The sequence below is a fragment of the Asparagus officinalis genome, chromosome 1 (assembly GCF_001876935.1).
Source record: "Asparagus officinalis chromosome 1, Aspof.V1, whole genome shotgun sequence".
Classification (NCBI taxonomy): domain Eukaryota; kingdom Viridiplantae; phylum Streptophyta; class Magnoliopsida; order Asparagales; family Asparagaceae; genus Asparagus; species Asparagus officinalis.
Genome location: NC_033794.1, coordinates 47,655,137 through 47,708,164, shown reverse-complemented (window position 1 = coordinate 47,708,164; position 53,028 = coordinate 47,655,137). Strand labels below are relative to the sequence as shown.

Below are 53,028 nucleotides of genomic sequence, written 5' to 3'. Positions count from 1 at the left end.
AGTCGACCTTACCAAGACCTGAACTAAGCCCAGGGCCCGTGCACGAATACGGTCTATCGGCCTTACACCGTGGTCGACCGCACACCGCCAAAAACCAATTCCTGCTTCCAAAACCTGTTCTAAATCAATTCCTTCACCAAATCTACAATTCTCCACCTCGGCAAAGTTTTCTCAAAACTAAGCTGACACCAATACCAACCAAACGTCTCACTTATAGTATCTAGTACAAAGTGGAACAAATCTATGACAGCGGACTCAATTCACAACAAGTCAAGACCCAAATAAGAATGTGATCACTCTCCAAACATCAGTATCAACTCACCAAACCGTCTGCATCATAAATGACTGCCTACATATCATCTTGCCTAAGGAATCACGCCTTCATGTAGTTCACCCAATGACCTCCAAAAGTCCTCAATCCAATAGAAGAGTTCTCAACCCTTCTCCAACACCACCAACGAATATGCGGCTGATAGCACTCCCAATGACCCCAAAGTGAGACGAACCAAACATCACCACCTGAGGTGAACCAACGGCTATATCCAAATCCAAACTATATCCACCAGCTGCACTCGAATCAACCAATTCAATATGATTCCCAAACTGTGTCACCTTAGCTGGAATCCCAAACAATGCAGTATAATATGGAGTATGTGGAGTAATCTCTACCTAATATGGAGTAGCATCACCCTCCACTCGTTGTGATGTCCCAATAATCTGATCAACACTCTCCACCTCCCGAGAGTCAAATGTGACATACCTGCTCAGAACAAAATCAGAAGCTAATACCTGATAATCAAACACGCATCTGAATCTCAAATGTGCACTCGGATCAAATCTCACATCCTTGATGTGATCATATGCTGGGCGACCAAATATCCAAAACAACCCAATATCTGAAGCAGCTCCATTAGATCCAAAATCTCTAAACGCAGCAGTCGGCAACCTATGACTAAGATGACCCAAATATGTCGAAGCCCAAACACCAAAACTAATGTTCGACATCAAATGTCAATCCTCCTCCAGTAAGAAACGACCCATCAAAACTGTCATCTCATCTAGTTGCCCCAATGTTTCCTCTCCAATGAAGTGCCTCAAATTGCCATGAGCTCGATACAAATGCAGAAAAGAACCCCTACCAAAAAATAGAACGTCGTGTTATCTTTTCGCCAATACACTTCCTCCACCTATTATTGACTAGGACTTCATGCTAAAAGGACTTGGTTGCAACCCACAAATATCTAGAATAGTCCCTAACACAGAAAACCAAATACCGATTACCTCTTAATGATGCCTCCTTGGAAGGCCCCTAAATGCCTGAATGAACACCACCTAGAAGACCCCTCGATTGATGGATAGAAGTACCAAACTCTACCTCGGTCTCCTTGCTCATACCAATATGCTCACAGGACTTCAATTTGCAGGTTAAAGTACTCTTCAACAATCCATGCACGATACCAATAATCGAATAACTCAGTCTCAACAAACGCCACAGTTTAGCCAAATCCAAAAAAGTTGTTAGCTCTCTACCAATCACCGTGCTTCCAATCAAATTATACAAATTCTTCCTCCTAACCCCCTTCATCACAATCATGGACCCAAATATAACCTTCAAAGATGTATCTTCTAAGGTCACCCTATAGCCTGCTGCCTCCAAAACTTCAAGTGAAATGATGTTTTTCTTCAACTGAGGAACGAACCTCACTTCATCAAACTCCCGAATCACTCCGTCAGACATCCTAATATAAATGGTACCGATACCACTAATAGGACATTAATGATCATTACCCATGAGCACGACATCCCATCTTTCCAACTCTTGAAAGCTGGAGAACCAATCCCTCCTAGGGTAAATGCTGTAAGAAGCACCCGAGTCTAACATCTACTTTGTAGAGTCGGCAATATAAACTGACGGTAGTACATGGCACGAATAGCCCTAAGAATCTGAATTTGAATTGTCACAACTAGCCTTGGTAACATTCACCCCTGAAGCTTGAATAGCTTTCTCCTTATTCTTCCCGGCTCGATCAACCAACTTTGGGCATTCGACTTTTCAATGTTCATTCTATTTACAAAAGACATACTGATTCCTAAAGACTCCAGGATGTGCCCCTCTAGACTACGACCTCCTATTTCGGTTTGGACTCTTTGCTCTTGTGACCAATGGCCCGCTACCGGCTCAATTGAAGTCTCCTTATCCTTCTTCCGAAGCTAATAATTCACAAGTATAACGGTGACCTCACTATACTAAATAGATGATTTTCCATTAATCAGAGTAAGGACGAAATGTCTCATATTCCTCGTCAGGCAAAGAACTCAATAACAACAACGCTTTGTTCTCATCTTCAACCATAACATCTATATTCGTCAAATCCGCAAGAATCTTCGTGTAGTGATTTATGTGATCACCAATGGAGGTTCTTTTCTTCAATTGGAAGTGGTAAAACCTCCTATTCAAATACAAGCAAATTTCCACACTCTTGGTCAAATACTTGCTCTCAAGGATCTTCCAAATCTTCTTTGTTGAAGTCTCATTGATCACATCATATTTCAAATCTTGAGTTAAATAAGATCTAATCACACCACATGCCGTTTGATTCATCTTGTTCTAAACTCTTTCCTTAATGTCGTCCGGTTTCCCATCCAACCCCAATGTATCTTCTAAATTTTGCGCATTGAGCGCATTCAAGACTTCACATCTCCAAAGACCAAAATTGTTAATACCGTTAAACTTCTCCACGTCTATCTTCATAGAGTGGATATTCAAACTTTAGATTGTCATCAAGCCGGAAGTACCCTCCACAACTCCTTCTTTCTCGGTCATCTTTCTTAAAACACCAACAAAATAATACAACACAAACGAAGAATAGATCCAAACTAAAAAAGAGAGATTTTTACCTTCAACTGAAACCCTAACAAGGGCCTCCAAAAGATCTCACCCCATACGACGGTAGACAAGATCCACAATAGTAAAAATCCTACATTTATCATCAACTGAAGCCCTAGATGAACTTCCAAAGTGATCTACTCCTCCAAATAGCCCAAGCGTAGCCCAAGCTCTGATATCACTTGTTGTGCGCGGAAGCCAATTGTTGTGCTTCGAGGAACCAAACCAAATGCCGAGAGAGAAGACCAAACAAACCAAAATAACAACACAAACACAAACAACCAATTTTTACGTGGTTCGACAAGCTGCCTACGTCCACGGGATAAGAAGGGGATGAGATTTTCACTAATAGAGAAGAATAGTATAAACTGAGATTACAAATCACTCAAACTCACCAATTAATCTCACCAACAAAGCTCTTAATCTCTTAAACAAAACCCTAACCAATAGCTCCAGAAAATACCTCCTTTTTGTGCTCCAAAAATCCCCTATACTGCTCTACCGAAACCCTAACACGTGTGTTTATATTTATATCAAACACCAATCCAAATCAGAATAGGAAACTCAAATATGGGCCTGACCCGATACGCGGTCGACCGCGGCAAATGACAGAGCCCAAAAAATAACTGCAAGCTTCGACGGTCGATCGCGGCAGTCGATCGCACTCAACTCCAGACTCTCGGGTTTGGATTACAGGATCTGGCGGTCGACCGCACAAAGACCTGAATCAAGCTCAGGGTCCGTGCATGAATACGGTCAACAGGCCTTGCACCACGGTCGACCGCACACCTCCAAAAACCAATTCATGCTTCCAAAACCTGTTCTAAACCAATTCATTCGCCAAATCTACAATAGTTATGTGAGCGATCATGCACATAATGGTGCATTTTAGACTCAATTAAACAAGATATATAATATCAAATTACTCAATTAACCAAAATATTTTATCAAAGTGCTAAACTATTATTCACATAAGAAAGACCGGGCTGTACATGTGGGAATTAAAATGTTGATCTATGAAAATAAGTCCGGACCTTACAATTTGAAGAAAATGTGAGCTTGCTACCAATAATTGACATATAAACATCACTTATTGAATAAATATGTTATAAATGAAGTTCAAAGAAATTTATAAAGTGAATCAAAGTATATTTAACTAATGAAGCGAAGCAAAGCATATTTAACTCTTCTTTACTACTAAACGAATAGGTATCAAAGTTGAAAATCGATTTCATTTTGTAACTATTATTGGAAGTTAACCTAAAGAATTCCCCGCTCATATAGACTCTCTTGGATATGTATTGCCTTAAATTTGGGGGAAGGTACTCAACTGGAACATTTGTAGAAGAAGTGGGATAATTGTTAAAGTGGGACAAGTTTATGAAAGTGTGATATTATGGTGGAATAATTGGGAATAATTTTTAAAGTGCGATATTTTGATAAAATGATGTGTGATAATTTGTGATAATCAAGAAGTATATAATTTATGCATTTTGATGATATAACCACAATTTTATATTTTTAAACTTACTATTATTTAGTAATAATTGTTTAGTATAATGTTAGCTATTGTTGAATAACTTTTGGTTAGAATACTAAATGTTGTTAATGATATTATGATAATAATTCATACTCTTTTTTTATTTTTATGAATTATAGTAAAAGTCTAAAAAAATAAAGATCTACTTCATTGTTTTACACACCCAAATCTCTTTCCCATCTCAATTTAAATATTTTTTTAATAAGTTATGGATCTATGATTTTTTTACTTTTAATCATATAAATCCAATATTCACATATAAAGGAAAACAACATATAAAGAGAGGAGTAAGGGGAGAGGCAGTCTAGTCAGATACCATGGTTAGATGATGGCCATGACCATCGGAAGAAGAAAGGGTGGAGAAAAGAAAAGAAATCCGAAAAACAAAAATAAATAGTAAATAAAAAAGTCCTAGTTGTTTACCATGTAGTTCTAGCCTAAAACTAAAACTTAGGGATAAGAATCTGGAGCTCTCATTTTTATATAGAAAAATTAAAAAAGGTAGAATAATTTATTATTATTATAATCCCAACTCTAACTAACCCCTAGTCGTTGTTATAATTGACCAACAATAAAAAAAAACTTATCCTAGTCGTTGTTCTATTTATAATTTAACTAACCCCTAAAATTTTATCCAAGGAACACGCTCAAATTGGGCTCCCAACGTTAACCAAAAATACACACCAAAAGTTCCTAAACACCCATCAGCTTGTTGTCGCCGCCGCCGCCGCCGCCTCTGCGATCGAAGCCCAGCGCGAGATCTCAATCTCACCGGTGAGATCCGTTGGTGGTGGTTGCGGGGAGAGAGGCGGAGGCTCTTGATACTTACACAAGAAGCGGTAGAGAAAGAGAACGCGGAAAGTGGTGACCACATGTAAAGGATGAATTAAATTGGCATCCTTTTATTGTTTTCCATGTGTTCTGCTTTGCTTTCATGGGACGAATCGCATTTTGCCGAAGGACCCACGCTGCAATCACTTTTTCTGCTTTATTTACCCAAAAGAAAAAAAAAAAAGAAAAAGAAAAAAAAAAGAACAAATAATTTCTGGTACGTATCCTAACGTGCAAGTTTTAATGCTCTGTACCTTCAATTTTAGGCGTTTTTGGAATTGTATGTTAAACAATTTCGTGAGTTTTTAATTTTCTTTGCTGCTCGGTTTGCTGCATTAATTTACTTTTACTTCATCGAATTATAATCTAGAATTTGAGTTTCTTTCAAGAAGGCATCTTTAGTGGTTCTTATTAGATGAAGAAGAGAGTAATCTGGACTCAGTTGAATGTTAAGGTTAAAGAAAGGAGAGCTACTTAACTCAAGATACTCAGCAAATGTATACACTCTGATACTTTTTTAGCCCATTATAAGCGACTCCAGTTGCTTCCGCACCAAGTTTTTGTTAGATCTACATCATAAAACTTGAGATCTAAAACCATATAGCCATGATTAATTCAAAGAGATTAACAAAAATCTAAAGAGCGGAAGCTTATACCTGAATCCATTGCTAGATCTTGAGATGAGTTTTGATCTTCTAACCTTAGGGTTCTCTCTAGCCGAATTTCTCTCTTAGATGGGGGTGAAGAGAATTAGAGAATGTAACCCTAGGTTAGGGACCATAACCCCTTATTTATAGATGTTGTACTTTTGTAATTTAGCCCCTCAATAAATTACAATTACAACCTGGTATCTGCACATATAACCCCATGACTTATTTAAATACCAAATTAACCCAACTTAATTGATCACTTTAGTGGGTTATCCTGAAAGATAGCAATACACATTGATTAATCATATGTGCCCACAAATAGATTTATTAGATTAAATCCAACAATCTCCCACTTGGGCACCATATGATTCCTTAAACTGTGTATAACCTTATGAGCTCAAAAATTGCTATCACTGAAATGGTATTTCCGAACAATCTCGTCCATTGACTATATCAATATAGGATCAAAGCGGCCTTCGTCACATTTATCGTGACTCGACCCATCAATGGTCACATATACCAATACAATCAAACGACATAGATCAATCATGGATGTGCAGCATGAAAATTACATGCAATGTGATCAGTACATGTCTATTTTCAACTGGTCCTCCTTAGTGAGGTCAAAACCAAACATAATGTAACAGAGTGTCTTAACTGAAAACTTTATTCTGATCAGACAATACAAACAAACATAAAGCACCACAAATACAAACTCCCACTAAAACATAATATCCTCAAATAATACCACACCCATATGAGCAGTATGCTCATGAAAGACCTTAGGTGGTAATCCCTTAGTAAGAGGATCAGCTAACATGGAGTTTGTCCCAATGTGCTCTATGGATATCTGTCCACTCTGTACCCTTTCTTTCACAACCAGGAACTTAATGTCAATATGTTTTGACTTAGTTGAGCTCCTGTTGTTATTGGAATACATTACTGCAGATTTATTGTCACAATATAGCCTTAGTGGTCTTTTAACATTTTCCAAAATGCGCAGTCCAGTGACAAAATTTTGCAGCCATATTCCCTGATTGGATGCCTCATAGCAAGCTACAAATTCTGCTGCCATAGTGGAGGAAGCTACTAGTGTTTGTTTGACACTTTTCCATGATATAGCTCCTCCTGCTAACATATAAATGTAGCCTGATGTAGACTTCCTGCTATCTTGGCATCCAGCAAAATCAGAGTCCGAATACCCAATGACCTCTAATTTCTCTGATTTTCTGTATGTGAGCATGTAATCTTTTGTTTTCTGAAGATACCTCATAACCCTTTTGACTGCTATCCAATGATCCATACCAGGGTTGCTTAAGTATCTGCCTAACATCCCAACAATGTACGCAATATCCGGACGCGTACATACCTGAGCATACATTAGACTTCCTACAGCCGAAGCATAAGGAATCTTCTGCATTTCCTGAATTTCAAGGTTACCTTTAGGGCACTGATTGAGACTAAACTTGTCTCCTTTAGCAACAGGGGTGTCACCTGGTCTGCAATCTTGCATGCCAAACCTTTTAAGTACCTTATCGATATAGCTCTTTTGTGATAATCCAAGAATACCCCGAGAGCGATCTCGATGTATCTGGATCCCTAATATAAAAGAGGCGTCCCCAAGATCTTTCATCTCAAAATTCTTTGATAGAAATCTCTTGGTTTCGTGCAACATGCCTATATCATTAGTGGCAAGCAAGATGTCATCCACATACAGAACCAGAAAAATATACTTACTCCCACTGAACTTGTGATATACACAGTCATCAACAATGTTCATCTCAAAACCGAACGAGATAACTATTTGTTGAAACTTATGATACCATTGACGAGGAGCTTGCTTGAGTCCATAGATGGATTTCCTTAATTTGCAAACCATATTCTTTGGGTCTCCTGACACAAAGTTTTCTGGTTGCACCATATAAATCATCTCATCAATGTCTCCATTGAGAAATGCAGTCTTAACATCCATCTGATGTAACTCAAGATCATAATGAGCAACAAGTGCCATGATTATTCTGAAAGAGTCTTTCGATGAAACCGGAGAGAAAGTCTCTGTATAATCAATGCCTTCCTTTTGAGTATAGCCTTTAGCCACAAGACGTGCCTTATACCTCTCCACATTACCATTTGCATCCCGCTTGGTTTTAAAAATCCATTTACAACCAATTGGTTTTGCACCTTCTGGCAATGGGACAAGTTCCCAAACCTTATTGTCTTGCATAGACTTATACTCTTCATTCATGGCATCAATCCACTGTTGAGAGTTAGAACTTTTCATGGCCTGAGAGAAGTTGATTGGATCATCTTCTAACATTCCACTACTTTCCTCATGTTCTTGGAGAAATACAATATAATCATCCGGAATAGCATTTCTCCTTTCTCTCGTGGATCTCCTTAATGGCACTGGTTCTTGAGGTTGTTGAGTTTGTTCTTCTGGAACAGGGAGTTGTTCAACATTATCATCTTGAGGTTCCGGATTTACTTCTTGAGCAACAACAGGTATAGGAACCTGAATATTGTCAAAAGTAACTGTATGGATTGGATCTGAAGCCAATTCCTCCTCAAAACTAATGTCTCTAACCTTATTTCTCCCCCCAAACTCAACATCCTCAAAGAATGTTGCTGTTCCCGTCTCAAAAATATTCCTTATAGTGGGATCATAAAACTTATAGCCCCTAGAGCGATCAGGGTACCCAATAAAGTAGCTGCTAACTGTTTTGGAGTCCAATTTCTTTTCATTTGGCCTATAAGGCCTTGCCTCAGCTGGACATCCCCAAATATGTAAATGCTTTAAACTGGGCTTTCGACCAGTCCAAAGCTCATAAGGTGTTTTAGCAACTGCTTTACTTGGTACTCTATTCAGAATGTAAGCTGCTGTCTTAAGTGCTTCTCCCCAGAGTGACTCTGGTAAAGAAGAATGAGCAATCATACTTCTTACCATATCCTTAAGAGTCCTGTTTCGTCTTTCAGCTACACCATTCATGCTAGGTGAACCCGGCATAGTGTACTGTGGGACGATACCGCATTCCTCTAGGTATCTAGCAAATGGTCCTGGACGTTGTTCACCTGAACCATCATATCTACCGTAGTACTCACCACCACGATCAGATCTGACGGTTTTAATTCTTCTGTTGAGTTGATTCTCAACTTCAGCTTTATAGGCTTTGAACATGTCCAGAGACTCAGATTTTTCATGAATAAGATATAGGTGCCCATAACGTGAGTAATCGTCTATGAATGATATAAAATATTGTTGACCATTCCAGGATTCCGTAGGGAATGGCCCACAAATATCCGTATGTATCAATTCTAAGACATCCGAAGATCTGTTGGCACCTAATCTCTTCACTTTGGTCTGTTTTCCCTTGATACATTCAACACATACGTCGAAGTCCGAAAAATCAAGGGAATCCAAAATGCCATCAGACACAAGACGCTCAACTCTACCTTTTGAGATATGACCTAAGCGCTTATGCCATAATGTCGCCGAATTTTCCTTATTTAATTTACGCTTAGTACCACGTGATTCCACATGCAAGGATTCATTGTAAGAAGCAATTGTATCAAGCAAATATAGGTTGTCATAAATACTCAAGTAACCGGTTCCCACAACATTTGAATTAAAAGATAAACTGAATTGACTGTTTCCAAATGAACAAGAATAACCTGATTTGTCCAATACAGAAACAGAAACCAAATTCCGTCTAAAAGACGGTACTACAAAAGTATCTTTTAAATCCAAATAATAACCAGTTCCTAACAACAACCTAAAGTGCCCAATTGCTTCCACATCTACCGATTGTCCGTCGCCCACAAAGATGTGTCTTTCAACATCACTTGGCTTTCGGTAGCTCAGGCAACCCTGCATAGAAACACTTATGTGAGTAGTAGCACCAGAGTCTAACCACCAAGTGTTTCTAGGTACTGAAGCTAAATTAACCTCAGAACAGACCAAAGCAAGGAACGTACCCTTATTATCACGCCAGGCGTGATATTTTGTACAGTCCTTCTTTACATGTCCAGGCTTCTTACAGAAGAAACAACCCTGATTATCCTTATGTTGTTTCTTCTCAACTGGACCCTTAGCAGCTTCCTTATCATTCTTCCTTTTCTTGCCCTTATCCTTAGAGGCATAGGCCAAATGAGCACTTTCTGTCTTATCTTGCTTCAACCTGTCTTCTTCTTGCACACAGTATGAAATGAGCTCATTTAGAGTCCATTTCTCCTTTTGACAGTTATAACTGACCTTAAATTGGTTAAACTGTGCAGGAAGAGACAACAAAACCAGATGCACTAATAACTCGTCACAAAGATCGAGTTTAAGTGCCTTAAGCTTTGAAGCAATATGAGACATTTCCATAATGTACTCCCTGATATTTCCTTTGCCCTTATACTTCATTGAAATCAAGCGAGCTAAAAGCGTGCTTGTTTCTACCTTATCGTTTTTCGCAAAACGCTTCTCAATTTCGGCAAGGAAATCTTTAGCCTTAGTAATCCCTTCGGATTCTATGCCCCTGAAGGCTTCCGGAACGCCGCGCTTAATGATCATAAGACTCATGCGATTTGAACGCTCCCACTTCTCATGCTCCTTCTTTGCATCAGGAGTGCTATCCGCATTGAGAGGTTGGGGTTGTTCAGTTCTTAATGCATAGTCAAGATCCATGCAGCCAAGAACAATTAATATGTTCTCTTTCCAAACCTTGAAGTTTGTCCCATTTAGCATGGGAATTGAGTTGATGTTAGCAGAAATTGTTGCAGCAGATGCATTAGCTGAAATAAAACAAAAATGCTCACATCAATAACCATAATCAATAAAATTCAAATAATGACAATCCCCATCCAAGATACCGGCACAACATTAATATCAAGTCTTTGGACAGTAATATTAACTTGTAAGTGATACCTTGTTGCAATGATCAAACATTGACAATAACTCATGTCAAATAATGAAACTATCTTTGGATCGATTCATTATTCACATGTAAACCTTATAATTGTCACACGCTTATCATCGCAGATGTGTATACAGTCTAAATAAATATTAACCTTCCTTTGGGCCGATTAAATATTTACACGAAAGCATACACACAAACATCTCACATTCCTCATGAACAATCTACACAAGAGAGGTTACTTTGGCAACTTCTTGTTTCAATTAATCAATTGGAGTGAGAGACAACCTTAATACCTTAGTGTCATAATATTTGAATTAAATAATTGATTAAAAACCAAATTAGATTTAAATTAAAAAGTTTTAATTTAAATCAACTGAATTTCCAAAAACTTAATTGGGGTCTCACAGCTTAATTAGGGCCCATAACTTAATTGAATAAATTAAGTATACCAAAGTGGACCCATGAAAAGCCGAGGCTTAACCATAATGAACACGAAGTTCCCTTAACTTCGAACGCGAGGTTCGACTGTATTGAGTACGAGACTCACTTAAGCACGAACGCGAGGTTCGTCTGAAAATGAACGAACGCGAGGTTCGTTTGATAAAAGAACGCGAGGTTCAACTTGGGAACGAACGCGAGGTTCGTTTAAAAAATGAACGCGAGGTTCGACTGAAGTACGAACGCGAGGTTCGTCTGAAGTACGAACGCGAGGTTCGTCTGAAGTTCGAACGCGAGGCTCGACTGAAGCACGAACGCGAGGTTCGTCTGAAGTACGAACGCGAGGTTCGTCTGAAGTACGAACGCGAGGTTCGTCTGAAGTACGAACGCGAGGTTCGTCTGAAGTACGAACGCGAGGTTCGTCTGAAGTACGAACGCGAGGTTCGTCTGAAGTACGAACGCGAGGTTCGTCTGAAGTACGAACGCGAGGTTCGTCTGAAGAACGAACGCGAGGTTCGTTAAAAAAATTGAGCTTGACGCTCACCTGAGTTGAACGCGAGGTTCACCTTAGAACGAACGCGAGGTTCGTTAAAATTGAGCTTGACGCTCACCTGAGTTGAACGCGAGGTTCACCTTAGAACGAACGCGAGGTTCGTTGAGCGCGAAGCTCGGTTAAAATTGAACGAACGCGAGGTTCGTTTGAGGTAACCACCTCCTTAATTTTCGCCATGAACCCTTAGGGTTTCAAATTGAAACCGCCGCCGACAAACCCAAAAAACCTTTGATTTTTATTTTCAAAACAGATCCAGAATTGGAAAAAATTGAAGGAAAAATCAAAGAAAAATCCAAAAAATTCCCAAAAGTTACTGTTCACCCGAAAAAAATACTTTACTGTTCATCCGAAAAAAAAATTCGTTACTGTTCATCCGAGAACATTACTGTTCATCCGAACCCAAAAATTGAATCTTTAACCAGAGATTTAAGATCAAAAACCCAATAAAACTTAAATCCCTAAGAATTAATCAAGGTGGCTCTGATACCACTTGTTAGATCTACATCATAAAACTTGAGATCTAAAACCATATAGCCATGATTAATTCAAAGAGATTAACAAAATCAAAAGAGCGGAAGCTTATACCTGAATCCATGGATGAACCTTGAGATGGGTTTTGGATCTTCTAACCTTAGGGTTTCTCTAAATCCGAATTTCTCTAGCTAGATGGGGGTGTAGAGAATTAGAGAATGTAACCCTAGGTTAGGGACCATAACCCCTTATTTATAGATGTTGTACTTTTGTAATTTAGCCCCTCAATAAATTACAATTACAACCTGGTATCTGCACATATGACCCCATGATCATTTAAATACCAAATTAACCCAACTTAATTGATCACTTTAGTGGGTTATCCTGAAAGATAGCAATACACATTGATTAATCATATGTGCCCACAAATAGATTTATTAGATTAAATCCAACAATCTCCCACTTGGGCACCATATGATTCCTTAAATTGTGTATAACCTTATGAGCTCAAAAATTGCTATCACTGAAAAGGTATTTCCGAACAATCTCGTCCATTGACTATATCAATATAGGATCAAAGCGGCCTTCGTCACATTTATCGTGACTCGACCCATCAATGGTCACATATACCAATACAATCAAACGACATAGATCAATCATGGATGTGCAGCATGAAAATTACATGCAATGTGATCAGTACATGTCTATTTTCAACTGGTCCTCCTTAGTGAGGTCAAAACCAAACATAATGTAACAGAGTGTCTTAACTGAAAACTTTATTCTGATCAGACAATACAAACAAACATAAAGCACCACAAATACAAACTCCCACTAAAACATAATATCCTCAAATAATACCACACCCATATGAGCAGTATGCTCATGAAAGACCTTAGGTGGCAATCCCTTAGTAAGAGGATCAGCTATCATGGAGTTTGTCCCAATGTGCTCTATGGATATCTGTCCACTCTGTACCCTTTCTTTCACAACCAGGAACTTAATGTCAATATGTTTTGACTTAGTTGAGCTCCTGTTGTTATTGGAATACATTACTGCAGATTTATTGTCACAATATAACCTTAGTGGTCTTTCAACATTTTCCAAAATGCGCAGTCCCGTGACAAAATTTCGCAGCCATATTCCCTGATTGGATGCCTCATAGCAAGCTACAAATTCTGCTGCCATAGTGGAGGAAGCTACTAGTGTTTGTTTGACACTTTTCCATGATATAGCTCCTCCTGCTAACATATAAATGTAGCCTGATGTAGACTTCCTGCTATCTTGGCATCCAGCAAAATCAGAGTCCGAATACCCAATGACCTCTAATTTCTCTGATTTTCTGTATGTGAGCATGTAATCTTTTGTTTTCTGAAGATACCTCATAACCCTTTTGACTGCTATCCAATGATCCATACCAGGGTTGCTTAAGTATCTGCCTAACATCCCAACAATGTACGCAATATCCGGACGCGTACATACCTGAGCATACATTAGACTTCCTACAGCCGAAGCATAAGGAATCTGATGTGCTGAGTTTTTGCTTAGATGTATTGCGCTCTGATTGTCGCAAAATACAACTGAACTAGCCTCCTGTAGAAGTCCAAGCTCCCTCACGAGATTTCTCAACCAAATGGCCTCTTTTACCGATTCTGCTGCTGCCATGTATTCTGCCTCTGTGGTAGACAAAGCAACTGTCGACTGTAGAGTCGATCTCCAACTAATAGCTGAGCCAGAAAGAGTAAAAAGATAACCAGTCAAAGATCTCCTTTTATCGAGATCACCTGCATAGTCAGAATCCACAAAACCTACAACAGAGGTTCCCAAAGTATTGCTATCAAAAACTAAACCCAATTCTGAGGTACCCCTGAGATACCGTAGGATCCACTTTACTGCTTCCCAGTGTGTCTTTCCTGGTTGAGCCATGTATCTGCTCACTACACTGACTGCCTGGGCAATGTCTGGACGAGTGCAAATCATAGCATACATTAAGCTACCCACTGCATTAGAGTATGGAACTCTGGACATTTCCTTCTTCTCGTTCTCACTTGTAGGTGAATCTAAAGCCGAGAGCCTAAAGTGAGGAGCCAAAGGAGTCGTAACGGGTTTGGCCCTTTTCATCCCAAAGCGTTCAAGCACCTTTTCAATATAACTCTTCTGTGAGAGATATAAAGTTCCAGCTTTCCTTTCCCTCCTGATCTCCATACCTAAGATCTTCTTTGCTGCACCAAGATCTTTCATCTCAAACTCATCACTGAGTTGTTTCTTCAAAATAAGAATCTGTGACATGTTCTTACATGTCATCGACATATAATAGAAGATAAATAAAAGAATCATCTCCTAGATGCATGTAGTACACACAACTATCATAAGTACTTCTTGAATACCCATGACTAAGCATAAAATTATCAAACCTCTTGTACCACTGTCTGGGAGATTGCTTCAGGCCGTACAAAGATTTCTTCAATCTGCAAACTTGATCTTCTTTACCTTCTACAATGTATCCCTCTGGCTGAGACATATAGATAGTCTCCTCAAGTTCGCCATGCAAAAATGCAGTCTTCACATCAAGCTGCTCAAGCTCCAGATCAAATAGAGCAACTATGGCAAGCAATACACGGATGGAGGTATGCTTAACAACCGGAGAAAACACTTCATCATAGTCAATTCCCTCATTTTGTCTATAACCCTTAGCTACCAATCGTGCTTTGAATCTAGCATCTTCAACCCCTAGGATCCCTTCTTTCTTTTTAAAAATCCACTTGCATCCAATTGCCCTTTTACCCTTAGGTAATTGCACCAAATCCCAAGTCTGATTCTTGTAGAGTGACTCGAGTTCTTCTGTCATAGCCGTGGCCCAGCGTCCAGATTCTTTGCATGAGACAGCTTCAGTAAAGTTTGATGGCTCTTGAATACTCATCTCTTCAGCTGTCGTGAGAGCATACGCCACTAATCAGCATGTGCATATCTTTGAGGAGGTTTGATCTGTCTCCTCTCTCTGCCAGTGGCTATGGAATAAGGTTCTTCAGTCTCAGCATCATCAGCATCTGAGCCTGAATCATGTTGCTCTTCTACAGCTGTAGGAGCAAATTTTATAGACGACTTTTGAGACGTCTCTCCCTCGAGCTCCACCTGAAGCTCCACCTTATCCATGGTCTTCTCTACATTTCCTGTAGACTCAACAGAAACCTTCCCATGATCAAGCATATATCTTTCATTAAAAGTAACATCTCTACTAATAATGAATTTAGGAGAATCAGGTTCAAGACTCCACAAACGATAGCCTTTAACGCCATCAGCATAACCAATAAATATGCATTTCTTAGCTCTAGGCTCAAGCTTACCCTCTCTAACATGATAGTAAGCGGGACATCCAAATACCTTTAAATTTGAATAGTCATTTGGTTTACCTGACCATACCTCGTTTGGAGTCTTGTGTTCAATGGCGGTAGAAGGAGACCAGTTCACCAAGTAACAAGTTGTGTTAACAGCTTCAGCCCAGAAGTCTTTATCTAACCCAGAGTTTGAGAGCAGACACCTAGCTCTCTCCGTCAATGTTCTATTCATGCGTTCTGCCACCCTATTTTGCTGAGGAGTGTGCCTGACCGTGCGATGTCGTACGATCCCAGAATTTGAGCAGAACTGATTGAACTCACCATTGCAGAACTCTAGGCCATTATCTGTTCGGAGACGTTTAATCTTCTTTCCAGTTTGATTCTCAATAAGTACTTTCCACTTCTTGAAAGTTTCGAACACCTCGCTTTTGCGCCTGAGAAAGTAAACCCAAACTTTCCTGGAAAAATCATCAATAAACGTCAGAAAATAAAGAGCACCACCTTTGGATGGAACCTGAGCAGGTCCCCATAAATCTGAATGGATGTAGTCGAGAGTGCCCTTCGTCGTATGTGAGCCAGTCGAGAAGCTGACCCGAGTTTGCTTCCCAAACACACAATGCTCACAGAAATCCAGTGATGATGTATGATCACCACAGAGTAAGCCACGTTTACTCAAAATAGTCATCCCCTTCTCACTCATGTGGCCTAAGCGCATGTGCCACAACTGAGTAGTGTCCCTATCAGCATCAGAGGACACACTTGCAGAGCCTGTCACCGTACTGCCTTGGAGAACATAAAGACTGTTCACCTTACTACCTTTCATTACAACCAATGAACCCTTAGTAACTCTAAGAGCTCCACCTTCGCCAGTGTAAGAACACCCAATAGAATCCAAAGAACTCAAAGAAATCAGATTTTTCTTTAAGTCCGGGATGTGTCTCACATCTGATAAAGTTCTCACTATCTCATCGTGACACCGGATGCGAACTGTACCAATGCCAACTGCCTTGCAAACTGCATTGTTGCCCATCAAAACTGATCCACCACTTATAGATCTGTAAGTAGTGAACCAATCTTTATTTGGACACATATGAAAAGACGCACCTGTATCCAAGATCCATTCTCTATCGGAACGGCCATCCAAGGGACATACTGCAAGAACCATCTCAGCAACAACGGCAGTATCCAAGGGACAAATTTCATCAGCGTCTTTTCATATGTGTCCAAATAAAGATTGGTTCACTACTTACAGATCTATAAGTGGTGGATCAGTTTTGATGGGCAACAATGCAGTTTGCAAGACAGTTGGCATTGGTACAGTTCGCATCCGGTGTCACGATGGGATAGTGAGAACTTTATCAGATGTGAGACACATCCCGGACTTAAAGAAAAATCTGATTTCTTTGAGTTCTTTGGATTCTATTGGGTGTTCTTACATTCATCTTCAATGTGTATAGCCGCTGCTTCAGGTATAATCTCGTAGTAAGAGATTTCTTCAAGTAGAGACTTTCGAGCTTTGACCACAACCCCGCCGCCGTTTCCTCATCGGCAACTTCACGAAACACATTGTCGGATAGTGACAATTGTAAGGCGTTGTGAGCCTTTTCGTCCATCTCTTCAATCTCGGCACTAGTCATATCTTCTGGGTATTTCCCGTCGATAGCTTTAACAGTGCCTTCACGTCGCAACAAAGCCTTCATCTTTATCCTCCATAGGCTGAAATTGTTCTGGCCATCAAAGATCGACACCGAAAACTTTACGGAAGCCATTGTAGAGGATTGAAAGCTGTCCTAGAACCGAGAAGCTCTGATACCAGTTTGTTAAGATAATTTAAACACAGAACCAGGAAATAGAAAGACAATCACAAACACAATATTTACGTGGTTCGATCAAATTGATCTACGTCCACGGCAAGAGGGTGTATCACTATATTTCTTTCTCAACATACAACACTCATACAAAATATTGAGAACTCACAGATTTCTCGTGTGGCTTTCACTCTCTGTCTCTCAAGCTCTGTTCGTTGATTATTTTGATATCAGAGAGGATAAGGGATTTATAGGCTTCATAAGACCACCAATCATGCCTCATGTTTGTTGACAAACAAAAGAAAAACAAAACCGGCCTCTTTATTTGACAAACAAAAGATTTCAACTCGTGATATCTTCTTCTAACCCCTCTACTTCTTCTGATGGATATTTGTCAAAAAACTGCGGCCATTCTTGTTTGTTTCTCATTTAGCACTCAATTTTTCAACCAAGCACTGTCATTGTCAACACGCTAGCTACACTTTTGTGGCTTGATGTTTTTGACCAACACTAACAATCAAATTCTGAATCTTATGATCTACCGTATCTAGTGCCAAGAAACAGCATGTCAACTGTGAAAATTATTACGGTTTGGCTGCACAATCAAATGGGAGATAGCCGGTTGAATGATTCTTTTTGTTACTTTTATTGACAAATGTATTTGATATGATTGATAATGAGTTAACTATAAAATAATTTTAAAATATGAAAACTCGTTGAGGACAATCGTAAAATGCCTTTCTTTTGGTATTAGAATATTTTAATAGATTTATTTTAGTGGATATTATATTTTATTTATTTACAATTTATTGCCATCACTATCTCGCAGGTCCTAGCTCCGCCACTGGGACCATCTGAAGCATTTGGGAAAGGATTATTTTACTGTGAATTCCTATTTTCTCAAAATAAAGTATAATAGTGATGCATGTCCGTCATAGAGAGTACCGGGTAGAGGAGAGGTAGTAGTAACAACAGCAACAACAATAATAATAATAAACAAACTAAAGAAACTACTTAAAATAAATATAAACATGACAGAATGCCAGAGTTACTGTCAAAAAAAGATAGCTATTTAAAAGATATAAATAAAAAGAAATTTAAAAAAAAAACATTCTGAAAGGACAGGAAACTCTATTGCGGGAGCAATTTAAGTGGAAAGGTAATATGACCTTTCTTTCCTCTTCAGTGCCAAGGGAAGAGGATGAAAAGAATTGAGGAAGTTTGTGCGCTCTTTCCTGTTCAAAAGAATATGCATCCATCTTTTTTAATTAGAAGAAAGAAGTTAGAAAGAAGGAAATACAAATTCATAGTCATATTGAACTAAATAAATTCGCAAACAACTTTTAAATGGTTATGTAACCATATAATCCTTATAAAACTAGTGGCCATGAAGGAAACATGTACGTCTGAGAAGCAAAGAAACTGCTGATTTCGTAAGGGTTAAAATTTCAATGATCAAATGTCAATATTGAGCATGGACATTCATCAAACCAAGGTATATCAAGCTAGTGCAATGCAACATTTATAGAGATACAGGTTAATGTATGTACCTCAGTAACTGAACTCCCTCCTCAGAAGTTTTTCAATCATGTGTCAGATCGAGGAATCCACTCAGAGGTATCAAGAGAAAATCACTGTACAATCTCAAACTTTCTTTTTTATGTTGGAACTTCTATCTACACCCCCTCTGTTTATTGCATATGAAGAACTGATGAAGTAACTTGTGCACTTCTCCATAGTTTTCTGTTGCAGAAACAAGGCGCTCCTTTATCCACAGAGGAAGCTTGTCAGTAGGGTGTAAGATATTATGATTTGATGAATTGGATGCATAACGTGAGTCGACCAACAAAACTGCGGCATAGTCATTTATATGCCTAATTGCTCGACCTGTAGAAAGCAATAAGGAAAGAAAATTAGCATTATATAACAAATTTTTGTGCCTATAAATTTATGAATGTGCATACCTATTGATTGGTTTACAGCCTTCATGCACAAGTTGTCATAGTATTCCCTTCCTCTTTGCTTACAGCTTCTTAAGATCTCAAAACCAGACTGAACTGTAGTATGGACACACAATGTGCCATTGGAAGGCTCTCTGGGTCTACATGAGGTTGGTTCTCCAAGCCTTTCTATATGCTTTACTCTTTCCATCAGTTCTGCATCCAATGGACTTGGATAGGGAAGTCCAACCATAACAATGCAACGACACATACCGTCACTGAAGTTTATACCTTCAGAAATCTTTCCACCAACAACAGCTAAAAGCAAAGCCCCATTTGGTCCTGGATCTTCTTTTCTAATACCACGTGAAGATGTTATGATTTCTTTGTATTCATTAAGTACATGTTCAACATCATTATTGCTCCTAGGTTCTCTAAATAGATGTTTCTTCTTGAGAATTCTTGGAAGAATGCCTGAAAAGTTCCATGCATCATATACCTGCCCTTCATAGTCAAATGAAGAGAAAAACATAACAATTCCTTCAGGTATGACAGTAACGAGATTTGCAAGCAATCGCCCTAGCTCTTCTATCTGGAAAAGAAAAATATATGTTAAAAGGATAAATATATCAGCTTCAAGAACACGAACAAACTAATTTCAGCATACAAAATTTATCAAGTGCGAGAAATTGTTTTATTCAATGTAATTTATAGCTTCCAGCTCGAATTCAAAGCTTTACGAATTTGTTAATGATCAAGGTTACTTCTAAAGAATTTCATGAACCCTACTCTATTGAACTTCTAATTAAAATCTACTTTCATCTGACAAAGGTCACGGAAAGAAATACAAAATTCCCTAACAAACTTTGCTGTAGAATATAGTGAAACTCTCTCTTTAAACAAAATGCCATTGAGAAGCTAAAAGAAAAGATAAGAGTTCAGCACTAACCATACATGGAGAGCTTCTAGAGTTGAAACTGAAATCAAAAGCCTTGCCAGAAGGCCCGCGAGAAACTGCAATGGGCAATATACTTTCTGGAGGAACGATATGCTTGCAAGTGAAGAATTTAACCTGATCAACAGAAAGTCCAGGGAACAAGCGTACCCTTGTCTCATCGATAGGTTGTAGAGTGCCCCCAGCCAAAACAATAGCATATGCTTGAGACATAATCTGCAAAAAGATTCATTTAATATACTTTTTTTTCCTATTAGACTATGCAAGTTCTCTGATACTTTTATAGATTAATATAATCGATGAACAAGACCTCAGAGAAGATTCTCTCTCCAGAAAGCATGACAAATTTAATGTGGCCTTCTTCACTCTGCCCAGAATGAGGAAACTTTTGCCTTGAAACAATTATCCTTCCTTCACTGTCATTATTTATGAGTGAAATTAAGATATCAAGTAATGCCTGAAAGCCTGAAACAACGCTGCCTTGTGCAATATGGGTCTGGCTCTCAACATGCATGATTGAAGTCTCTGAGCAGACCAATTTCATTGAATATCCACTAATCTGAAAAAATGTCACATATCATCCACTAGTAAATAAATGCATGAATGGATGAATGGAATTCAGTCGGATAAATTAGCGTACCTTATGAATAATGTTGCTTTCCTTCACATAGCGATGAAGCTTTACCAAGTTAATGTTGTCAATATCAAGAGAAAACATGAACTCATTTATAGTCATCGAGACATCACCAGATTCCTCCTGGTAGCCAAGCAATAATTGAAGAAAAGACTTAGTTAATGCTATCAGGGTCTGTATGTATCGTCTATTTCCAGCTCCCAAAAGAATTCTGAATCTGTCAAGATACTTCTCAAGACAGGAGAGGACCTGCTTCAACTGAAAAATAAAAAAATGTCACAACTAAGCTATATAACTGTTCTTTCTTTAAGGTATATATTGAAATTGAACCACAACCAAACCATATGTATCAATCAAAGTCAACCGAAAAAAGTTGGTGTGAAACAAATAGTTCTCCAAGTTTAAGAGGAGGCAACTTGTCCATTTTTTTGTAGGAGAGGCAACTTTTCCAGTTTTATAATAGGGTTATTTGCGTATATACCCCTAAATAATGGGTATTTTGCAAAAAGACCCTCCAAATCTCAGTATTTGCAAACTTACCCCTCACAATTAAAAAAATCACTCTCAAAACAATTAATCATCAACTTTGGTAAGATAATTTGTAATCGCAATGTAAATAAATATTAAAAAAATAGTCAATTTTTTAGCACCAAGTTGATGATTTGTTGGTTTTAGGGTTATTTTTTCACAAAGTTGATAATTTTAGGGGTATTTTTGAGGGGCAGTTTTGCAAATACTAAGATTTGGGGGGTATTTTTGCAAGTACCCATGATTTGAGGGGTATATATGCAAATAACCTTTCATAATAATGAGACTCAGGGCCGAAACCATTCATGATACATTCAACTTAACCAGATGGAGAAGTTATATTCAGTAATTAAATATATTAAAACAGTTTCACGAGTTTGAGCTTCAAAATTGACTTAGAAGTCTCAAAACATTTTTGTTGTACTTCTGAAAGCACAAACTCACAAGCCAACTAAACCTATATATCACAAACGGATATTGATGATAATAAGTATGAGGGAAGAAAATATGGGACTAATACCTGTGGTATGTTGATTTTTGAGTTGTACATGCTAGTGAGGGAGTCTGCCAAATTATGCGCCTCGTCTATAATAATGACATTGTTTTTCAAATTCAAACCAAGTGACTCCCGAGCAGATTGCAAGAGAAGAGCTTGATAGGGAAGGACCACAACATCAGCTTCTTGCACCATATCACGAGAGCCATAGTATGGGCAAGTACCAATCTTGGTCCCCAGCTGCACGAGATCCTCAATGTCCAGAGCATCATGCTCCCAAGCCTCATTTATGAAATGTTCTCGCAGATTTTGTTTTCTCAACATTGGACAACCACAAGAAGCCTTTGAGCGACTCTTCCCGCCATTAGTCTGCACCCGTATACATTGATCCATCATAAGTAGAAAAGAAGGCTGGGCACTGAGGATTATAATTTTGCAACTACTATCAAACAAACAGAAAAGGACTAGATATATAAACTAAGTTCAATTCACTGAACTTTGTAAAGGATATCTCCCAAGATATGGGAAGAGAATCATGTTCTTCCACAAAGTCACTTATCCAATACGAATGACATTGTAAACTATACATTGTTGTCTCATTGTTCATGCGGAAAGCACAAAGAGGACAATCCCCCCCCCCCCCAAAAAAAAAAAAAAAAAATTCTTGCTTTGACCTTTCGTTAGGCATTATCTCATACCGATTGGGAGTAAGAGCTTTCTAGTGTCTATTATTTCTCTTTCACTAGGGGCATTTACTTCCTGTGGGACAAATTTCTGCTCACATTGCTTGGAAATTCGGAAAGGGAGGATTATGAGAGTGTTCTCAAAACGTCCCTTGCTGAGAGAGAAATCTTATTTTGGGGAAGTGCATAGTCCTAATTATCTGATTTTGCAATCTGCTATTAATCCTATTGTAGTGCCTTCAGCTTCAGCTCAATATCCTAATGGAATTGCTGTCAGAGGTTCCAAAGAGAGGCCAGGTTTTGGCTTCCCCCTCACTGATTGATGAAGCCCAGGACTGCTTGACGACTTTCGGTGTGGGGTCAGCTTGAGCCGAGGTCACCTCGTAACAGGAACAGGAAGAATAGAAAACAAGCAGGAATAGGGATATTGGCTGTCACTATCCTCTGGTTAGCAAGAAACTACGGAGTTGGCGACTCACAAGCCAGCAAGTCAACCTCTGTCAGATCTTCGGCCCAGTTTATTAACGAAGCTGACTCTACTTCCTCAGTCAGGGTGATTGTGCAAGCTTGTAAATGAGGGCTTTGTTTTGTTATATCAAGCTATGAAGTTCTCAGCCACATACAATGTACTTATCGGCCACATCATAAGAACATTGATCTCATTTGAGACAAACCGGCCAAAACTGTAGATATTGGCATAGCAACATATAAAAGTCGCTAATAGCTAATAAAAGGTAATGTGAAGGATGTAAGGTTTGAAATATTGAAAATTGATTTGGTAGCATGATAAGTGAAACAATGAAAATTAATGGCTGAAGAGCTTATGATTGGAATAACTTATTCTAACCTGTTGGAAATCTGGACACTGATAGCTAGGAACTGAGACCGCAACTAATACTATGATTTTCAGACCTTGCGTAATCTTTATGCTGTGTATAATTAACTCTTAACTAACTCTATTCTTGTTGAAGTGGTACCCTTTATCCATTTTATTTGATATGCATGACTATTGTCTAGAAATAATTCACTGTTTCTGATATGATTTGAAATAGGGGTCTCTATGGGTGAAATCAATGATATGAAGTTGTTCTCTAAAAAAGTAATCAACCCTATGATGCACAGACGGGGTAAGAGATAGAAGATTTCAATTGTCAGGCAAGAAAACAAGAGTATATTTACGTTCTAAATAGAAAAAAGATGGAAAAGTAAAGAGAATTACTAGCTTGAAATATTTAATCAAATATGGAAGTCTAAGAGAAAAAGAAAATGACCAACGATCACCTTAGCTTTGGAATTCTTGCAATTCTTCTGCAGCTCCAAGCACTTCTCGTTGATCGTATTCGAATTCCCCAGCTTCGCAACATCTGCAAACGATAACCCCGATATAACCCATTATCATAATCCATCAACAAATTGAAATATATATTATCAACTTCCACTCAAATTACCAGGATTATTGCACATATTCTTCCTCGAACCCAAACACACCAAATTAAGTTCAGAAGCAAATGTAGTCCTTCTAAATTCCTTCACAAACTGTGATAACTGTGAATGTGTTCGACTTGTAATGGAAAAATCTCTTCTTTTCTTCACTTTCGTCATCACTACTGCTCCAATCTGAAATTTCCCTTCCCTTCCTCTTCCATCCGTGCTCATCCTCACTCTCATAATCGTCCAACAAAAACTCCGATCCATCCTCCTCTGAAATCACTGATTTTGTTTCTTGGGTCTTGTTCGGATTTGAATGAGGGTTTTTGTTTTCAGAATCCCCAATTCCAAACCCTAGTTTCTTCTTTCGGGTTTCCCTTCTCTTCCTCGCTTTCGCCCTATCTGGGGCTGTAACTACAAAATCCCTCATCCAATCGGGTTCTTCGTCATCCCCCGTGGCGAACGATCCGTTGAGACTAGGGCTTTTCCTTCGATCGACCAGCCACTGAAGAGCGCTGCAGATTATGCTTAGGGTTTTTCCAGTCCCTGAGTCCAAAACCCCCCAAAATTCAGAAATAGAGACTAGCAGGAAAGGATTGAGATTTGAGAGAGGGTTACCAGTGGGGCTCTCGAGCATGGAGATTTTGTCGCCGTTGTAGAGGGAATCGTAGAGGAAGTTCATGAACTCGGTCTGGATTGAATACGGATCGAATGGAAATGCTGGGAATTCTCTTTTGGGTTTGGCTTCTCTTTGATTTCCCATTTCTTCTTCTTCTTCTTCCCTCTCCCTCTCTACCCTCTCTTCGAGTGCTGTGTGGTTTTTTTTTTTTTTTCCCGCGCAAACGATTGCTGAAATGGGAGTGTTAAAAAAAAAACACTTATCTAAAAGCTGAGTAAATTGGGCCGATTAACGGCACTCTAGATGTTTGGGCTGAAATCATCCGATTAGAAACAGAAGTCCATGAGTGCTAGTAAAGTGCATTACTAATCAATTTGCTTTATGAAATGTAATGTATAAATATATACAGCGGGAAGTTTTGAAAAAAGAAAAATACTTAAGGGTAATAATGCACCAGCCGGGAATCGAACCCGGGTCTGTACCGTGGCAGGGTACTATTCTACCACTAGACCACTGGTGCCAGGATGAAAAATCTTAAACCAAGAGTTCTTATTTTTTTGACAAAGAGAATCCACAAAATCATATCATCCGAAACAGTTTAAATTTTGATTCTGAAGAGATTTTATATCTGAAAGATATATTAATTACTTTCCCCTGCTTGCATTTCACATTGATAATTAGCACACCGATCACTTCACAGGTATTCAAATTCTCTCCATAATTTAACCAAAAATTGACCGTAAATAAATAACAACAATGAGAAATATTGTTCAGATACATATGGAGTCAGAACCTTGGACTGCAACTGCTCGTACAACATGATTTTGTAACTTACAGAAACAACAAACACTGTATTTACACAACAGTATACAAATAAAAACTTCGCGTCTTTCCTTGTCAAAGAATAGAATGTAATCTGATGCAATAAGAACTTGAGCATCTAGACTTCTACGTTGTAATCACATGATCCTCATGTTTACAGTGAAGATATTTACTTCAGCAGCAGCCCAAGAAGCCCAATTTACAACAGTACCAAAGAACAGCTCCCAGAACCAAAGATCCACAGCAAGAACTGACGAGAATATAAACAAAGCCAATGTCTGATACCGGTTCAAAGGCCAGCCGGAGATCTCAGCCAGGTTTTTGAGAAATGGAAAGGAGCGGTTATCAAGCTCTCGGTTTCTTATAGACCATGCAGTTATCCACTGCACTTGAGAGGGAACCAAGTCAAACTCTTCCTTTAATCGACGGCCTAAGTCTGGCATGTGTCCTCCTCCATAAAGCACAGCTATTCTCTTGGAACCATTCTCTATTGCTCTCTGGAGAGCTTCGGTGGCTACTCTGTTTCTTTCGCCGATGATTACTGATTTCTCTTCTACTGATGCTGTCATCTGAGTAAACCTTCATGAACATAGCAGTTTATTAATTCCAAATAGTAGGTACTCCATGTAAGAAAGGAGCAATATTACATTTCCAGTTAATATCAGTGGCATTGGAAATGGATGTGCATCCAGAAAAGGGCAACATGTCACTTTTCTTCCAGTAAAAAGTGTGTTGTTAAACATGAGTTGCGATGGAACTTATAGAGGCAAGGATCGAAATAATGCGTCTTCAACAAAAGTTCATGAGTACCCATTCACGGTGCTACGCACTTCTGTCATGGATGAAATTCTAAAATAAATGCTTCTTGTAGTAGGATGGAGAAGAAAGAGGGAAGGATGCAAGGGTGAATCATGCCCAACTTCCCATGGCAAGATAATATGGTGGCTGAGACTCTGAGTTGCATAACTTGCATCAACTCTTAATAAAGGACTGAAGAGTGGTAATAAGTTGGCAATGAAAAGTTTCAAAAAGTGCACTATTGAACAGGATGTCATTCCAATCCTTGAAGTTTAATTTGGGAAGAACTTGAAGAATGATGACATCAGGAAAAAATATAATCTGGTAGAAATCTTAAGCTCAAGGCGATACTTTCTTGAAACTGTTCAGAAATTTCAAAAAGAAAAAAGAAAAAAATTGCTAGTACTATTTATGATCAGACTTCAATATACTTGTGACTGGTATGTTTTGGTTGGACTTTGAATTTGGTAATGTTGAATATGGATTACGTTCAATCTGGTCATATGAATTTGTATGTGTTACGTTGAAAATAGTGGTGAGCGTGAATGTGTGATTACGTTGAAAGTTTCTATCTTTGTTATTCAATATTAACAATGACTTAATGATATTATCTGATTACTTCATTGTTTACCATTCCAAGCATGTCATTCATTAAGCAACACATAAAGCATTAGAGGATATCAACAAAGTAAGAGACTTACTCTGAAGTGAGTCTCTTCGCTAAGAAAATCTTCAAGGCAGCTCCAACATCAAGCCTAGAGAGTGCTTCTAACTCAGGGTACTCTGCTGGCTGCTTTTCTGCAGGAGCACAGACGCTTCCTATGATGAGCAAACCAACAAGAGGCATAGGTAGAACCCTGGACATCCAAAGCAGCTTAGATCTCCAAGGACCGAGATCTTCTGGAATAGAAGCAGTTTGCACCAAGGCTTTTGTAGATCTAATTGTCATGTCTCTGGCAAATGTGAACAAGCTTTCACCTCTTTCAAGCTGGATAAATTATAAGATTAGATTCTCTCCTATGAAATGGAATAGGTGCAATGTACATCAAATCTGTTCTCAGGTGCATTAAATTTGTTCTCAGTTAATATGCATCAACAATCCACAGGCCGTAAGTAGAGTCAACGCTAATATTGTGACAATGTGATACTATTCATGGAGCATCGTTTACCTATGTGAAACCAAATCAAAGAAAGGCAACAACGATAAATAGACAGACCGCTACAATAATTTCCAAAATCCAGACACAAGGACACACACACATATATGTGTGTGTGTGCAGAGAGAGAAAAAAAATCTTATGTAAACTTAAGTGGATAGGAATGATGGGAAAGATCGCTGATTGTGTCTGGGGACTTCGGAATGGAGACTTCTTCATTTTTAGAGGAGAGGAACTCCTCCCTATTTATAGGCGTTCCATCCCCTCCGTCCCCAAATAACCGCCCAGATTTCTTAAGATATCTCATATTCTTCTCTCCGTAAGACTCGTTCCCCAAAGGAAGAAATCACAGAGCCAACAACCGGGTCGGGTTATAATTTGGTTCATGAGGCCAAACCCACTTACATCTCCCACTTTGCCGAAATGGCCAAATACTTTTCAAGGACTTTCCCAATATCCGTGGGATGTGACTCAAGATGTAATTCCATACTCCCACTATCCGTGAGATATATGCATTTTTCACTTTACATGAATAAACCGAGTACAATCATTATCCATGATTGTCTCCTTTCATTATTCATGAAAGTTTCATTGACTTAGATATTTCCAAGTCCTATCAAACCAACATGTTTGATGAATGTACCTACTGGAATACCCTTCGTCAAGGAATCAACAATCATGTCACTAGTGGGGATATAAGTCACACTGACTTCTTCTTTCTCCACTATATCATGAATATAATGATATTGTATCTCAATATGTTTTCTTTTAGAACTGTTTGCACTACTGTTAATCAAGTTGATGGCTGCTTGATTATCACAGTATAGCTCAATTGGTCCATCCACCAAATTGAGATCCAAATCCTTAAGGAACCGTCTTATCCAGACTGCATGAGTAGTGGCTATACTACAGGCTATGTACTCAGCTTCTTGTGTGTATCTTGCCACACATCCCTGTTTCTTACTACCCTAAGAAACAGTTGCACCACCAAAGATGAACAAATGTCCGGAAGTGGACTTTCCGTCATCTTTGTCTCCTCCGAAATCAGCATCGGAGTAACTAAGAACCTCAAGCGAGTCTGCTTGATAAACTAACTTATGGTGCACAGTACCTTTCAGGTACTTCAAAATCTCTTAACAGCCTCCCAATGTGCTGGACCAGGATTACTTTGATACTACTAACCAAACTCACCGGATATGTCAGGTCTGATCTAGTACACAATATTGCATACATCAAGCTTTCAACAACTTGTGCATACGGGACATCAAGCGGTTTCTGCCCTTCTTCAGGACATTGTTCTTTACACAACCGTTTTCCCATAACCAAAGGTGTTGGCGCAGGGTTACAGTTCTGCATCCCAAACCTTCTAAGTATTATATGCAAATATCTTTTTTGGTTTAAACTTAACATTCTAGACTTTCTATCCCTAAGGATCTGTATACCAAGAACATAGGATGCATCTCTCATGTCCTTCATCTCAAATTCACTACTAAGTGCTGACTTGATTCTGTTCAGCACTTCTATGTCATTTCCAACCAGCAAAATATCATCCACATACAAGGATAATATTGTAAAACTGCTGTCACTCTTCAAGACATATACACAGTTATCCAATTATTTATAACAAAACCAAGTTAGATAACAGTATTGTGAAATTTGAGATACCACTGTCTAGATGATTGTTTCAAACCATATAAAGATTTCTTCAATTTATATACTTTGTTTTCTTGTCCTTCAACCTGAAATCCCTCAGGTTGATTCATATATATTACTTCCTTTAACTCTCCGTTGAGGAATACAGTCTTGACATCCATTTGAAAAAGTTCCAAGTCAAGATGTGTAATAATTGCTAAGATAATTCTTATAGAAGCAAACTTAGCCACCGGAGAGTAAGTCACCTGATAATCTATATCTGCCTTCTGAGTAAAGCCTTTAGCAACTAAATGGACTTTAAATGTATCAATAGACCCATCAACCCGATATTTCTTCTTTAACACTCATTTACATCCTATGGTCTTCCTATCTTCTGGTAAGTCACATAACTCCTATATATTGTTTCTCTCTATTGAGTCAAGCTCCATTTTCATGGCTTCCAGCCATTGTTCTGATTCATGTGTGCTCATAGCATCCACATAATTCAAGGGATCAGCTTGCTCATCTATGTCAATATCTACCGAGAAACATGATGGTTCGCATGAATACAGATAATAATCATCCATCCATGCAGGTGTTGTTCTGGGTCTTTTATTACCACTAAGGTTAACAGGTTGGACAGGTTTAGCTGGTTGATTTACCATAGGCATATTCTGATTTAAGAGCTCATCTTTCATTATTAAATGATTTACTTCATCCACTATATCCAGGTCATCGTTGGGAACATCATCTAAGTCTAGCAGAGGTTGTACTGCCTCTTGAACTTGTTCCCTTTTCGCTAGACTTTCTAAAAAAGTAGCATCTCTACTTTCAATGACCCCTTTCTCTTCATGAAAGAACCTATATCCTTTAGACTTTTCAGAATAGCCTATAAATCTACACTTTAAGGTTTAGAGATCCAGCTTATCTCTAACTTAATATGGAATGAGAACATGTGCAATACAACCACATTTTCTTAAATGACTTAATTCAGGTTTGTGTCCATTCCAAATCTTATACGGTATTTACTCGACTGATTTTGTAGGAATCCTATTCAAAATATAATTCGGAGCTAATACTGCTTCTCCCCAAAAATCCTTAGAAAGACCAGAATGTGACAGCATACATCTCACTGTATTTATCAATGTTCTATATTTTCTTTCAGCCACACCATTCTGTTGTGGCGTGTAAGACATAGTGGTATGTCTCTTAATGTCATAATGAATATAATAGTTTTCAAATTCCTTTGAATTGAATTCTCCACCTCTATCAGTTCTTAACACCTTAATATATCTTCCAAGTTTCCTTTCTACTTCTGTCTTGTATCTTTTAAAACATTCAAATGCTTCTGATTTTCTGTTTAAAATATACACAAAAGTATACTTGGAATAATCATCTATGAAAGTTATAAAATATTCTTTATTACCACGTGTCTTTACGCTTAACGGACCATAAATGTCAGAATGGACTAACTCTAAAAGTTCACTTGCCCTCTAACCTTCAGAAAATGACTTTCTAGTCATTGTCCCTGTTAAACAGTGTTCATAGGGTAATATCCTTACACCTATCAGATTTGGTAACAAATCCATTTTAATTATCTGGTCTTTCTATTACCAGGGTGTCCTAGTCTCATATGCCATAGATCAAAATCAGATAAAAGACACGAGGAATAAAGTAAATCATAATTCTTATTGTAAATTTCAGGTTTCACAACAGAAAGACAGAACAAATCATGTTCGGGTACAAACTTGCCCATAGCAAACACTTTCTTGTCTTTCCCAAATCATGTTCGGGTACAAACTTGCCCATAGCAAACACTTTCTTGTCTTTCCCAATAGAGACCCTATTATTGTAAAACCTAACGTACAAACTTGCCCATAGCAAACACTTTCTTGTCTTTCCCAATAGAGACCCTATTATTGTAAAACCTAAATTTAAGGCCTTTCTTCAGAAGGGTTGGGACGAAGATCAGATTACGTTTTATGCCAAGTGCATAAAACACTTCCTTAAGAACCATGATGTTGTCCCCAAGATCCAATCTGTACGAACCAATACCTTCAACATCTAGGTAGGTATTGTTCCTCATGTAAATCCTTTGATCTCCCTTTTTTAGCTCATTGAAGTCGCATATCCCTTTCTTCGTCTTTGCAATATGTCGGGTAGCTCCCGAATCAATCCACCAGCCACCAGCGTCAATAGTAGCAGCATTGCACTCAATGACGCCGATGAACTCCCGCTTACCGAATCCTCCTTGTTCTGAGCGTTTGGGACCGTCCTTGTTCTTCGCCTGTGGACAGTTGGCTTTGAAGTGACCGAACTTCCTACAGATATCGCATGATCTTGGAGGTCCTTTCTTACCACGAGCACGTTGCTAGCTAGGTCCTTTGAATGATGGTTTGACAGGTCCAAACTGATGAGTTCCTTGTGCCTTGCGATAGTGAGCTTCATTTGCTTCTATTTGCTGCACAAGGTTCACATCTGAACCTTTTCTCCTAGCTAGTAAATCTTGTTCCATTGCTAACTTGACTGGCAAGTCAATAACACGTTTAATGGTTCCAAAAAATAAAAAAACTAACTTACAAGGTTAAAAGTTAACTTAATTAATTGATACTAAAACAACTATAAATAAAAGGTTAAAAGTTGTACTGTGACTATAATGATGAAATGTAAAGATTTTTTTTAACAAGATTAACTATATATATAAGATTAATTCCCAAGGTAATAAATAAACTGTTAATATCAATAAATGCTAACTATTATCAAAGTTAAGCAAAGATTAATTAAAATTTTGGAATTTTCTAACTGTAGTATTTAGAAAAACTATAAAAATAGCAAATTGAGGTTCTTGTATGAATATACAAGCAAATTATACAATTAGTATTTAGAAAAACTATAAAAATAGCAAATTGAGGTTCTTGTATGAATATACAAGCAAATTATACAATACTACTAGCCTCACAACAAATTAAACAGTCTTGTATGAATATACAAGCAAATTATACAATACTACTAGCCTCACAACAAATTAAACAGATAAAGAACCATGTAAATAAAAAAATAAAAAAAAAATTCCCAGATAAAGAACCATGTAAATAAAAAAATTAAAAAAAATATTTCCCAAATTATCAGACACAAAATCCCTTTCCTTTTTCAAACAGACCCAAATTTTGAAACAAAAAAAAACATAAATCTTCACAATAAGCCTAAAACAATGGGATAATATAATACACTATTATAGTCTTACGGTAAAAAAAACAGAGGGCAAGTGGATCTGTGGGATAATATAATATACTTACAGTGAGAAAAAAATAACTAGCGACAGAAAAGTGATGGATGCGGGCGAGTTGCGGGCACGGCTGGAGGGCGTCTTGCCGGAGGGCGGCTACTGGCAAATGATAGGCGCGGGCCGACGACGAAGGGAGCAAGACGTAAGGAAGCTAGACGCAGGTGGGCGTGGGCCGACATCGGAGGATGGCAGCTAGATCAGGCTTCAGGTGAGTCTTCAACAACTAATCGGCGTCGAGAGAGAGAGAGGAAGAGTTAAACGGGGCAAAGAGCAAAGCGATGAGAATTTGGGGATCTGTAGTTTCTTGGGGAGATCTGAGGAAGAGGTGGGGAAGAATCAGGAAGAATTAGGGATCGATGAGGCTCTGATACCAATGATGGGAAAGATCGCTGATTGTTTTGGGGACTTCGGAATGGAGACTTCTTCATTTTTAGAGGTGATGAACTCCTCTCTATTTATAGGCGTTCTATCTCCCTCCATCCCCAAATAACCGTCTAGATTTTTCTAGATATCCCACGTTCTTCTCTCCGTAAGACTCGTTCCCCAACGAAAGAAATCTCAAACTAACAACCAGGTCGGGTTATAATTTGGCCCATGAGGCCAAACCCACTTACAAGCTAGTCATCCACCAACTATTTATCCATTGATGTTGTTTTAGGATCCGAGAAAGATATGAAGAGTCCTTTTGAGATTTGTGCATCTCTTGATAGCACAAATCTAAAGACAAAAAAAAATAAAAATAAAAAAATTACAAAAAAAATACATAAAAAAAAACAAATAAAAACGAAAAAAAAAAAAAAAAACAAAAAAAAAAATAAAAAAAAAAAAAAATAAAAAAAAAAGATAAGCGATGAGGTGCGATAAACGTTATTGACGGCGTAGATGGCTCATATCCAAGTTTAAGTCGCACATAAGTCATACTATATATATATATACTATATATATATATATATTATATTATAGAGAGAGAACGCTAGCGGAGCCTGGCGCTAGAGAGAGAGAGAGAATATTATATGCATATATTACATCATATATATACATAAGCTCTCATATATACTATATATATTATTATATATACTATACTATAGAGCAAAATATCTGTCAACTTAAGCTCGGACGTCCACTAAGTTTCTTATCCATGCATGATCACTGAGTTTGAGCCCTACTATTCTGGATGATCCGCTCCGTTAACTTGATCTCACATATTCTAAACCCCAACACACCAAATTTGATGTTGAATCGTTTTGGTGTGACCCTCCGTCTTAAGCCATGTAAAAGTTCTTTTCACTCGAAAAACCGTTAACATTGATTACGAGGTGATGAGGGTCAAACCAAAAACGAGTTCACCCCACATTGGCGCTCTCGCTCGGGCCCGCCAGCGCGTCCGCTGGCTCTGACTCGTGTGTTGGCGGTTGAATATGTAGATCAGTTTGAACGGAACGGATCATCCACAAATGTAGCTCAATCAACGTGATCATCAATGGATCAAAACTTGGTGGACGTCCAGCTTAAGTTGACAGAAGTTTTTGCTCTAATATTACTACTATCAAATATATACTATATATACTATATAATATATATATATATTATATACATATATACTATAGCCTTATATATAGAGAGAGAGAGAGAGGAGAGAAAGAATATTATATGTGATATATCTAGTACTTATATCTATATACTATGACTCATAGTATATTATACATTTTGATAAACCATATATATACATATAATATACATATTATATAGACGAGACGAGCAGATGAGAAGGTGGAACATTCTTACATTTTTTATGTATGTTAGTACTAATATAATATAGTTATATTATATATATACTATATACTACTCGTATCTATAATATATATCTTACTATGATATATAGAGTACCGATGAGGCAGTCCAGCACGAAAGAGGCTCTCAAGCCTTATATATATACAATTACTATTACCTATGGTATATAGAGGAGAGATATTGTTTAGGTATTCTTGCACAAGGAGGGGGTTTCCCTCCTTGACAATGCATGTCGCGACAATCGCGCCCACTTATGTGAAGGACAAGGAGATACTTCACACCTTGTCGGGCCGCGCATTGCTGTCACAGTTCATGTCAAGGAGGGATATCTCCCTCCCTTGTCAAGCGCGATACTCATTAATTCTCATATATATCATATTATACTATATATACTATATATATATATAGTATATATGTGTGTGTCGTGTGTGTGTGGTGTATAGGTATGTATGTACTCATGTATATAATATATACATACACTACAGTATATCATTATTGAGATTAAGTGCGGTTATCATTTGTCATATCGAGGGCATTTTCCTTCACTTATCTCCCTATGTGACCACAATCTCCACCCATCCTTATAAAGGTAGGCCACCAAAATCCCCACTTAACTGCCACATTCCTCATGACAAGTAGGTACAAATCTCCCTTTTTTTCATACTAACCCTCACACACTCTCCCTACTTTAGATGATGGTGGGATTGTCGCCACTATAACGAATGGGAAAGTCCCTTCTATGACAGGATATTTATGGATTTATTATATTATATGATATATATATATATATATAATAATCTATATACTATATATATATATATACTAAATATATATATATTATATTCATGTGTGCATATCTATATACATACATGTGTGTTATAGCTTATTCCTGATCCATGGACATACGACGTATTGACAAACATACAGATGTATCTTCATACGTCTTGCCCCGCTCAACTGGATGGCCCAGATCCCTTAGAATCTGACAGCCGATTCGACAAGTTGACTTTCTCCCATACCGACACGAAAGGCGGTGTTAGTTGGTCCTCTCGTCCTGGACCACTCATCAAGAGTCTACTCGACAACTCATCAAGAGTCTACTCGACTACTCGTCCATAACACTTCTTAGAACCACCTTGAAACGGTGTTACTTCTCGACGAAGCTATCCTCACTGGCTACATGTCTGCATCGTATTTAATGCATAACAGCTGCATTATTTATCTGACCCTAAACTGTCCCGCCACTGATCACTTCTCATTTAATGCTGAAGTGATCTACCCTCCAGTCGCCAGCCAACACCTATAAAACAAAAGCTAACTCAGCTACCAACCTACACTTCACCACCGCCTCACTATGCTCGGCTGAAGTGACAATTAACCCCTCATGCTTTGGATATAAATACAAGTATCATTCGAACTTAGAGGAGACTTTTTTAAAAACACAAATCTGACCTTCGAGCATATTACTGCACACAAAAACATATGGTTCTTACTTTTCCCACTCAAGCTCATTAACTAACTTGATCGTTGGAAGTACAACGGGGGAACTGATCCTCGTCCTCTTACGAGTTTTTCTACACGTGCAGATTGATCAACACCCTAATTCAAAAACCAGACATAAAGTCAGGGAAGAAAGCGGCCCTTCATCGACACTGAACCGAACCTATCCTCTTCTGGATACGATTGACTGTTTGATCTTAGTCATCAACAATGTGTATATATATATTTATACATATATATACATTTACATGTATGTATATGTATATCTATGTATGTATGTATATGTATATATATGTTTATTTACATATATATACATATATATATATATGTATATATATACATATATATTATAACTCATCAATGTTTTGAAAAGAGGCTGCCTAGACCGCCTAAGCCTAAGTGGCATTTAGATCCTGGTCGTCATTTCCTCCGCTACCACCTCCACATCTTCCGACCTCCACTAACTACGAACATCTTCTCCTCCTCTGACCTTCAGCAAAACCTCCTTCTCCACCATTTAAAAATAAAAGAAATCCGCCTAGGCCCCGTGTAGGCTACCTAGGCACCTAGGCTTTAGGAAATAATCCGGCACCTAGCGCTTTCCGTAAGTTTGACAATTCATATACGAAAGAACCTAATTGTAATAAAAATGATCTATAAAATAATTAGGCATTGACAAAGATCTTCATGCTCCATGTTATTTTTATACATCTGTAGTAAATTCCAATTTGCCAATTTGTAATCATTAGAGACAGATGGACTTGTTTTTCATCTCCTACACATCATAGTGAAACAAATAAGAGATTGACACGGTGAGGATAGGAATAGTTGAAGAATGGAAACTAGAAAGGCAATATCGCGACCCTCCATGTGCATCCAACATGCTTTTACCTAGTATATAATGGGTCATTGCATTTTTTTATGTACCGTCATTAGCAACTTGGATGATTAAGTATATATAAAAAACAACAAGGTAACAAAAAACTGTACTTACAAAAGAGAACTTCATGCACTGATAAGATGCACCAACCATGAGAGCTCGACAATGGTTCAAACTAAGGTACATTGACTTAAAAAGGATAATAAATATGCTGGTATATTAGATATTTAAATCACCTGAAGCATCTTAAAAGTCTCAAAGTCAAGGTCTGCATGCAACCAATTGTCAGCCTGGTAATTGAGACAGTCTAGTTGGAAATCCAAGGCAAGGATTCGAGCCATCTGCCTCTGTATAAATCCAAGAATATTGAAACCCTTGGAACGTGAAGCTTTCAGCCTCCTAGTAGTTGTAGAATTTTTTCTATTTTCTAGACTTTCCCTGCTTGCTACCATCTCATAGAGGACACAATCATATAGTTGGAGTTCTTTCTGCAGTGTGTCAAAATACCTGCATATTTGCATTAGTAATTATAAATGCTTAGGAAGCTGAAAAAAACAAATCGACACATGATGGAGCTAGTGAGAGAAAATATCTGAACTATAGTCATGATGGGATATCAAGGCAGTTTGCATCAGATTTCTCATGAATATCACTGTAGAATTAGGAAAAGGCAAACGATACTGTTATTTGCATTAATAGATGGTACGGAAAGAATACTCCTAAAGCTTCTTTTTCTAATTTATATTAAGTAGCTTAGGACCCATATGATACAGTTATGTCACAACTCACAAGTCGGTTTCCTCAAGGTATTTGGCTATGGAGTCCAAAAGTAAGGACTCTCCACCTGGTTCCCAAAATATTGCAACCACAGGCAGTTCCTTGGAATATTACAATGGATAGAAGAATGTGGAGGTGGGAGAAAGATCGTACTTACTGTGAGGTCTTCCTTTAGATTTTCTAGATTTGAAGAGACTAAAGCTTAACGTCATTGCGTACAAGAGAGGCTATACACTGTTGATGTGCTTTGCAAGTGATTCCAAAAACCAGCGATGTGTTTCATGTATATGATGCTGAGACTACTTCTCTTATTTTTCTACACTGTTTCTATGTATCTCTTGTTTGGCATCCTTGAAGCATAATTTGAACATTTAGGAGGACAAGCCAGGTGCTTGGCTGATTTGCGAACTGACAGGGGAGATACATAACTACATATTTTATACTGGATGACTAGATGTGAGTTATGAATGGGATATGAGCGTGTTGGCTGTAGTTTGAATGATTTGTAAGGAAATTAACAGGAGAATCTTTAATCAAAACCTACACAGTTAAATTATAGTGACTCTATTAGCTCCTTAGTTGCACTGTAGATAGGTAATGCTCCTATAAATTCGAAAAGGAGGAAGATGGAGGTTGGACCTGCAGAATCCAAGGAAGTAGAAGCAGTGAACTGGAAGATTTCTATACAGAATGATGTGCTTCTGAGTTCTGACTATTACACAACTAAGGCCCAATACTGCATACGTGATCTATGTGATTATCCCAGAGGGGTTCCTGTCTGTAGATATTTTGACATACAAATCTCTTTGGTGCTTTGAGGTTTTGTTTCAACTTGGGTGTAGAAAGCAATGTCCTTTTTATCTCCGGGCACTTTTTTTCTTTTCAGCAGTTTGTAAGCACGAGCTATTACTTGCATTTGCAATTTATGATGGAACGGCACGTAAATATTGGTTTCAAAATGCAATAACATGAAGAAAGGTTCGGTCAGGCCTGGTTAAAAGCTGTTCTTAACAAAACAATAAAACATTTAGTTATTTGCTACCTGATTACCTTTTTTCAATCAACTTGATATGATATATTATGAGGAACTCAATCAATAGGCATAGCATGATGCAGTTATTTAGACATTGATATTATTGTAAACCAAATTCAGGCAAAACATGAACTAAACATGATCCTTTTCAGTAAGAAGTCATACTCTTTGTCTGCAATGTGTATAGTTGACACCAAATCCACCTACAAAACATAAAAAATCCACATCAACTAATGTTTTCTATTTTACAAATAAATCCCCAAAACTTGATACTACAAAATAATTCCTCTAAAATCCATTACCCCAAATTAGTCCCAATGGTCTAATTCTTTTAGTTTAACCTTGCATTCCAAATAAAAATGACAGCAATTGTTTTTTCTATTATAATCCTGTCTTCCATCCCCCACCTCTGACGATCATGAAACATGAAAACAACTACTGATAAACCCATCAAACCTAAACCAATGTTCGCCCCCTCCCCAACCCCACCCCACCTTCCCAAAAAAAAGTTTTTTATTTTTTTAAGTGATATCTATATATATATGTATAAGTAGGGTCAACAAATTAATCTGTTGATGCTATTTTAGTTAGGGAGAAGAGAATCGATGGGGAGAGAAGCAACGTGCGGTCCACCATTTAGTAATATTATATTACATTAACAATTTACAACAGAAGCGATGATTTTGGCTCCGACTTGCTCTTTTTTTTATTTTATTTTTATTTTTTTTCTTTTTTTTGTTCTTTCGATTCCCTGCTTTTCTTCTTCCTATAGATTCAGGGGAGAGGGGGAAGCTATTTTTTTCTAGGGAAAAATGCTTCCAGCCCCTAAAAGCTAAGGAAACGTGCTTCCCACCCCTAAGACTTTGTCAACGGGTGTTTTCCCCCAAAAATAAAGATTTTGTTCTCTGAGCCCCAAAACACAAAACCCAAGACATTAAAATATGTGAAGACCATAATACCCTTCTCTCTCTTTCTTTTTTTATTAAAATATGATGATGATTATTTTATTATTTTTGTTTTCTCTCTCTTTATCATGAAGTATTGAGATGATAGTTGAAATGATTGATTTTATCATGAAGTATTGAGATGATAGTTGAAATGATTGATGATGATTATTTTATTATTTTTATTTTTTAATATTTTGGTTGTTTGTATTGGGAGATTGTTAAATTTACGGGTTAATTGTTAAGGTTACGAATTAATTGTTAATGTTACGGGTCAATTGTTAAGGTTATGAATCATCTCTCTCTCTTTCTTTTTTTTATTAAAATATGATGAGGATTATTTTATTATTTTCGTTTTCTCTCTCTCTTTATCATGAAGTATTGAGATGATAGTTGAAATGATTGATGATGATTATTTTATTATTTTTATTTTTTATTATTTTGGTTGTTTGTATTGGGAGATTGTTAAAGTTACGGGTTAATTGTTAAGGTTACGAATTAATTGTTAATGTTACGGGTCAATTGTTAAGGTTATGAATCCCCCTCTCTCTCTCTCTCTCTCTTTCTCTCTCTCTCTATCATGATGTTTCTTTGATGATATTGAAATGATTAAAGAGGATTATTATTTTTGTTTTTTATTTTTTTGTATTTTTAGAATATTCGTTGTTAAGGATAATGATTGGTTGTAAAAGTTATGCATTGATTGTTAAGGTTACGGGTTGGTTGTTAAGGTTACGAGTTTATTGTTAAGGTTATGGGTTTGTTGTGTAGGTTACGGATTTATTGTTAAGGTTACGGGCTTAATTGTTAAGGTTACGTGTTTAATTGTTAAGGTTACGGGTTTAATTGTTAAGGTTACGGTTTATTAAACGTGTTTAATTGTTAAGGTTACGGGTTTAATTGTTAAGGTTACGGTTTATTAATTGTTAAGGTTACGGGTTTAATTGTTAAGGTTACGAGTTTAATTGTTAAGGTTACGGTTTTAATTGTTAAGGTTACGGGTTTAATTATTACGGTTACGGTTTTAATTGTTAAGGTTACGAGTTTAATTGTTAAGGTTACGGTTTAATTGTTAAGGTTATTGGTTTAATTGTTAAGGTTACCGGTTTAATTGTTAATGTTACGGTTTAATTATTAAGGTTACGGGTTTAATTGTTAAGGTTACGAGGGAGAGAGAGAAGGGATCCATAACCTTAACAATTGACCCGTAATCTTAACAATTAAACCCGTAACCTTAACAATTAAACCCGTAACTGTAACAATTAAACTCATAACCTTAATTAAACTCGTAACCTTAACAATTAAACCCGTAACCTTAACAATTAAACCATAACATTAACAATTAATAAACCGTAACCGTAACAATTAAACAAATTAAACCCGTAACCTTAACAATTAAACCTGTAACCTTAACAATTAAACCCGTAACCTTAACAATTAAACCATAACATTAACAATTAATAAACCGTAACCGTAACAATTAAACACGTAACCTTAACAATTAAACCCGTAACCTTAACAATTAAACCCGTAACCTTAACAATTAAGCCCGTAACATTAATAACAAATCTGTAACCTATACAACAAACCCATAACCTTAACAATAAACCCATAATCTTAACAACCAACCCGTAACATTAACAATCAATGCATAACATTTACAACCAACCATTATCCTTAACAACGAATATTCTAAAAATACAAAAAGAACTTCGCCGGATACGGGATCGAATCCCACTTTCTCGGGTAAGGACATGGAATGCCGGTCCTCTTCACTTCCCGAACAGACATTAGGGCTTCGATTTTTCTTTCGAGCTCCTTTATCTTTTTGGCCTCACCCATATTCTGTTTTGGATAAGCTTCAAGAGGAATCATACGGCCACCCCCAGTGTTGTCATCACTGGTGGGTCCACCCCGAATATTCTAAAAATACAAAAAGAATAAAAAACAAAAATAATAAAATAATAATTCTCTTTAATCATTTTAATATCATCAAAGAAACATCATGATAGAGAGAGAAAGAGAGAGAGAGAGAGAGATGATTCATAACCTTAACAATTGACGCGTAATATTAACAATTAATTCGTAACATTAACAATTAACCCGTAACTTTAACAATCTCCCAATACAAACAACCAAAATAATAAAAAACAAAAATAATAAAATAATCTTCATCAATCATTTCAACTATCATCTCAATACTTCATGATAAAGAGAGAGAGAAAACAAAAATAATAAAATAATCCTCATCATATTTTAATAAAAAAAAGAAAGAGAGAGAGAGGGGATTCATAACCTTAACAATTGATCCGTAACATTAACAATTAATTCGTAACCTTAACAATTAACCCGTAACTTTAACAATCTCTCAATACAAACAACCAAAATAATAAAAAACAAAAATAATAAAATAATCTTCATCAATCATTTCAACTATCATCTCAATACTTCATGATAAAGAGAGAGAAAACAAAAATAATAAAATAATCCTCATCATATTTTAATAAAAAAAAAAGAGAGAGGGAAGGGTATTATGGTCTTCACATATTTTAATATCTTGGGTTTTGTGTTTTGGGGTCTCAGAGAACAGAATTTTTATTTTTGGGGGTAAAACAGCCGTTGATAAAGTCTTGGGGGTGGGAAGCACATTTTCTTATTTTTTGGGGGCTGGAAGCATTTTTTCCTTTTTTCTATTTTGGGATCCTAGAAAGTGAGAGCGGTAAGACTGTAGATATTCGTGGGGTTCTCATATCCAGTAAGGACTTTTGTTCAACTAGATTGGAATTAGGCTTTCATCTATTTCTCCTCTTCTTAATGGCAATAGGCCTAAAAATCTAATCATTTTGGGTTTCGTTCTGAGTTAGAGAAAGAAGTAGATACCCCTTTATCAACAAAGATAATTGTGAAGTTTAAGACGCTTCGTGACTGAAAAGCAGCTCGCAAGTTTTAGCCAATGTCGTTAATATCTATTTAATCTTGATATTAGTTTGTGTGGACGTAAAACTGATGATACATTGTTGGGATATTTGAATTGACTTTTCTTAACTTGTTACCTTTTAATTAATTAATATTAGCATCTCAGTTTCGTCATTCGTCAATTTTGCGTACTACACTAGCTTTTTCTAAGGTACGTAGCTTTTTATAACAATTTTTGACTAACACTGTGACCCACTCCACCCCAACCACCCCCCCCACCCCACCCCCACCCCCCAAAAAATACACACGTATACTGAACAATTCTAGATTTGTCCCTTTTAAATTTTGTTTGGATATTAGTATTTTCGTTTCGTCAATTTTGTGTAATATACTAGCATTTAAATTTTGCGTTTCTTCTTCCTGTAGATTCAGGAAAAAAGCTATTTTTTCTATTTTGGGATCCTAGAAAGTGAGAGGGGTAAGACTGTAGATATTCGTGGAGTTCTCGTATCTGCTGAGGACAATCGTTCAACTAGATTAGAATTAGGCTTTCATCTATTTCTCCTCTTCTTAATGGCAATAGACCTAAACATCTAATCTTTTTGGGTTTACTTCTGAGTTAGAGAAAGAAGTAGATACCCCTTTATCGACAACAAAAATTGTGAGGTTTAAGAAGCTTCGTGACTGAAAGGCAGCTCGAAAGTTTTAGCTAATGTCGTTAATATTTATTTAATCTTTATATTAGTTTGTGTGGATGCAGTGGCTTAGCCAGGGTATTCTTGCCCTAGGCAGCTGCCCAGGGCAAGAATATCCCGCCATTGTCACCCTCCCTCCTCCCTGCTTCCCCTCTCTTCTTCCTCATCTCCTTCCTCTCCTCATCTCCTTCCTCTCTTCAACTTTGTCGAGCATTTCCCTAATCTTCCGCCTCTCCCACGACCTCTCCCTCCTCCCTCTCCCGCGCCTCCCTCCTCTCTCTCACTGAGCTCCTCATACTCGTAGACCACCTTTATTTTTCGCCTAGGGCAAAAAATAATTCTGGCTATGTCACTGTGTGGATGTAAAACTGATGATACATTGTTGGGATATTTGACTTGACTTTTCTTAACTTGTTACCTTTTACTTAATTAATATTAGCATTTTCGTTTCGTCAATTTTGCGTAATACACTAGCTTTTAAATAAGTTTTTCTTAGGTACGTAGCTTTTGATAACAATTTTTTTACTAACACTGCACCCCACCCCCACCCCCAACGAACACACACAGATAACTGAACAAGTCTGGATTCGTCCCTGCTCAGGGGTGAGTGCAAATTATATGTCTAACGTGCAAATTTTATTGGGTTAAGAAGGACTCATTGGCTTCACGGCCGTCACAAATGGGGGTTCAAGACAATGATATAACGGGGAAACAGAAAAGGTAACTTCCCTAAGTAACTGTGTTCTTGGATTCAACAAAATAGTTAAAAGTCATCAAGGACTAATATGGGTTCTTAGCGTGCGACATCTTTCAAATTAACCCCCCAAAAAGCAAAATAAAATTACTTGGTAAATCGTTCAAACCTGAAGAAAAGGCTGCAACAAAACCCAAGGGAACCTCTTCTTGTAGCTGACGACAGCAGTCTGCAGCTCTCCAGTCCCCTCCCCTCCTCTTCCAACCCCTTCCCCTTTCTTAAACCTCATGAAATCAGATATCGAGTTGCTCTCAGAGAACTGATCGATTCCGTCGTCTCTCTCCTCGATCGACGCCGAGATTGCCCTCGGTCGCCTGAGCGCGCGAAAGGGGAGAGAGCGCGGGGGTCTCTGGGCCCCGTGAAAAGCTGAGGAGGGTGAAGGAGAGGGGTTAGGGATTGGGTTTGATGAGGAGGAGATGAGGGAGAGAGATCCAAAGGCCATTGTTGATTTTAGAGTGAGAAACCGAGAGAGTGAAGATTTTTGGTTCTGTGGCCGCGAGTTTTGATGAGGGAGAAACTACAACTGTTTTCGGATTAAATCGGGTAGGGGCTGTCTTTGGATATGAATCCAACACCAATTGGCACGTCGCCCAGGTTCTAAAGTACCAAATTGGCATTTTAAAAAAAGACATGTTTTATCACATTGGTGTTTATTTAGGGGCTGTTTGGTTCGTTTCCTAGATATAGGGAAATATAATTCCATATAAAGAAACGCAAATTTTTAGTTTTCCAAACTTTTCTAAGAAATAGATTGTTTTGGTTTGGTTCGCACAAAAAAATGGTGGGAAACCAATGTTTTTACTTTTCTTGTGTTTGGTTTGCATGAGAAAAAAAGGGAAAACTTTTGTTGATTTGACATTTCTCACTTTTCTTGTGTTTGGTTGGTTTTGAAGTGTATTTAATTCTATTTTAAATTGTATAATATAATTGAATATGCAAAAAACATGATGATGGTATTATGATAAGTCACCAAACTTATGATCACCTCACTAACCTCTTGGTCTTCACTTGCTCATAACGATTTTCTACTTCTCCATTCCTCATTAATCTTTAATTACACTATTACCTCAATTTAATGACATTTAATTGAACCTCTCATCCTTCTAACTTCCACGCCATTATAACTCCTTTCTCCCACTATTACACTACTATATAAAAGTTCACAATCTCAAGCTAACAAAACGCCCCTCGTCACGGAAGATTTCATTCCGTTGAATGGAAGTGAGCCAAAGCAAGCAAAGAGGCTCCTATGACCTCCCACAGAAAACCATAGCAGAGTTCCTCTTCTCCGTGGTCATACCTGGCTTCTCCTCTTCTCACACCACAAGTCATCACATCCTTTCATCATTAACGAGGACAACTACGAAAGGTTCCACCAGTTCTACTACCCACGGGAATGACTGGGCTCTGGAGTCAGTACCTTCCACTGCCTCTGAAGAATGATGTGATGCGCCGTTGATGCCTTTTGGGAAAGATTCGGATCGTGCGAAGCTCGGGCGATCCAAGAAAAGAGGATGATTTTCAGCCAAATTTTGGCGTGCAACTTCAACGGAGCATAGCTTTTGATTCCCTCCATAGAGTCACTATTATTATATTTTTTTAGAAAGACCGGGAAGTACTCTACAAGTCGCATAGCTTAACAGTTCCCATCAAATTTTGGGGTGAAAAAAAATCGGCTTCAAGCTCAAACTGTACGTCAAAGAGTTTTGATCCAATTTAGTTTTTTTATTTTTAGGAAGTCTAATTACTTTAAAAAAATCATTTTAGTACTTTTGGTTTGTGTTATACCCTATACAAGGGAAACAAATTATGAACATAAAGAAATCTAAATATTACAAAACAATCCTCAAGAAATCAAAAATTATAAATAATCCCCTAAAGGACAAGAAAATTACAAAAAACCCTAAAACATAAGAAATTAAACAAATCCTACAATGATTGAAATTGCATAAAAACCCTAAAACATAAGATATACCTTTGTAGTATTTTTGACTATCAACAACACCAATCTGACTTTCTATTGCAATCATAATTTAACTTTGTTCGTGCTGCAAGTTAATGCCTTCTCCCTCTCTTATAATTATGATTTTGTATGATCTAAATATGGTTAATATATGCCTAGATTATTAAGCTTGAAGTTTTTAGATTGTTTTGAGTACCGTCACACTTTTACCAATCCGTGTTCAAAATCTAATTTGTTCACAACAGGTATTTTGAATAGTATTTACATGAGAGATAAAAATTCAACAAAATTTTGTTTGGTTGTACATGAATTTTTTTGAGGACATGTGACTTAAATACCATAAAGTTTCTTGGTTCTGATACTTAAATACCATACATTGTATTTTGTATCAAAAAAATACTTTAGGTTTTTCACTGTTAGAAAAGTGCCGATTGTGTTAGTTTTTGGACATGAGGGAAAGAATATCACTCACTGTAATTTTCCCCCCTTAAGTCTTCATCCATCTCTCTCAAATGAGTTTCTAATTTCAAAATTACTCTTTCTCTCTCTCTAATATTACTCTCGTTATCAAGTAATTTATTCTCTCTCCCCGTCAATTAATTTCTTCTTCTTCTCTCTTAATTTCTCTTTCAAACTTATCAATTTCTCTTTGCCAATATTGTCCACCCCTTCCTTGAACACATCTTTTTCATATAACAATTTATTAATCACCATTTGAGCTTGGAGATGGAAGATCTCATGTTTCCACACAAAACTCTACACTTTGATATTTGCTCGATAGTTTGGACAGCAAAAAAAAAAGTCTCATGTAGTTCTCTATTATCCATGCTATTTTCATGTTTGAAATCGCCTTGCAATAGTAAACTCTCGTCTCTTTCTCTTCCACCATATCATAGCTTGAAGTAGCACTTGAAACCCTAGAACTCGATTTCATAATTCTTGCAATGAATTTAGGATGAATGACTGTGAATTTGTGGTTTAGGTTTGAGATTTAATGAGAGAATTTTTAAATAGAGGAGAAATTGGTGGGATTAGTTAATCTATCTAATCTATCTAATCATACTCCCTTTAAAAGTACGAGTTTGAGAAAAAAATTTCTATGGTCAATATTAACCTTAACTTTTTTTGAATATTACATTATTATCTTAATCTATTCTAATTATCATATCTTCTTTGAAGTGGTAATTAAATAATTTATCCTATTCATAATAAGACTTAACATATTATTGGATAAAGGAGATACGTTTGAAATCACCTTGAAATAGTAAACACTCTCTCTCTTTCTCTTCCACCATATCATAGCTTGAAGCAGCACTTGAAACCCTAGAACTCGATTTCATTATTCTTGCAATGAATTTAGGATGAAAGACTATGAATGTGGGGGTTAGGTTTGAGATTTAATGAGAGAATTTTTAAATAAAGAGTGATTGGTGGGATTAGTTTATATATATATATATATATATATATATATCATACTAGGAGGTGGCTTCTTCTATGTTTCAATATGAGGGGGTTTAGCACATACGTCCTTCCATTCTTTTGGAATTATATATATATATATCATATCATACTCCCTTTAAAAAGTACGAGTTTGGGAAAATCTTTCCATGGTTAGTATTACCCTTAACTTTTGTAAAATATTATATTGTTATCTTATTTTATTCTAATTTTTTTATATTCTTTGAATTTATAATTAAATGATTTATCCTATCCATAATAAGACTTAACATGTTATTGGATAAAGGTGATATATTTGATATAATTTAAATCTTTAACTTATTTTAGTTTGCAGAAAAATCTAAAAAATATGTTAGCCAACACCTAAAAGTTTTTGGACCCTGTAAAAAATACCCTCTAAGTTTTAAAATTGCAAAAATACCCCCTATAAATTCAAAATTTTATTTAAAAATTATAAATTTTACTTATTTTAATTTAGTGAGAATTTTGAAAAATATATGCTAACTAAAAATGAAAGTTTTTGACATTGGAGAAGTATCTTGTAAGTTTTAAAAAATATATAAAAACACTCCTAAAATTCAAAATTTGTAAAAAATAACTTGAAAATTTTAAACCTATAAACACACAAAAACCTACAAATAACACAAACAACCCCCAAATATTTATGGAATTTGTAATAAACACTCTAAACATTTTACAAATTGAAAGATAAAACCCTCAAGATCGTAAAATTTATAAAAATCTCGATAATTTCTAACCTAACAGTACATTGGAAATATATGAGTTACAAATATCCCCTATATAATTTATAATTTATAGAAAACACCCTTAAAGTTTAAAAACTATAAACAAATACTTAAAATTCGAATTTCACAAACACACTCTGAGAATTTCAAACTCATTAGTAAATTAAAAATATAGGTATAAACAATTTACAATATATAGAAAAGACCTATAAGTTTAAAAAAATACAAAAAAACCCTAATATTCATAATTTACAAAAAACACCATTAGAATTTATAACCTATAGACACTAAAATAAATATACAAAATTACTAGCAACCCCTTAAAAATAAAAAAAAATTTAAAAAATATCATACTCCCTTTAAAAGTATAGGTTTAGGAAAAACTTTTCATAGTCAATATTACCCATAACTTTTTTAAAAAGAACATAACTACTTTAAAATCTATCAGATTTGAAATTTACAAAAAAAAAAAACTTAAAGTTTAGTACATTGCAAATTAACCCTCTAAAGTTTAAAAATTTTCAATGATTTATTACAGTTCCTTGATTTTAATATAATTTTTAATAGTTTAGTATATTTGTAAATTATAAAAGTTTAGGGTGTTTTTTTACAATTTTAAAAACTTTTGAGGGTATTTCTTTTATAGTTTTTTAAATTTTTATTGTGTTTTTAGTGTAATGAATAGATACATCAATTAATGATGATATTGAAGAGTAAGTCGTTCTTAAGATGTATTAGGCTATAGTTAAGTATGCACATCACTATTACTAGATAGTATAGTTTATACATGCAAAAAATTTCAAACAATCTATACAGTGGTTAAAAGGTTTTTGACTTTAATGTACTATTTTTTATAAATTATTTTTAATGTGAACCCACCATATAATTTTAGTTGTGGTCATTATAATTTTAATACGTTTAATCAATTGATATATAGACCATAAATTACTTTACTTTCTCGCATGAACTAATATTTGGCACTTAATAGTTTAAATTATTACTTTTAAATTACATTTATTTATTTATCCACAAGATAATACAATTTCAATTCCTATTTTTTGCTTGAGATTTATTTTATAATTTCGTATATCAAATTAGGAACTAAAAAATAATTATTTATGCTTAAATTAGAATGATTATAGTTGGTCACCCACTGTGAAATTTTTATGGAGATATATACTTTACTTTCTATAGCTTTTTGCACTGTTTATGTATATTTTATCAATTAGTTATTAATCTGACATATTATATTATTTTTTCTTTGTAGAAATTTTTTCTTTGACTTTTGGATTATGTAATCACTATGTCACTATTCTAGCATAGACAGAACCTCATTCTAAATGGCTTCAAGCCAATGTTTGAGTTGAACTGAAGTATATACTATTGTTACTATGTGTATATATATATATTTTTAAGAAAATCATGTCTATATTTTTCAAATAAAAAAGAATATTCTAACCTCTGATATTATAAAAATAAAATTGAGTCAATCGAGTGACTAGCAAAAGAGGACTTACATCAGATAAATGTGAATAATAAGATAAATAGGAAAAGTAATGGCATTGCTATAATTGTATTTTCAATAGCAAACTATAATGTAAAGTTAACCTATTCTGTGGAGCCCAACTACTGGCTATAAGCATTGAGGTTTCCATATATACTTTATAATTTATTAAAAAGGGTATATAATCTTATATAATAAAATCGATTTAATACTAAATAGTAATATCATTGTAATGAGAAATTACAAAGATGTTAGAGACTAACATGTATGTATTTAAGATTTCAGGACGAATATCTTAATAACCTATTTATATAAGCACACCCACTTTGTCACCTATTCTGTTTACTTTTCTCCTCACTTATTATCCACCAATTTTGATGTCACGCTCGAAGAGAAATAGAATTTATGTCAGCGAGGTCTTCTCTCCCTCTATCTCTCGATCTCATATTTTTTTAATTAGTTTCTTTAATTCTCTTTTAATAATTTATTGGATCCATTTCATGCTTCATTCTGTGGAGTCTCTTGTTAGATTCAATTTAAATATTATTTTATTTCAATTGTTATTTTTTTCCTATTTATGGGTCAATTAATCACCAGACCGTTTAGGTCTTCCGCCCATTTCATATTTTGAATTAACAGTTTATTTTAGGAGAATTTTTAAAAAGATCACTTTTTAAAAATATTAGCAAAATCGACTGTTTTACATAATAATTAACAAAATTGACCTATTTTTTGCCACACCATCAAGACCGGCAATAAAGAGGTTAATTTTGTATAAAAATCATTTTTAAAATACACGAGACTAATAGTCCCGTGTAATTAGAGAACATTAATCACAAAAGTAATTAAAGACGGAAAATACACGGGACTACCACTCTTACGTATTTTGCAGTCAGAACCAGAAAATACATGAGACTACTATATATGTCCTATATACAATATAATTGCTCCAGGTAAGTAAGTTATAATATCATTCTCCATTTATATTGTTTGGGGTAAGATTTGATAGGGACATTGCATCAAAGATATTTTTATATTTAAAGTACATAGCAAAATATATCATAATCTCCCTGCTCTAATTTTGTAAGAAAATAATTATTCATACTTTCAATTTTACTTTTATGGTACGGAGAATGAGCTATAAAATTGAATGAGAATATTAGATAACATAAATATGAGTAAAACCACAACTAAAAGTTAATATGAATATGAGTCAAACGACAACTAAAGATTTAATGGACATATTGCAAATAAATTCATATGAAAAATTCCTTTGCGAATTGAATGATCACACATCTTTTAAAGACTTCAAGATTCTAATAAACAAAGATATTGTACTAGATCAATGGGTTTATAACTCCCAAATAGTAGATCACGTGGCGACAGTCTAGATTGAAGGAAATAATGATAATATTTCATTTGAAAGAGAGATTATTGTGTGGATAATTAATTCCGCAAAAAAACTTTATTTTCTCTTTTATTTTTATTCTATTTTTATTAATTTAAATAACCATGATATTCGACCACGTGATCTACTAATAAACAAAGATATTTTTATTCTATTTTAAATGCACATGATATTCGATCACATTATAGATGCAATCAGTGTACTATCATCTAATCAATCACTAAATATAATTTCATTGTTCAAATATTGAATTTTTAGCTTATGTCCATATGTTTGATCCATTGCTTACATTCAATAATTTAATTAAAAAATTTCTCTAAATAAAATTATAAATTTATTAAAAAAAAATTACCACGTGCATTGCACGTGCAATCTAACTAGTCATATAAAAGTGCGAATGTATCATGAACAAATAATAATAACCCGAATGAATTATAAATTTCTGTTTGTATTAATGAAATCATACGAAACCTGAAATCATCTGAACCTACTGTAACATGAACTGCGTACCTGATTTGACATGAAATATACCTGTTTGAGATGAAAATAATCACACAAAACATGTTTTCCAAGAAAAATAAACAAGACCTGTAATAACCTGATTATTCATAAATTTATGAAATACGTACCTGAATTAGCCAAAAAAAATTCTGAAACCTATAAAAACATATAAACGGCCTGAATAGCCATATTTTAGTATATAACATAGCAAATAGCATCGAACCTGATAATTTATGCATGTTGAACTTTATGTGCAAAAAATCATTTGAAAATATTTCTTAACATCATGTCAAATAAATCAGCCACATGTATATGCGAATTATGGCTATGGGCTCAGAACTTGTTCAATATCATCATTGTTAGCCATCCAGTGCAATATCAATAGATATTGCAGGTTGCTAATCTCAGAAAAATTGACAATCATCATAGCCTAAATTGAACACCCACAAACAATATCATAATCAACAAACAGTGCAAAAAATATGAACACACATAGAACTCCACAAAACATGAGCTCAAATAGAAGTTGAACAACAGAGCATCCACAAAACATGAGCTCAAATAGAACTTGAGCAAAAGAGAAGATGTCATATGTGCACAAAACATATCACAAACCAGAGCTCACAAAACTGGTGTGCACAAACATGAGCTCAAAGAGAAGTTGAACAACAGAACATGTAATCAGGAAACACCCACCAACCTGGAAGTTGTCACAAACCTGGACACAACAACAAACCCAAAAACCAACCTGGAAAGAAATCACAAACTCAACAACAAACAAGAACATCTTTTAGCAACCTAGAAGGAAATCACAAACCCAAATATATAATCAACACAAATAGATAATTGTGTTCAGCAACTACAAACCAGAACCACTATTTAGCAACCTGGAATGAAATCACAAACCCAACAACCAAAAACAGAAGGAACAAAATCAGAAGGAACAACCAACAACAAGAACAACCAACAACCAGCAACAACAAACCCAAAAAACCACCAACCAACAACCAGACCAACCAACAACCAGCAACAACCAACAACAACAACCACCAACCAGACCAACCAACAACCAGCAACAACCAACAACAGCACCACTCCGTATTCTAATATAATTCACACAACTATCACTAAAACCATTATAAATACGCTCTATATGTTCAATTCTAGACCTCTATTGTCTTTTTTTTCCTCACTTGGACCACTACGTATTGATTTACGTCTAGCTTGCATTCTCCTTATGAATGTAATTATTATAACAAGAACGGATAGTGCAGCACCTTGAACCACATTAACAACACTTTGTTCATTGGTACAATCCCCATCACCATCCATCTACGATGCAAAAAATCAAATTGAAATAATTAATATACCTACAAGCATTCATATGCAATGTCAATAATCAAAACTTAAACTGAAGGAACAACCAGCAACAACCCTGGACACAACAACAACCAACGACACAACAACACAACTCTGGACACAACAAAATCATACAAAATTTTTAACAAATCAATTCCGAGTTGAGAATCATACCTTAGGTCTGAAATCAGTTTCCAGGAAGATCAAAGTCGGCAAAAAACCCCAAATTTTTCCTAATAAAGGCGCTGATAAAATCCAGCAAGCCACGAAATCCAGCAACAAACCCCAAATTTTAGCAAAATCTAGCAAAAACACCAACAAATAGGAACTCCTGCAAGCCACGAAATCCCGAGATCTGACAAAATCAACAGTATAGAACTCCCGTAAGCCACGAAGAGAACCCCCGCAAGTCA

The 53,028-nt window shown here is 36.4% G+C and overlaps 2 protein-coding genes and 1 non-coding gene across 3 annotated transcripts; all 3 read right to left on the bottom strand.

Annotated features, from left to right (window-relative positions):
* LOC109823740 (ATP-dependent DNA helicase DDX11) lies at positions 18,407 to 24,988 on the bottom strand. The gene is given in 11 exon segments (XM_020390106.1): positions 18,407 to 18,643; positions 18,959 to 19,295; positions 19,373 to 19,940; positions 20,298 to 20,519; positions 20,614 to 20,862; positions 20,944 to 21,195; positions 21,986 to 22,330; positions 23,926 to 24,008; positions 24,093 to 24,208; positions 24,210 to 24,618; positions 24,691 to 24,988. Coding segments are annotated over 10 exon segments (2,604 nt in total). The 5' UTR covers positions 24,836 to 24,988; the 3' UTR covers positions 18,407 to 18,643; positions 18,959 to 19,080.
* TRNAG-GCC lies at positions 25,141 to 25,211 on the bottom strand. Its single transcript has one exon. It is a non-coding gene; the product is annotated as a tRNA-Gly (tRNA).
* Positions 25,413 to 44,235, bottom strand: LOC109823734. Its single transcript, XM_020390093.1, has 5 exons — positions 43,786 to 44,235; positions 38,533 to 38,570; positions 36,794 to 37,064; positions 27,013 to 27,299; positions 25,413 to 26,092 (listed from the first exon to the last, which is right to left on the bottom strand). Exons 1-5 carry the CDS (start codon positions 44,116 to 44,118, stop codon positions 25,651 to 25,653), a joined length of 1,371 nt encoding a protein of 456 aa, XP_020245682.1. The 5' UTR covers positions 44,119 to 44,235; the 3' UTR covers positions 25,413 to 25,650.

Bases quoted from the DNA above. Each gene is read 5' to 3' on its own strand.
- LOC109823734 (XM_020390093.1), bottom strand. From the start codon at position 44,118: ATGGCCTTTGGATCTCTCTCCCTCATCTCCTCCTCATCAAACCCAATC. The intron at 38,571-43,785 runs GTTTGAACGATT...TATGTTTTGTAG, and splicing joins TGTTGCAGCCTTTTCTTCAG to GTGGATTTGGTGTCAACTAT. The intron at 26,093-27,012 runs GTAAGTCTCTTA...ATGTTCATGAAG, and splicing joins GCGAAGAGACTCACTTCAGA to GTTTACTCAGATGACAGCAT.